Source organism: Melopsittacus undulatus, chromosome 6 (genome assembly GCF_012275295.1).
Source record: "Melopsittacus undulatus isolate bMelUnd1 chromosome 6, bMelUnd1.mat.Z, whole genome shotgun sequence".
Taxonomy (NCBI): Eukaryota; Metazoa; Chordata; class Aves; order Psittaciformes; family Psittaculidae; genus Melopsittacus; species Melopsittacus undulatus.
In genome coordinates, this window is record NC_047532.1 from 75,812,747 (window position 1) to 75,868,202 (window position 55,456).

The 55,456-nt window shown below is 49.4% G+C and overlaps 1 protein-coding gene and 1 long non-coding RNA gene across 2 annotated transcripts; one reads left to right on the forward strand and one right to left on the reverse strand.

Annotated features, from left to right (window-relative positions):
* Positions 1–8,842: 8,842 nt before the first annotated feature.
* HPRT1 (hypoxanthine phosphoribosyltransferase 1) lies at positions 8,843–25,013 on the forward strand. The gene is made up of 9 exons (XM_005148217.3): positions 8,843–8,919; positions 10,596–10,702; positions 11,978–12,161; positions 16,108–16,173; positions 17,138–17,155; positions 19,426–19,508; positions 21,772–21,818; positions 23,457–23,533; positions 24,113–25,013. The coding sequence occupies exons 1-9, from the start codon at positions 8,893–8,895 to the stop codon at positions 24,158–24,160; spliced, it is 657 nt and encodes a 218-aa protein (XP_005148274.1). The 5' UTR covers positions 8,843–8,892; the 3' UTR covers positions 24,161–25,013.
* Positions 25,014–30,375: 5,362 nt separating this feature from the next.
* Positions 30,376–35,175, reverse strand: LOC117436319 (uncharacterized). The gene is made up of 2 exons (XR_004549750.1): positions 34,945–35,175; positions 30,376–32,834 (listed from the first exon to the last, which is right to left on the reverse strand). It is a non-coding gene; the product is annotated as an uncharacterized lncRNA (long non-coding RNA).
* Between the last annotated feature and the right edge of the window lie 20,281 nt (positions 35,176–55,456).

Consider the following 55,456-nt stretch of genomic DNA (forward strand, 5'->3'; position numbering starts at 1 on the left):
ATGATGTTGTGGAATATATGAACAGGAATGTAGCGTGAGGTGCATGACGTGGTCCTTCTTCCTCATGTGGCAGTAAAAAGCCTTTCTTGGAACATGGTACCCAGTTGTAGGCATTACACTTCATGGAAAGTGGGGCTTTCCATGGGCATTACCAGATGAAAGCAATGAAAAGGGTGACAGGGTGGATGAAGGGGCTTGTTTCAAGGTGGGGGGAGAGACATGGTTTCAAATCAGTAAGAGCTGCAAAGAAGGAAAGAAACTTTCCCTCGCTGCTGCAGTAGGACAATTGGGTTACACTGCAGCAGAGACATTTAGCTTGGACATCAGAATGGGCAGCAGCAGGAGTTCAGCTCTGGAATGCCTTTCTGGGCTGGTTGTGGGATCTCTGGAATCTGAGGTTTTAAAGGAAACATCAGTGGGCATCTTGTGGGGCTGGTGCAGATGTCAGAGGTGCTGGGGACCCGAGTGTCTCCTGGCTTATGTTTTCCTACTGAGGCCTTCTGTAAGGGAGAGAACTACTGTTCTGGAGCAGAGCACCACTGGCAGAGCTCCTGAGCTTGACCTCAGGGCGCAGAGCCATGTGTTTGCTTTATTCATCTTTTAAAATAGCTCTTGTGGTTAATAAGAGCATTTGCAGGAGGCTGCCCAGTTGCTATGAATTTCCAGGCACCGCCCAGTGCCAGGCACTTTCCATGCTCCCATTCCAAAGTGTTGGGAGCACTGAAACCCTCCAGCTTTTGAGTGAATGTGTCCCACACCTTGCCTGTATGTCTCTATTGTGTGAGAACAAGTGGAGTGACAGCAGTGCTTCGTATGAACCTGTGTGTGGGATTCATGCACGCAACTCCTTGATGCTGCTTAACTGCATGCGCACGTGGGATGCTGCAGCCTGGAGTGACTGATCTTTTCCCCAGGTATTGCAGCAGGTATCTGGAACCTTTCCCTGAATTATTGCCAGAGGTTTCTTACTTCAAACCCGAGTTCTCTGCTTTAACTTTCCCTAAAACAACATTCCAGCTGAGAGGAGAGCAACCAGGGCTGGTGCTGCTGGGTTTATATTCCTTGGATAGACGTGCAGGTTGCTTGGCACACATGCAATGCCCTATTTCACGCTGCTGGCCAAAGAAAACAGTCTATATTCCAGTGCAGAGACTCCCATCGAACTCCTGCCTGCCCGTGGAGGGCATTGCAGAGGCTTGGGGCAGGAAGAAAGCTCCCTCACTGGCCATATACTAAAAATAGGCTGATGCTGTGCGAACACTCGGCCGTGAACTTCCTCATGGCATGCAGCCGTGCAGCTGCCTGACAGTTTGAAGCCTGGATACCTCTCCAAAACAAGTCGCTGAAGCTAAACACAATCAGCAGCACTTTTAATCTCATTACTCCCTGCTGCCTTGGATCAGTTTTGGCTTCTTCCAGAGCACAGACAGCAAACTTGGGATCTAAGCTGGTTTTTCACTTAAACCATTGGTGCTGGCAATGCCTGAAGCCTGCAAAGTTCAAAGCAGGGAGGATGCCTTTAATCTAACCCTGAAATAATCGCGTGACACATCCCAGAAGTGTTTTCCTCTAGAGTTAAGAGCTGCAGTTGTTGGGCTGCAACAGGTTTTGAAACTCCAAATTGCTGTGAATGAAACACCCTTAAATTCTGCTGTAACGATGTGAAATCACAAAGTCAGTTCTCGCTTTAGAAAGGATAAACATCAGGGCAGTTGGACTGAGAGACAGAAGTGATTCATTCGGGCTTTGAAGCCCCTGTGGGTTTGCCATCTTTTCCAGTGACTTTTACCCACTTCTTAGTGCCAGCGTTTTGCCCTAAAAGAAATCACATCACATTCTTTACATTTTGACTACAAAGACTGATGTTTCAATTGATAATTCAACTGAAGTATCAGGCTTCCTTGTTCTCTGTTTCAATAGCTGTTGATTGTTTAGACATAACAAGATTCATGTTTGCCTTTATAATGATTGCTCATTTGTAGCAAGAGTGTTTTCCAAGATAGTTGTTAAATCTGTGGATCATTTTCAGCCATTGCACAGGAATCACTGAAAACACAGTAATTTTGCATAGCTGTTTTTACTCTTTATGTATTGTCAAATACTCTGCTTTATTTGCATCCTCTGTATCCCGTTACCTGATTTGTGCTGCAGTTAAACAGAAGATCAGTGTCATTGTACTTAGGTTCTTATTCAGCTCTCATCGATAGCAGGACCACATCTGTAATTTAAGATGTGCTTGGCAGGGGTTCAGAGAGACAGGAGCTCTTGGAAAGCCTTTCTGCTGCTGCCCAACAGTATTTACATCAGAAGGGAGCTGTGGTTTGGGAAGCTTGGCCAGACTCAGAAGAAGCCAAGCAGCCTGAGCCTTGGTGAGTTTAAACACTGTGGAAAACATGGATTAGCCCATCAGCTATCAGAGGGTATTATTTGAGGAGTGGATTGCAGTCAATAGATAAAATTAAGACAGAAGCATTATTTGAAGCAAAATCTTCCTGATATCCTCTCCGTTGAGCACTTTATGGTTTCTGCAATAGGGTCAGTGTCTGGAGCCAGATGGGTTCAACAAGCATCAGGCTTATTTCTTGTTCCTTTCAGCTCCCTGGAGAGCAGGTTCGGAGGAGGTCCTGTTGTCTCCATCCCAAAGCAAGGCTGTTTGCTCTCCTCTGAGTCCTTCTGAGAAATGCGCTCCCCCTTCCCATCCGTGTCTCGTGTGAATTTTGGAGGATGGATTTCGGAGGGGGGCTCTCAAGCAGGATTATGGGTGGGTGACAGCATGCAGGAAGTCTAGCTCCCTACTGCCTTGCCGGTCTGATGCGAAGGAGAGGGGAGTCCTGAAGCACAGTTCCTGGTGTGTGCTGCTCCTCTCCGTTTCCCTTGTACTCTGCCTGGAGAAGATGTCTGGGATAGTTGAGCGGATGCCACAGTGCACAGGATGGCAGGCAGGGCCCTGCCCCCTGAAGTCTGGGCTGCACTGGGACGGTGCCAGCTGGATCTGCAGTACAGCCTTCTATCAGCAGTCATCTGATCAGGGTGCTGCCTCCTGCTCGCTTGTGGCCTTCCTCATTCTTCTCCCTGTTGCTAAAACAGTTTTGCCACCTCTTGGCTTGTCACGCCACAGCCTCTTGGCCCCTTTGTCTGTGCTGGTATCAGCAGGTTTAATTTGGTTCTTAAATGATCCGTGAACCTGGTTCACATGTGAGTAACAGCGCAGGCACTGCAGTGAGACTAGTGACACAGCTATTCTCCTACAGATTTAGGAATGCTTCCTGGGGCTTGCAGGCAAGTCGGTGAAAGCAGATTTGCCTGTTCATTACTCAGAAAGCAGCTGAGCAAGAAGGGGAATCCACATCCTAGAATCACAGAATCAGACTGGTTTGGGTTGAAGGGACCCTAAAGCTCATCCAGTTCCAACACCTTCCACTGGAGCAGCTTGTTCCAAGCCCCTGTGTCCAACCTGGCCTTGAACACTGCCAGGGATGGGGCAGCCACAGCTTCCTTGAGCAGCCTGTTCATAAATACTTGTATAACACTGGGCCCAGAGCTGGATCAGGGCTGCAGGGGGGGTCTCCCCAGAGCACAGCAGAAGGGCAGGATTCCCTCCCTGAGCTGCTGTTCACACTCTGGGGGTGCAGCCCAGCACACACTGAAGCTGGGTCAATGGGGAGCTTCTCATCAATCAGATGATGAGGTGGGTAAGAGAGTAAAAGGGGGTCAGGGGCTTTATGGTGTCCTCTTGGGTTTTCAGTGCTACGTGACAATATCTCTGATAAATACTGGTGGTCCCCTCATGTGGCATCAGGGATGATTGGTGAGCAGGAAGAGGCGCAAGTCCAAACCCCGGAGCTGGATCATGGCAGCAGGGCTTGGGCTCAAAGTCTCAGGTGCCTCCAAAGGTGCAAGACCCCACAACACAGGGTTGTGCTTTGGGTCTGGCAGCTCCGCTCCAGTGATGGGATCTGCTTTTGCTTGTTTTGTGCCATTTTCAGCTAATCCTTGTTTAAATCTCTGCAGGGCCTCAGGCTGGACCTTGGCACTCAGTAAATCCTGTCAGCAGGACATCAGTGTGTCTTTAGGCACGTGTCGTGCCAAGAGCCAGCCTCTCTCTGTGTTGTGATGGACACTTGTGTCTGGTCCTGCTGAACAGGGGCCACTGGGATAATTCCTAACGGATGTTTGCTAACAAAAGGTGATGAATAGCACAAGTAACAGCACAAAAGGTTGGTGTGCTCTGCAGCAATCCCGTTGCTGAGGATGGCTGATGTTTTGTTGTGTCATTCTTGTGCCAGTGCCCATTCCTTGTGCTACTGAATGAAGAGCAAAATGTCTCTGATTCCTTCAACCAGAGTGTGAAAACCTTTTCTGTACAAAGAGGCAGTGATGGACATAAAGGATGCTACCTGCATCTCCAGAGGAGTGCATTGGCTCAAGAGGGGTTTATAAGCACATTGGCATTTATTAGCTGAGCAAAGAGTGAAATCTTGGTACCTTCTCATCATCCAGGAAGTCCCAGTCTGGAAACAAGTAAGTAAATAGACCCCACTCTCCAAAATCCATGGGGACTGTCACTGGGAATCACTTTGATGACTAATTTCTGCAAAAGTCAACAAGACAAAGAACAGGAATAACATCATTTTAAAAGGTATTTTGTAACAAACAGCACCTATTCTGAATTCCTGCGGAAGGGTGAGTCTGACTTGTTTTGGTACATCTGGTTTCCTCTCCCTTCTGAAGCATTAGGCTAGGAACTGATTTTAGGCAATTTAAATTCCTAGTCAGACTGGTGGGGTTGCTCGTGGGGAAGATGGGATGCTTGCAGGCTAAACTCATGTGGTTTATGCTCTGTAGATCATCTATGTAGATACTGCTTTTTGATTTTCCTTATGATGGATGATGCTCATCTCAGGACAGGGAATATTCCATTTTCCCCCATTCTGTCTGCACTGGTCGTAAGGGAGACCTGGAAAATACATTGTGCCCTTTGCTTTTTTAGGAGCCCTGTTGGAACACCCCAAACATTGGATAAATTCCCTGTGAGTCACTTGGCAGCAATAGCAAAGCTGGGAGGAAGAAATGAGGGAAAGAGAGGAATCATTGAATGGGGGTGACCTTGAGTGCTGACTCAGAATGCACTGTTTCAAGTGCTTCCAAACAGCAAACGCTCAGTGGTTGTCACCCGTTACTCCACCACTGGGGCACGTGGGGTTTAAAAGTCTCTTCATAAAAGTCTGTTAATAAAGTTACTTACAACTGCTGCCCACGCAGGTCACAAGTCAGCAGGCCCATGCACTGAGATGCGCCTGACTGGCAACACGAGGACAAAGCAGGTCTGAGATGAGAAATCGACTTGGAGACAAGACATGTGTGTTTGAATGAATTTGCCTTCTTAAAGGCTGTGTGCACCAGAGACACCAGAACACTGACTCTGCCGCCTTATGCACAACCCAGCCAGATACCCCTGAACCCCCTCCTTTCCCCCTGCAAAGCCCCCACTGTACCAGCAAGAGCAAAACTGGCCATCACTAAATCTGTTGCTGATCTGGGCTAACCAGCTTCCTGTAGTATCAGCAAATACTTCTGCTTTTGTGCTTCCCTCTGTAATGGGGTGCCAGCGGAACCAGGAATGCTTTGGATATAGGAATGTGCTGGTTGGCAGGAGGAACAAAGAAAGTGCTCACCCAGAAGGGCAAAATGGGAGTAATGCTTTTGTCTGCTGGGCACAGAAGTCAAGCCAAGAGTTTTTTCTTGCCCTTAAGAGAGGTTCCTTTGGATGCTGCTTTAAACAGCAGACATGGGTATCATCATTGGTGAGGAATGTGCTCAGTAACAGCCGTGCACTGGGTTGCATCCTTGTATCTTAGAGCAGCTCCAGTGCCTAAAGGGGCTGCAGGAAACCTGGAGAGGGGCCTTGGACAAGGGCCTGTAGGGACAGACCAAGGGGAATGGCTTTAAGCTGCCAGAACAGGGGAGACTGAGATGAGCTCTTAGGCAGAAGCTCTTCCCTGGGAGGGTGCTGAGGCGCTGGCACAGGGTGCCCAGAGAAGCTGTGGCTGCCCCATCCCTGGCAGTGTTCAAGACCAGGTTGGACACAGGGGCTTGGAGCAGCTGCTGCAGTGGAAGGTGTCCCTGCCTGTGGCAGGGGTTGGAGCTGGAGGAGCTTTGAGGTCCCTTCCAACCCAAACCAGGGATTCTGTGATAGAAAACAAAATCTTCAAGCCTGAAGCCCTTCTGTGGTTGCAGTCTCTCGACAGACACTGCCCAGTGCCCTGTAATGTCAGTCTCTCCCTTAACTTGACAGGGCAGCTGCTGTTCTTCCAAGCCTCTGGAAATAGGCCAGCTATGACATGTTCCTGAGATCAGTTAGCTGCAGGGTGTATTTCATTCTGCTGCCATAAGCAATTTGATAAAGCCTCCTTCCTCCCACTCCACAGTTAACCCGCCCAACTGTAGCCGAACACCTTAGCTGCAATAATACAGCATTCCCTGGGGATTGTGCCTATTTGCTTAGTTAAAATGTGCTTAAATCAGTTGTTTCATAAAAAGAAACACTTCAACTGAATTCATCGTGTTTTCTGAGCCAACATTAATAATACTAGATCACAGAATCCCAGCCTGGTTTGGGTTGGAAGGGACCTTACAGCTCATCCAGCTCCATCCCCTGCCACAGGCAGGGGCACCTTCCACTGCAGCAGCTGCTCCAAGCCCCTGTGTCCAACCTGGCCTTGAATTGAGGACACCATGGATTTCTGTTTGCACTGTTGTGTTGTCCTTAGCTCCAGACCTAGAGGAAAAGCTGACACTGTTGGGTTGGGTTTTTTTTTCCCCCATTTGGGACCACTGGAGCCACCTCGGCATTTCCATGCTTGCCTATAACTTTACCTTAAGATCAAGTTTTTCCTTCAGACAATTACAGACACAGCATCTGGAGGCCCAGTGCAGCCTTATCTTACACCAAATGGAATGTGCATCTTCTATCCATGGTGTGCAGGGAGGTGGCAGGGGTGCAGGGGATCCCTTCCCATTTGTTGTGGGAAGGTGGGACCTGTCACCTCCTTTGCCTTTGAAAGGCAGAGTTAAGGCAGAGCTAAGCCTACTTTTAGATCATGGAATCAACCATGTTGGAAAAGCCCTTTAAGCTCATCCAGTCCAACCATTCCCAGCACTGCCAAGGCCACCACTGCCCCATGGCACTGAGGATCTCAGTGTGTGAACACTTGCAGGGATGGTGACTGCAGCCCTGCCCTGGGCAGCCTGTTCCAATGCCTGAGCACCCTCTGGGGCAGGAATTGTTCCTCAGCTCCATCTAAACCTGCCCTGGTGCAGCTTGAGGCTGTTTCCTCTTGTCCAGTCTCTATGTCAGATGTGGAGCTGCATCTGTGAAGGGTTGCAGAGCCATGGGCAGGTGCTGGTTGTGACCACCCTCATCGGAAGCAGAGTACAAAACCCCACCATGTATTTAGCAGGGAGCCAACACTGCAAGCGATCTCCTGAAGCACCAGATGTGGTTATTGTGATTGTCCCGACACAGAGCTGGCAGTGCTGCTGGGGTCATGGCGGGTGACTCTGCCCTGCCCCAGTGCTTGAGGGCTGCTGGTGCCCCAGCTCCCCACTGCAGGTGCAGGTCTGGTGGGTATCCAGGTACCCACCTCCAGCTGCCTGTACCCAGGGGCTGGGTTTGCTGCACCTGAGGAGAATGAGGATCCACCACATCCTGGGATTTCCAGGAACACCCCAAAGTGATCAACAACAGAACTGCTGTAAGGGCTGGAGCAGTTGTGGTCTGGAGCCAGGCTGAGAGAGCTGGGTTGGGGCAGCCTGGAGAAGAGAAGGCTCCTGAAGGGGAGACCTGAGAGCAGCTCCAGTGCCTAAAGGGGCTGCAGGAAACCTGGAGAGGGGCTTGGGACAAGGGCCTGTAGGGACAGGAGCTTTAAGGTCCCTTCCAATGCAAACCAGGCTGGGAAAGCCAACTGTATCCTGGGCTGCATCATAAGGAGTGTGACCAGCAGGTCAAAGGAGGTGATCCTGCCCCTCTACTCTGCTCTCATGAGACCTCACCTGGAGTATTGTGTGCAGTTCTGGTGTCCTCAACATAAAAAGGACATGGAACTGTTAGAACAAGTCCAGAGGAGGCCACGAGGATGATCAGGGGACTGGAGCACCTCCTGTATGAAGACAGGCTGAGAAAGTTGGGGCTGTTCAGCCTGGAGAAGAGAAGGCTGCATGGAGACCTCATAGCAGCCTTGCAGTATCTGAAGGGGGCCTACAGGGATGCTGGGGCGGGACTATTCATTAGGGACTGTAGTGATAGGACAAGGGGTAAAAGGTTGAAACTGAAACAGCAGAGGTTTAGATTGGATATAAGGAAGAAATTCTTTACTGTTAGGGTGGTGTGGTACTGGAATGGGTTGCCCAGGGAAGCTGTGAATGCTCCATCCCTGGCAGTGTTCAAGGCCAGGGTGGACGAAGCCTTGGGTGATATGGTTTAGTGTGAGGTGTCCCTGCCCATGGCAGGGGGGTTGGAACTGGATGATCTTAAGGTCCTTTCCAACCCAAACTATTCTATGATTCTGTGATCCCCACATGGTGCTAGGGAAGATCAACCCTGCCGGAGCAGGGCTGGGGATGAGCCATGCACACTGCTTGGACGGGGACAACCCTCATGAGGGAAGGGCACCCGCCATGGCGCGGGGCCGGCCTCGGCCGGGCGGGCGGAGCCGTCCCCATCACTGTCGCCGGGCCGCGCCGCTGCAGGCCGCGGCCATGTTGAGGGCGGGGAGCGCGGTGGGCGCGGAGGCGGCGCCGGGGGCCGCTGCGGGGCGCGGTGCCTCCCGCTCCTCGTCGCCCGCCGCCGCCGTTGCTCCTCGCCCGCCCGCAGCCCGGCGGCCGCCCCGCTCCATGGCGACCGCCAGCCCCTGCATCGTGGTGAGTGCCGCCGCGGCCTCCCCCGTTCCTTCGCGGGCAACCCGCCCCCTGCGCCGGGGGTCTGCATGAGCAGTGCCCGCATCACTGCCGCTGCCGGCCGGGGGAAGCGGGGCTCACGCTGCTCCCTAAACCTGGCCATCACCGAGCGAGCGCGGCCCGGCCGGGGCGGCCCCGCAGAGTCACCTTCAGCGGATCCCGGCGCCGGGCCCGCCGCTCCCTCCGTCTGCCGAGCGGGGCCGGGGCCGCCGGTGCTCCTTCGGGAAGGGGTGCGCGGTGCCGGGTGGAGGGGAGCGCGGGCACGGCGGCGGCAGCCGGGTCGGTGCCTCGGGGATGAAGGTGAAGGAACTTCCCGGCAGGTCGGAGCGCGGCGAGGCTCAACTTCCTATTCCTGTTGCTCTCCGCAGCGTGCTGGGGAGGCTGCGGGCGGTGGGTGCCTCAGGGGCTGGTTTTGGGGTGTATTCCTGCGGGGAGAGCGTTCGGAGGGTGCTTCGTTGCGTTATTGCTCTGTCTGCTGAGGTTCTTGGGTCTGATTTTGGTGTTTTTACAAAGCCGGTGCCGAATGCTCATGAAATACATGTGGTGCCTGATGGCTGAGAGCTGTAAATCCCTGCGGGCAGTAACAGCCCTGCAGGAAGGGCCCATTCCTTACCGAATGCAGGAAGGAAAGTTTAGGAGACACGCTGTGTATAACGATGGGTCTGGACCGCTGGGAAATGCCGTGTGTTTTGGGAACGACTTGGCTCATAGTAACAGGCTGCAGGCACCCTAATGAGGGCTCGGTGCCCGGGGAGCTCATCGAGAGCCTGTTTTGGATAGGAGGGTGAAATAGACATGAAATTCCCCACGTGAAACACTCATCAGGTGATCCACAACCCCGTGTAAACAGATTTCAGGCCAGGTAAGTGCTTCCTTAGGCACTGGAATGATTGTGCCCTGCAAGAGCAGCAGTAACCAGAACGGATACTTGAAATGCCTGCCCTAGTGAACTGTCCGTGATGAGCTTCGGCTTCCCTATGGGATTCTCACCTACATCGAATAGCATTTGGCTGCAAAACCAGAGAGTGAAGTAACTGAAAACCACATTGCCATTTGCAGGTTGCAGTAGGGTTAAGGCCATTCTTGATGCTGTTGCGACTGAACCTCAGCAGCGCTTGGTATAACTACATACAAACACTAATTCCTTGTCCTAATTACTATATACTTGCTAATGTTGCAGGCTGTTTCCTACAGGGAATTTGCCCATGTGGAGCAGGTTGCTGGAGCAGGGCTTGTATTTCAGCTTTGGAAGGATCCCGAGCCTCCGCAGTTTGCATGTGGTGGTGTGAGGAAGCTTGTTTCACAGCAGCAGGACCTGGCATGCTCCTGAAGCTGTTTTGTGGTCTGCTGTGGAGATTTGGACAATGTCCATGTCAAAATCTCTGCTCCTTTACTTGCAAATGCAGGTTTTGTGTTACACTGGGAAGATCCAAGGTGTGGAAAGCTCCTTGGTTGTTTTTTAATGGATCATTTTTAATGTAATCTAGCAGAACTGTAGGTCCAGTGTGACTGGCAATTCCATCGGGAGGGAAGCAAGGTGATCCTGCTGAGAGCAATGGGTTTGGTAGTTTACTGGACCAGTTTCTCACCACAGACTTGCTATAACGCTTGGTAAAAATCTCACCTTGTTTCCATTTCAGATTGGCGATGATGAACAAGGTTACGACCTGGACTTGTTCTGCATACCTAAACATTATGCAGATGATCTGGAAAAAGTCTATATTCCTCATGGGCTCATCATGGACAGGTTGGTTTGGCTTCACACAGCGCACTGCTCCAGCTGATTCCCTAATGCTGGAATAAACAGTCTTCCAGGGATAGTTTTTGCTGCCTGGTGACTGTCTAAATAGATTTCATTTAGAGACCAAGAAGTACCAGTGCTAAATAGCTAGTGTTTGGCTGGTAAAGAGTTTGTACATTTGCAGTTATGCTGTTGTTTGGAAATCTGGCATAATTCTGACATGAAATGTTGTGGAATGTTGCAATCTGTGGCTTTCTTTCCAGTGTTTCTTTGATCTTTTACCTCCTTAAAACCCAATTAGACAACGTTGTGCCAGTTCAGTCTGAAAACAACCACAGTCTCTTTGAGTTTCCATTGGCTATTATTAAGAGTAAATTATTAATCACATCACCTTAGATGTTCTCATGTCCATGTGGTAGATAAGTAATATCCACCTTCCTCCTGCCTTCTGGGATAGACATTGGCTCCTACAAGTATCAGCCTGTCACTCCTGTGGTTGCCAAAATGTATGATGTGCTGTGGAAGATCCTCCTGGAGATCTTGTGAATGGGAATGCATCTAGATCCTGTGTGGTCCTGGTTGATTAGATATAAACCTTCTTATAATTAGTGCTTTTACATACTATAAAAGCTTTGTGCTGCAAGTCCATATAAAGGAAAAAATTGGACAAAGTACATGTCTTGAAGTAATTGACTTAAAGCAATCGTAGGCTTTCTCTGGGAAATCTCGTGTCAGCTGGCACACAACAAATACATACCGTGCTTCTAAAAGAAATTACAGGATAAATTTAGAAACAGTGATTGCGGAGGAGCAGTGCAGTGTTCTCTTGCTCTGCTTCCTTGGTATTGTGTCTTGCAGTTAGGACAGATTGCAGGCATTCTGACTTCACAAATACACTCTTTAGTTTACAATTTGAGGGTTCCCTTGCTCCTCAGTTAGTGAGGGCTGCTGCCTTTTGGGTTGTGTTAGCTTATGCTGCTCTTTGCATGAAGCTGAACCTATCTCTGGAAGGACAAAACACATCTTCGTGTCACATACCCAGCATGAAACAGCTTCAGAGTGTTAAGCTTTGCTTTGGCTGAGCGTGACGTATGAAAACAAGGGTATTTGGCAGCACTGCTGTTAGATTAACCTTGAAAAGCAGAACTTTGTTGACCAGTAATGTGTAAAAGTGACTGAAGTAGGCCATTATTGCTGAGCAAAACGTGTTTCCAAGTTGGCTGCTGTAAGTGAGCAAATGCAGGGTGTTGTGAGAGCTAACCCTCTCTTGGTTCTGTACAGGACGGAGCGACTGGCACGAGAAATTATGAAGGGCATGGGAGGACACCACATCGTAGCACTCTGCGTACTCAAGGGTGGCTATAAATTCTTTGCTGATTTATTAGACTACATCAAAGCACTGAACAGAAACAGTGACAAATCAATCCCCATGACCGTCGACTTCATTAGGTTGAAGAGTTATTGTGTAAGTATCTGTGCAGTACTGTGCTGTTTCTATATAAATATGACTACACATTACTAGCATGGTTTAATATTGTTACTGCCAGAATGTGCTAATGTTAAATAATTAAGGAAATTAAGAGTCACAAGTTAATGTACTCTTTTTCTACTTTATTATATAACCTGTTTTCTTTTAGACCTTTATATCCACAGCCCAGTAAAATCATGCAGAGCAGAGAGACCCTTTCCATGTCCTTTGCTTGTCGAACCATTTCCTCTCAGCGCACTACCCCATCTCTAAAGCTCTGGAGCTAGAATAACACAGAGGATTCTCCCACAATTAGTTATAAAAACTTAATTCTAGGGATTTTTATGTGGTTTAGATATCATTCATTGGACAAGAAGACTTGAAAGCTGCAAAAACAGTTCTGCTCCAGTTCCCTATCTCATCTTTTGTTTGGCTCAACCAGACAATGAACAAAATAAGCTGTGTTTCTCCTTGAGGAAATAGTATATTCATAAATGTAGATTTATGATAGTGGCTTGATCTTTTCAACACTACCCATAGGTTGCTTTGGGTTTGCATTTTTGGAGAAGGATTTGTTTTCATTCTGAACACAAGGATTTAACTTTATAGGGAAATGGAACATTCTGTAACCTGAAGTCATGTGTAAGTTTTATAGAAGGAAGTGCGAGGTTATGTTGTGCAGGTCAAAGGAAGAAGCAGGTCTGTGTCAGTACTATGTGCTTCCTGGCTTAGCAGCAGCCTGGACTCGTGTTGAGGGTGGTATTTATGATTTGTTCCATAAGGCCACCTGTGGCATGGAAATAATTCCATTTGTTTTGTTTCAGTTTAGTGTTGGAATGAATTGTTTTGTAAGGTTCTGCTGTTAGTTCTGTCTCAGCAGCTCTGCATTCAAGGCAGCACTGTAGTTTATTTGCTGCAGTTGTAGACTAGTGCCTATGCCAGTAGAAAAAAACAGAGAGATAACTAAATTGGAAGCTTGACCTCATCCTTCATTCCATTAAACTGTGTGACCAGAGAAAGAGTTATTGCTGACTTAGTTTGGACTGTCAAAGAACCTCACTGGTTCATGACTGCTGATGAGCTATCTGTTAACAAGTCACGGTGGAGCCCAGAACTGTGTGGAGCTTTGGGCAGGTCTGTTTGCAGGACCAGCAGCCCTGGTGCCCGAGGCATGTACACTGCTGGGCCATCCAGGGCTTCCTTGGAGACCATGCTCACGTTTGTTGAACACGAGACAGTAATTTAGCTGTGCACTTTAATAAGAAGACAAAGCTGGGCAGAAAGGTTCATGCCAGCTTTAGTTGTACCTCACCAGGCACTCACTAACACCCTGTGCTTCTGCACTGTATTTAAGTTGGAAGGGAACCCTTCCAATCACTTACTTAGCTTGTTTAAAAAGCAACATAAACACTGCACCTTTTCACTCTCCACTTTCTAACTTGGAAAAAACTAGCAGAGAAATGGTTTGAAACACCTGGAGAAAACCCCCTGTTAAAAAGCAAGGCTGCCTTATTACATGCGTGGTCTCTTTGCTCATACTGGTGTGAGCATGCTTTGGTTAATTTCTTTACTACTACTGCTAGCTGCTTTCCTTTCTTACTCTGCTACAGTGCCTTGTTATCAATAGGGGAGTGAGCAGTAAAAGAAGTTTTATGGAAATTAAAAGCCTGTTTTTGTAATAGAAGATAATAGAGGAAAAGTGGAGGAATTTAGGCAGAAAGCTGTCTAAGCAGAATGTTTTCCTTGAGGTGTTGGCTTCAGGGTTTTGGGTTCTGTCGGCCAATTCTATAAAAGAATGTTTTCTTGTCCTAGATGAATGAGGAGCTCCTGTTACCTATTGCCTCCACTACAGTATTTATGAGTATCTAATTTCTGTGGATTCTCTTAGGTGGTTATTACTATCCAGACATATGTCCTTTAGATTGCATAACTTGATAGACCAGATAAAATTGTCCTAACATGAACTGCATGTAACAGATTGATTGGGACTTCCATCATTAATAGAGTCCAAATGCTGTATCTGCTCTGTAGTTCTTAATCTTTGCTTTACTAGATGGAAGCATCTATGTTTAATGAGGAGAAAACCATCACAAACTGCCATGGACAGTTGAAAGTGAAGCTAGCTCATTGTTGCTGTCTTTGGATGTGATTACTAGATCACACTGCCTGCCTTTACACACTGGATAAAAGATGTTAAAAATACCCTGGGCACATAAACAAAGCAACTGAACTTCTGTCATAGTTCTGAAATTGATATAATTGAGGTTCTATTCTTGTTTCAAACTGATCATTTAATATTTACAAGCATATGGGGTTTTTTTGTGTTGCATTGCAAAGTTCATTCTGTTCTGCACCCAAAAATAATGCTCTAAGAATACTGACATGAGCAAGCTGTGATTAAACTTTGCTCAGAACTCCAGCTTTCCAAGCCCTTACAGATGAATTTTGATGATCTGGCAAGCTGTTAAGAGATGGAAAGATGGTGTTTTTGAACAGCCCCTGAGCTTGGTATTCCTGACAAACAGTTGATTTTGTTTATGCTGCAGGAAGAATGGCTTTTCCCCAGTCTCCTGCATTTCAGCTTGGAAATGAGCAAACATTGCTTATATAGTCATGAAGGGCAGCCAAAAGACGATGCATGTGTTGCTCTGTCACTTGGGGAAATAGGGATTGTCAGTGGGGTACATGATAAACTCTGGTCAGGCTGATCACAGTGGTTTCCTGAGACATCTCTGGTAATCAAGCCTTGGAGCAAATGCCATAAGCAACTTACAGTGCCTTGAGTCAGGAGTTACGATCTTGTGAAGCATTATTGTTTTCCAGTTGTGACAAGGGGGAGGCGGTGAAAACAGATCCAAACATAAAACTCTGATGTGTTAAACCACAGAGCATTAAAGCTTTACCAGGCCTGAAATCAGAAATAATGCACCTGAAGGTAATTGAAACACTGCTTAATCATTAAAGAAAGTTCTTTCCAGTGGAAATCTGGTTACAACCAGTGGCAAATTCTTTAAGTGGTTTGTTTTATCCTTTCATTGCTCAGGAACTCAGTCTCTGCATAGGAATGCAGGTTTATGTGCTAATGAAGATTTATGTTGCTGTTAAAAGTGTAGCAATTGGTATGGTTTGCGGTGGGAAGGACCAGGAAAGGTTTTGTTGGTTAGGTTGGTTTCCCTCTGCTCATCATCATACTTCAGCATGCCTAATCCAAAGGTTTACAGTACCCTGCAGATCTGTGATGTCTGGTTTGAGCATAGTGTGTTGCTTTGTAGCCAGAGAGATTATCAGGAACCTGATCCTGTGCATTTGTTGAGGAGTACAAGTCTGTCGTCTCTGCCCATAAATTAATGGAAAAATACCCGTAATATCTGCTGTATTGTTATTTTATAAGGAATGATGATTTTTTTTTTACATCCTTCCATGGAAGGAGGATGAAATCCCTGTTAGCATAGGAACAGATAAGAGAGAATCCGGTAACATAAACAAGGCAAAGCTTAAAGAAGATAATTTCAAGATAGGATGAACACAGGAAATGTCCTTTAGCTGTATGAGTACAGTGCGTAACTGAATCACATTTCTGTGGTCGATCTAGGCAGTATCTCAGGCATTCAGTAGCAGTACGTGTATCTGCTAGGTCAAGCAGCACCATTTGGGACATCTTTGTTTTGGGACTTTCTCAGTGCAGTGAGGTTGCTGCTGTTCAGTTGGGTTATTGCTTGCATTGTTACAGAAGCACTGAAAGTCCTTGTCAAACAGCCTTTAATCTGAAATACCACCTTTTAATTTCACTTGCAATTTCTTAGTTAATGGACACTTTTGCTGCCGTCTCTTGCAAGCATTAACAGTCACTGGTTATGTACTTTGCAGGTTTGATATTTACTGGAATAAAAACCCCAATTTCTTTAATTCTGGTAATGCTCATGCTCACCCTTTTCTTTCTTAGAATGATCAGTCAACTGGAGATATAAAAGTCATTGGTGGAGATGACCTCTCAACATTGACTGGAAAGGTATGGTTCATTGTATGTTTAAAACCAAACCACAAGAATGCACATATCTGCATGGTTTTAAGGCTGCTCTTTTACTGTGTGAAGATAATAGAGTTAAATGAAAACTGATGAGTCTCATTTAAATATTTGCCACTGTACATAGGGGAGTGGATAACCGTCACCACAGCTGTGAGTTTAGTCTGAACCTAACCAAACCCCATTCAATATCAGCAAAGTTTGATGAGATTTGTTTTTCTGCAGTGCCTTTAGAAGAATGCTCTTGTGGGGGTTGTTGTCTACAAACTGCCTTTAAAAGCAGCTTTATTTATTTGCTGTAGTAGTGTTGCACTGAAACAGGGAGGGGAATTAATGTTGTTAAGATGTGTAATGTGCAGCCCAGGGTAAGAACAGAGATTCCTGTTACAGTCAGTGAGAAGAGAAGGAAATGGGAGAATGTAAACTGGGAATCTGCTCTTCTCCAGTGACTCTATGGAGATAATTGAGCCGGATATCTGGGATTAAAGCATCACTGCCTCCTGCTCTGTCAGAATATGTTACCTTACCCTTCTCCTTACACATGTGATGTCTAAGACAGATATGTCACAGTTCAACATAAAGGACGTAGGTAACAACAGATACGTACATGTCTCTAGTATGACACTCTGCTTTAGAAGAATACAAATGGTGTAGACTCTGTTTTGATCTTTTTTGCATATGTTTAGAGTTCTCAAAGTGAATAATTTAAAGACCATTTTGTGCTCAGCATGAGACATTGAGAATCTCATTGCCAGCTAATGGCTATTGGAGCATCAGATTTGTTCACTACCTAGAATTCACTGTTACGTGTGTAAACCAACGTAAGTGATGGTGGTACAACTATTTAACTGCAATTAAAATTAATATGTTAGAGATTAATATATATAAAGAATTGTATATTCTCTAAATGTTAATGGATTTATCTTCTTTTTCTTTTTCCTCCCACCAGAATGTTTTGATCGTAGAAGTAAGTATCACGTTCTCATGTGTGACTGCTAAAAGAGCTCTAATAGAAGTTGTTCTTAAGGCAGAAAACCTCCAGTTTCTGGTTTCAAGGCATCTGGCTTCTGGTTCCAGGCCTGAATTTTGCAAGTGGGCTCTGAATTTGCAATTATCCGTGCTTTGAATTTTCCAGTTGCATTCAACTGCTAAATTTAGCAAGGACAATAATCCATGTAAAATTGTTCACACTTGCTTTCAGTTTTCTGGGATTCTGGCAATTCTAAAATGTCTTTTGTTGCTTAGTTTTAAAAAGTAGCCTGATCAGGTAGTATCAAAGCATGTTATTGTTCTGTCTTTATAAAGCAGCAAGCTAGAAATTAAACTGCAAGGGTAAAAAGATGTTCCTTGAAGGAATATCTTTAAAATACATGAGAAACACCTCTGAGCCAAATGTCTCTGTGTGTAGTTTGTGTAGACAATAGTGACACAGAGAACAGTAATTCTCAGTGAGCATCTTGCAGTGGCTAAATTCCCATTCCTCTGTTTTGTCATGGTGCTTTGGGTGATAGCAGGTACAGGACACCTCAGTTTAGTTGCCTAGTTGCTTAATTCTTGCTCTCATACCTCACTCTTGATGGACAGAGTTGCTTATGTTTGGAACTTATGGCTTTGACAGCACTGGAGTAATTCAGGATAGGGAAGGAGCAATTTCAGGATAGCAAATTTTAGGATAGGGAAGCAGCCCCAGTAGGCAGCAAAAATGGATGTACAGCCTAATAATGCCCCAAATAATGGAAATGGCTTGTTTGTAAGCAAAGAAACAGCTATGGCAACGGCTTCAGCAGCCAAAAGGAAGGATGTTTCCTCTCATGAAATGTGGTTTTGAGGATGTTTGGTTGTTGGGGTTTTCTTTGAGAGGGTTATATTATTCCACAGGAAGCACAGTCAGTTCCAAAACTCCTACCAAAATAGTATGTATACAGCAATCATCTCTGTGACCACTGGTGTCCTTTGAAGTCTATTTTGCTTCAGATAGACAGATGCATTTAATTACATACCCACTCCATTGCTGATGAATGTGTGTCTTTAAAGCCCCAGACAGTTAACTAGGTTAGTTTCTCATGTGTTCAGTGAATCATTACCCCATGACTTGTCTTAGACACTGTCAAATGCAAACCCTTTACAGATCACTGTTTTACCTGTCAAACAATACAAATACATGTTTATTGGTGGTTTAATATCTTATGCTCGAGAGCACCAGGCTTTCCTATATTGCATCCCTTTAGTGTGCAAAAGAGGCTGCTCAAAATGGAGATTCACCTCCAATATACAGATAATCACATAATAAATGCCCAGTAATAAGCTCTGGTTTACAGTGTGGAAGTAGCTATGTCTGTTTATTCCCCACCTTCTGTTTTTATCTGTGTATCTGTATGCCTTTAACTTCTCTTGAGTTTATAACCCTGATTAAAAGCATTGCATGTGAAAGGTGGTATGGCTGCTGGGTGCTCTGTGGAGTTCTTTGTTTGATATTTTAATTGGGAGTCATGGGAAAATAAGCTGAAACCAGGACATTGCTGCTTCTGTGCTATCTGCCTCCTTCATTTCAAACAGCCTTGATTGCAGGCCAGGGTATGGACTGTTCCTCTAAAGACAGTGTTATTATTTCAGTCCAGATGAGGAGTCCATTTCTGATCCTTGCTTGTAAGCCATACATTCTGTTTTTCTGCTTATCTGTGCAGTGCATGGGATTTAAAACAGCGTGTGTGTCAAAATCCCTGTTTTAGCGTGTTTGAGTGTAGACTTCAGAACTGTACCCAGATATTCACAGTGCAATTTCTCCAGCTATTTCTTGGATCTGTGATGTAAATTGCACTCCTTTTTCTTTAATTGAACTAATGGGTTGTGCTGCTTATTTTCCCTTTGCTGTAACTGAGCTCAGCACAAGACTAATGTTACTCTTATCGTGTTCAAATTAAACAGTGTTTGTCTAACAGCTGCAAGGAGCACAAGCCATAAAATCTCCAAAAGGAGCCAAGAATGTCATAGTTCAGTAACTGCTTTCAAAGTCACAGTTATCCCCAATTAAGAACTATTGTTAATGTGTGTGATCACTTGACTGAGCATAGTTGCATAAGCACAGCCTGGTGTGACGTGTCACATATATTTGATCGCAGATAGGATTTTGGCATATTTTGATGCTGTTGAGGATGACCAGTTTCTGTGATGGGAACTTGAAAATGCTTCTCTGACATGGTTACTATGCTTTCTTATGTGAGGTTTTTTTATTCTCAGGATATAATTGATACTGGTAAAACAATGAAGACATTGCTGTCTCTACTTAAGCAATACAATCCAAAGATGGTGAAGGTAGCCAGGTAAGTTTTCCGTGATGATTGTGCTGTATTTCACATTAAGGACATACAGTGTTTAAAGAAAAAAGTGCATAATACATTTCCCTGGGAGAGAAAAGGCTGGGAACATTTGTGCAGGAGTCCTATGTGATATGATCCGTTGAAGTTCAGTATATAAACTCCAAAAGCACTTCTGCTTATTATGAGAAGATATGTTTAAGGCTGGCCCTTTCCAGTCTTGCTGCTGGAGGAATTTCAGTGCTTCAGAAGGGAATACCTTGTGTATACCTGGTACATGGAATCATAGAATGGTTTGGGTTGGAAGGGACCTTAAAGCTCATCCAGTTCCAACCCACTGTCGCAGGCAGGGACACCTTCCATTAGAGCAGGTTGGTCCAAGCCCTGTCCAGCCTGGCCTACAAAATGCCATGTCTTTCCTTATATTATGGTGAGATTTGTGGGATTTTAGCACTGAAGTCCACATTAGGTTTAGAAAGATACGGAAAAATTTGAATCTTTTGTACTTAAAAATGCCCTCTGAAGTTGGTAAAGTTATTTTCAACACACATGTAGTTCATAAGTGTAGACCTTTACTAGAAAAGGAGGTAAATAAATCAGTGGTTGTCACTCACATATATGTAGTATCTATTCAGACATACTTGTTTCTGCTGGTCGTGTCCCTGTGCAATAGCAACCTTTTTTAGTTTGCCTTTAATGGTAGAATTAAATTAGTTTGCACACTAACATCATTGTTTGTGTAGTGTGCATGGTGCAACCGAGCTTTAGAGGTCATTCTGTGACAGTCACCCAGCCATATGCTCTTCCAGGCTCTCTGATGTACTTGGATCCATTAGTTTTGAAACAGCTTTTAATTAAGTAACTTGCAAACAACACGAAATGTTGGGGATAAAATTAGATTATTGACCAATATCAACATTCTTCCTACTTCCCTTTTAAAATTGCATCTTTTGCACTACTATGCTGTGGGTGTGCATTTTACAAGAAAAGCATGGTGATTGCTGGGGATTAGAGATAAAGCAGAGCTGTGAGTGGTATCTAATCAGTTGTGTTGCCATAACAATGACAAGCAGTCATTAGACACAGGAGAACAGCTCTTCCTGCTGATAATCTGGAGGTGACCTGCTAAAGGTGAGATACTTGAGGGTTTCTCTCTGGCTGGATTAGGTGTGCCAAATGTTAAGTGTTTGTCACTGACAAGTACAGCATGAATATAGGACAGTATGAGCAGGGTCCATTTTCCTGTTGTTTGAACCTGTTGCAGCAATTTGGGTCTGTTCAAGACCTGAGCAGGCAAACATGATTGTTCTAGATCTGAGTGTTAATGTTCTCAGTCACTTCACTTGCCTCTTCTCTTTTTCCCCTCCTCCTCTGTGACAGTTAAGTGGCTGTAGCAGGAGGGTGGGAATTAATGCTAATGTGATTTGGGGGTTTCTTTGATCAAATCTGAGACCAGTTCTCATGACTAGAAGTTTCAGAACTGTTTCAAATGGAAACTGACACCTTGAGGGGTGACCCAAAGAGACGGAGCTCTGTGCTTAATGCACAAAGCTAAGATGACCTCTGTTCCTGTTCATCTATCAGCCACCTTTTCTTTTCCTCCTGAAGCCTCTGTATGTCACAGACAGACAGATGTCAGGCCTGGGGGGTTGTCTTCTGAGGGTTGGAAGTGCTCAGCTGAATAAAGAGCAAATCAAACTAAACTAGCAGGGCCTTTCTCTGTGCTCCAGTACCCCCAGCTCTGTATCTCCATGCTTTTTACACCTCTGACTTAATTCTGGAAGGATCATCAGAACCAATTCCATTTTCTTCATGGAGTTATTAGTACTGACAGTAAAAAGCAGTTGAGGACTTACTGCACTGGTGCAGTGGAGGTTGCATTGAAGCAGCTGAACTTTTGTTTTGTAATACTAATACCTTTGAAAAGAGCTCAGTTGGTCTGCCAGATCCCAAGGCATCACCCCTTTAGGTCTAAGCTAAATTGCACCTGAAGGTCCTAACACACTTTTCACAATGACAGTCCATCCAGCTCGGTATCTCCTGCCCCTTTCTTTCAGACCTGTTAGTTACCCTTCAGGCTGTGAACCTTTCATGCTTTGAGAAAGTTTTGCTTTTGTCATTAGGATTTGTTGCACCTGCAAGTAGTAGCTTGAAATATGTGTAGTGATGGCTTCATGTCTGTACACAAAGCCCAGATTCAGCTTGCTTGTCATGAAAATGGATGTGGTTCTTTTCTGTGTTTCAGTTTCATATTGGTTTTCTTTGACAGTTTGTTGGTGAAAAGAACTCCTCGAAGCGTGGGATATCGGCCAGACTGTAAGTGACCTTTTGACAACCATTACTCATTTTTCAGCAGATGTCAATGTATTGTGTACCCTTTCGCTCTAATTTTGACAGAATTAATATGGATTTTATCTGATGCTTTTCGTTTTTCCTTCCCTTAACTTCTGTGACATTTTACAATATGAAAAGCAAAGTTTGGTATTTTGGTCTGAGTTCCACCCTTTTCATGGGTAAATCCTCCCAGTTCAGTTGTAGTCAATTGCTTTGGTCAGCAGGACCTGCTGGATATGCCTTTGACACTTGGGAGTGATTTGAGTGCCTACACCTAGTTACCTCATGCTGTTTGGATGTCCCCAGTAATGTAGGAGGAGCGCATGGGGTAGCAGGTCTGATAAAAGTTTACTGTGATAAGATACCTAAATTGGCAGAAACCAGATTATGTTTGGGCATCTGAATTACTCCCTTCTTGTCTTCTCCCGTCTATCCCAAGGCCATAAAGAAAGGAACAGGATCCAGAGCAGACAGTGATACCAGAGTGACAGCTCTTCCTGCCTTGGGAAGGGCTTTGTGTTGTAACCCTGTTCCAGAGGCCGTATTCCTGTTAATCTGAACCACACACTTTCACTTTGGAAGTGGAGTGAATTTAGCAGCAGAATTGCATCCTCCTCCTCCTTCTTTCCCAGGTTGTAAGATATTCTGGAGCTGAAGATTTTCAATGCCTTAAAGCTTGACTGAGCTCCCCTCAGTCAAGGATTCCCCTCATTCCTGAGATCTTATTATGGGCTTAGCTGGGTTAATGGCCTGCTTCTGAGCATTTTGCTGCAGATGCCTTATTTTGCCATCTGTGCACAAAGGCAGCCTGTTCAGTGCAGGACGTGGGAGCTCTGAAAGAAGAGACAACAATGCTGGGCCTCTGTTTTATCTGTGTTGTGAGGCCAAGCAGATAGTAAACATCACCTTAATGTCCACAAGTGCACACAGCCTTTTCTTTGACCTGTACAATTCATCTCTGTTTTCCTTATGATGAAAGCACACAGCTTCCCTGTGCTGAGGAGCCTTTCAGAACAACCCAGACTACCTGTTTCTGTAACCTGCAAGTGACTCCATAAAGAACAGAGTGCTCTTTGCTCTTCACTATTCTCTATACCAGGGAATCAGCATCTAAGATGTGCTTTAGCAGTCATAGTATATTCCTGCATGTCAGGCCATTGCCTGCAAGTTTCAAGAACAGTCTCCATGCAGGCAGTTCCTGAAAGGTGAAGTGTTGATTTCCCTGCAGTAACTGTGGGTCTCATACTCACATTATCCCATGCTCCCTCTCCCAGCCTTTCACAGGAAGTCCTATTGGACTTGAGCATCCTTAGTTTTGAAGGTGCTGACGGCTGAACCTTTCTTTTCATCCTGCCTGTGGGTACCTTTCCTGCACCATGCTGCTGTGTGGGAACCAATAAATGCATCCATTTAATTTTGCTTTAGCTGTTAGATTAAATCAGCAAAGTCAGTTGGGCTTTTAGGAGAGATGAAATGTTAACTGAGGGTACTTGAGTGGAAGAAGTGAAATGAGTGGGGATGCTTATATCTCTATAGCATTTCACACTGCCTCTGTAAAAAGGTCCAGTGAACTCTAGGAAGTTCTTTTCTAACATGATGGTGCCTTATGGTCTTTTTCAGTTGTTGGCTTTGAAGTGCCAGACAAATTTGTTGTGGGATACGCCCTAGATTACAATGAATACTTCAGAGATTTGAATGTAAGTAATTTCTTCTGTACGCTTTTGTGCATTTAAAACCAGGGAGGAGGAAGGAAGGAAGGGAAGGCTCCTCACATCACCCTCCCTTCTCCCTAAATCGTGCCTCTTGGGCAAACGTTCCATTGGTGATGCAATGATGAGAGCAAATCCTAGAGCAGCAGGAGAGCGTTTTGGAGCTCTTAGGAAACTAGAAGCTGTTTTGCTGCATGCAGAATTGAGGCAATACATCTCCTGTGAGCTCTGAAATAAGTTTGTGGAAGTTTCTGAGGTTACCAGATGTCTACAGCAAATGAGCGCATTGGGCTGGTTATGTTAGAGTGATCTTGGATGTTAAAAGGAGTTCAGCTTCAAGTCTAAGTCATCAATTCTTCATCTGGGTCTCACTCGGCAGACATTGGGTGGGACAATGAAGGGGAGGAGGAAAAAGGCAATGTTGAGATTTTTAGACAAAAAAAGGCTTGATGTGTTCTGCCTAAGCAGCATCACAAGTGTCTTGTACTGAAACGTATTAGCGTTATTGGAAACGCGTGTGAACCATTTGGTCTCTTACATGACTTTTCTAACTTCATTTTCTTTCAGCATATCTGTGTGATCAGCGAGACGGGGAAGCAGAAGTACAAGGCATGAAAGCACAGTTGGAGTGCTGTTGTGTGGCAACAGAACTTTCACAGGTTTTGTTTACCAAGTCCCATCTTTCACAGGCTTCAACTCTGGTACACCAGCTAAACTTGTAGAATGCCCCCATTGTCCTGTGCTTACTATAATTTATTGCATGTACAATATAAGAGCTCGTCTTGTTCATTTGTATCTTAGAGATGGAAACAACCGGTGCAATTCTGCACTCCTGATTTTGATTTGCACTATGACTCTACCGACTATTGCTGCCCCTGGTTGGGTTGTGCTGTTTGTGAGCTCCAGAGTCTAACTCTTGCAGTGGTAAATTGCTTAAACCTCATCAACCCAGAACTGAAATAGTTCCAAGTACTGTAAATGTCAAACATTATATGATAGGGAAGTCTATTAGTAATATTTTTAAAAGCTGTAATTTAAGTTTTATATTTTAATGCACAAAATGTGATTGTGATTAATGGATCGTTGCACCTTTGGGTGTTAGAAAGCATGAGGAGCAGCCAGTTACAGTATCTGTACTCTCCAAGGAGCTCGCTCCGATCTCCTGGGGTTGCCTTACTGCTGTAAAGGAAAGTCTGGGTGAAAAGATGTCCTTTTTGTTCCGTAGTTTTCTTTCTTTTTTAAGGAGCTGGAGTGACAGCAGAATGTTTAAAGTCTCATTCTAGTGGAGCTGCCTGTTTCTGTTAGAGGTTTCTTTCGTCTTTCCAAATATCCATCAGTCAGTGGAATTGCCTTTGAAATTGAAACGATTTTAATATATTTGTGGGGAAAAGAAAAAAAAAGGTATTGTTTTACTTTATAAGATCTGCAAAACAAAGTACTTTAAATAAAGGCTGTCTCTTTAAAATAAGCCCCATCCATCGATGCCCCTCATTCTGTATATTAAAGTGCTCTTGACATTTTCCTCTCGGTGAGGTTTTTCCTGAGTGTTTCTGTCAGTGGAGGCAAACTCTGCATTTATCTTTGTAGAACCTTTGGGTGAGGTTGTCCTGTCTATAAGAGAGATGATAAAGTGCTGGGGGAGAACGCTGAAACACTTGCATGTTCTATAACCAGACTGGATGTCAGAGATGCTTTAAGCACTGTCCTTCGTTCTGTTCTGGCAGAAACAAAGAGTGGAGATGATAATGGTGTTGAAACACACACATGTCAAAAATCCAAATACAACCATTTTCTAAGTCCCTGTGGCAGGGGGTTGGAACTGGATGAGCTTAAATGTCCCTTTCAACCCACACCAGGCTAGGATTCTGTTGTCCATCCATGGCGTGCTCAGTTACGTCTGTAGTAGTTAGCAGCAGCCCTAAAATACCGGTCTTGGTTAAGATGCTGACACAAATGCTGTGATTTGGGAAAGGGCAGAGAGGTTGAATTAGTCAGAACAAGGGGTTTGTCTCCCAAACCAGAGCTGGAGTAGGGAAATCACAACTCTTGAGGGGGTTGGAACTGCAGGGACATGTGGGGTAGTCACTAAAGAGGTTTGGGAAGATGCTGTTGAGCTGCACTGACCCCAGCTCTGCCTCCTGACACCCCTCGCCTGGAGCAAATGGAGCAAGTTCAGGTTTAGAAACCCCAGCCTTACTGAATGTTTCCACATTCTAAACACTGGGGAACAGGCACCTGGGATTGGTTGAGTTTCTTCATGTAGGTGTTTATCCAGTGAAGTTTATCACCCCAGAGGGATTCCTTCTTCAAAAGCTTTTGTTGCTCTATGAAAATGGGTCAGAGAAGAAGGTAACCGCTCTCCAACCTTGTGGGACCAGCTCGAACACTGCAGCCATTCACAGCACCCACAGGAAGGGAAATTCTCACTTGACCAAAGCTGAAAATGCAATTGGTACTTTTATTCAGACATCTTGGGTAAAAGACTGCGGTTTTAGTTACAACTTTGTAAGTTAAATGCCAACTTTCTGCAAGCCAGACGTGTATTGTTAAAGCATTATGAAAGCCCAGAGAAAATCTTGTATTTGAACATTGATGTGGCATTTGAAATTCAGTCTAGTTCCGTGTTTTATGAATCACAAATGTATGCTGGAAAAATGGGATTGGCTATTTGTAGGCATTGCTGCGCTGTCTCACCCTCCGACATCTGCCTGCCTTGTACTACAGATGGGTGGCTCTGCTTTGTGGTGGTTATTCTTCTCACTGCTCAGAACCAAAGTGCTCCAGGCAGAGCTGGGAGATGGGCTGAGAAGTCTTCATGTGAACAAAGCTGGCACTTCACTTGGGGGGGGGTGAATCCCAGTTGGAAAACCGAGGCAAATGGGGGTCTTTAAGCTGCCCTGTGGGTGTAGATCCTGAGTGATTCCAGGTTGGTGCTTCAGTGTGTGTGATGCTCTCCTGTCCAGGATAATCCAGCACAGAGGAGCTAACACTACTTTGAGGGAGCTGGATGCTCATGATCCATCCAAGGGTTGCCTGTGGTGTCTGCTGGCTTTAGCTCCCATTCAGGTTACACGTCACAAGATCAGATCTCGACTGTCTGCAAGTACTTGTGTAAGTAAATGAGGCATCGCAGCAGCTGCGGTTCTTCTTTTTTGTCATATTTAAGGACTTTGCTGTATTGACTTTCACACGCAGATGTTGTTTGATGACTGTTCTGGTGGGGAAATTGCCCTGCAAAGCTGCCAGTCACTGCAGGTCACAGTCACTGCAGCCACCACAGTGAAGAGGGTTGGAGAAGTGCAAAGCTTCAGCACCATGAAAAAACCAGCAGTGAGGATTCTCATCCCAAGGGCTGTCCGGATAAGGATCATGCCAGCCCCAGCCAGGTAGCGAAAGGCTGGTGGAGCACGGACCTGCCTCGATGCATGTATCATTCCCACACCCTCCCACGGCCAAGGGGATCCTGGAGCTGCTGTCTCCAAGCACTGCCGGGGCTGAGCAACGTCTTTCTCCATTCACTTCCACAGGAGGCTCTGGAGCTGCTGCACCAGGGGCATCCTCAGCCAGCTCAACACCATCCTCTGGCTGGGTACCATTACTCAGGCAGCCTCCAGCGTGGGGCTCTGGGCTTGGGCACTTGCTCTCTGAAGGAGCAGAGATGTCCATAGGGCAGTGAGGAACTGTGCTGATGTCTCTGCCTGCGCTGATCTCCTCATTTATACCTTGTGGGTCATTCCCAGGTACGGACACGTGGACCCTGCTGGAGCAGCAGCTCCTTCACAGAGTTTTGCCAGTACAAGAACACTTTCCACCGGCTACAGAAGGAGGTAAAGCCGCTGGATGGATCTGTTATGTGTGTGCCTTCAGGGTTTGCAGCCAGCATCGCCCTTACAGATTGCTCCTGGTTTGCTCACAAGAGATTCCAGCTAAGACTGTCTGAATACACGTTGAAGAAGATCCAGTTTGGGTGCAGATGTTTTCCACTGATGGGAGGGAAGCCCAAGAGGCTGCTGCAGGAGATGGAGGAAGCTGAAGAGGAAGTGCTCAGCTATTCCCCACTTGCAACTTTGGGGCAGGAAAGGGCGACTCCATTCCCAGCACTCACAATCATCCCAGTTTCTGCCATGTGCCCATCCTCACCATCCCATTAAAGCATTTTGGGGCTCATTGGTGTTCAGGGGAGCTCACTGGGGCAGGCTGAGGCTGAGAGCTGGGCTTTGTGCTGGATGTAACACATTCCCATGTGCCTGGGCCCTTCCCAGACATTTCAAGCTCTTTTTTCCCTTCTCTCTCCTCCACCTTTTGGGAAGAGGAGGAGAAAGAAGGAATAAAGCATTAAACTCTCTCTGGTTTGCATCCCCAAGGAGCAGCGCCGTGTTCTGCCACCCCAGAGCGTAACACCAGAGCAGCAGAACCGGTGCCAGGCTCCAGAGCAGCCCCGTGGCTGCGGTGATGGGAGTGGATTCCCCTGCCCTGAGTGCCAAAGGTGACTTGGATTTAGCTGCTTCTGGGAACAGCTGATTTGGGCTGAAATGGAAACTTCCCGAGCGGGGCTTGGCCTTCCTGCACCTTTACAACCGGCTTCCACCCCAGCCACGTGTTTTGTTTGAACACCGACCTGCCCAAATCCAAATCAGAAACTCGGGAGCTTGGCTTGAGGGTGGTGCTTGAATCGTCAAGAGGAATCACAGATCCCCGTGTGTCTTCTACCTTCCAGGGTGTTCAGCACCACTCAGGACAGGAACTCCCATACAAAGATCCACTGCCGCCAGCAGAAACAACCACCCTTGGGCTGAGCCCCTCCATCAGAACTGTGATACCACCAGAGTGCAGCAGCCCCGCTGCAGTTTTAGGTCCCTTCCTATTATTCCTCTTCTTGTTCTCATTGATGATACTTTTGCTGTTATTCCTAACATTACATGATCCTTTAGGTGTTGCTATTGTTAGTAGCAGTGTTCCGTTGTTATCAGTAGTGCTAGGATTCCACTATACATTAGCAGGCAGTAGTTCTATTGTTGTATGTTAGATAATATTATCGTTATTAGTATTAAGTTGCCCTCCAGTTATTATTATTATTCCATTGTACATTACTGATTACTATTGGCATTATCAGTACTGTGCGATTGTACTTCACCCATTAAACTGTTCCTCCCATTCTCATGGGGGACAGGGGCTGAGCGAGAGGCAGGGCCTGGCAGTGGCACTGACACTGAACCCCCCCTGCAGCCCCACCATGCACCATTCCCTGTTTCTCTCCTGTCCCTGAGCACTGAAATCAATCCAGTGGAATCCCAGTGCTCCCCAAGGCAAAAATGCCCCCCCCAGGACAAACTCTTTCCAGGGGGGAAATCCAGAGGATAGATGGTCCTTGGGATGCACTCACACTGCTCAAAGTTGGGGAAAACCCCTCTTGCGAAGCAATGAAGCACAGTCCCAGTTCCCCCAGAAGGGTTCTCATTTGTCTTTAGGGGTTCCCAATCACCTCCAGTATTCTCCAGGGACTCAAGGGGTTCCCAGTTCCTCCCGTTTGCCCCCAGGGTCTCCCACAGGGCTCCCAGTTGCCCCACATAGGTCCTGGGTTCCCCTCAGGTGTTCCCAGTATCCCCCAGGGCCTCCACAAGGCTCTGGGATGCTCCCCATCACCCCCAGGAGCTCCCCAGTGGTCCCAGCCCTCCCCAGGGGATCTCAGAGGGTTTAGATCCTGCCCTCCCAGTGCTCCCAGTGCCCACCAAGCCAGGCTGTACAAGGGCATTGTGCACAAGGTGACCATGGCACTGATGGAGAGCAGCTGCTGCCATGGGGCTGCTTGGGTTTGTAATGCTGGCCCCACATCCCCCCCTCACTGCACCAGTGCCCCCATGGTGCAAGGATCAGTGTAGGGCCATGCACTGCCCTGGGCAGCCTGTTCCAATGCCTGAGCACCCTCTGGGCAAGGAATTGTTCCTCAGCTCCATCTAAACCTGCCCTGGTGCAGCTTGAGGCCATTTCCTCTTGTCCCATCCCTTGTTCCTTGGGAGCAGAGCCCAGCCCCTCCTGGCTCCATCCTCCTCTCAGGCACTTGTAGGGAGCCATCAGGTCCCCCCTGAGCCTTCTCCAGACTGAACCCCCCAGGTCCCTCAGCCATTCTCCATCTCTCTTGTGCTCCAGACCCTGCACCAGCTCCAGTGCCCTTCTCTGACCCCGCTCCAGCACCTCAGGTGGGACAAGCTCAGGTGATGCTGCTGATGCAGCCCCAGGGCAGAGCTCAGCCCCACACTGCACCCAGCCCTGCCCTTGCAATGAGCCTCTGGACTCCACAGGGTAACCTTGGGACTTATCAAGGAGGCTTTGAAATCCTCAACACCATGAGTCTGGAATGTAGAACTGAAACCCTGGCTCCTAAAAGGTGGCAGGAAAGACAGGCTTGGAGCCTGAAAATGACGATTTTTTTGGCCCTGGAAATGGGGATTTACACCTAAAAATGGGTCTTTGGGTGGTCAAAATGAGGCTTTGGACTTGAAGAAAATCAGGCTTTCATTTCTCCATGAGTAGTCTGTATAATGAAGGTTTGGAGCATCAAAAGGAGTCTTTCAACCCCAGAATCAGAGCTTTGGAGCCCCCAAATGAGGCTTTGGGAGATTCAAGACCCCTCAGACACTCCAGGCCTTCCAAACTCTTCCCATCACAGCGCCCAGCATCACCCATTGTCCCCACTGCCACCACGCACCCCCCAGCTCCCTTCCCACAGATGCACAAGAGCCAAAGCTCCCCCCCCGCTGGGCTATGGGGCAGCCACCAGCACAGGGGTGCGGGATGCACTCCTCTCCCCAGGAACAACACGGAGCCCGCGGTGGTTGCTGCCTCCGCAGTGATTTATTGGGGTGGGAGCCGAGAGCCCCCGCGCAGCAGCAGAGCCCGGCTCCTGCGGCAGGGACCGATTTCCAGCCTCACTAAAGCAGCAATGCAATACTGGAGAGCAACAGGCAATCCCCAACTCCAGTATTTCCGTGCTGCTAGAGCACTGCTGACAACTGTCCATCGCCACGGCCCCAAACCCCACCTTCCCCCCCCAAAACACAGGGCAAGAGTACCTGGGTTGATCCTTTGCTGGGGAAAGCAAGAGGTGAGGCACCAGCTGAAGGCACCGTGCTCGTGCCAATGTTGGTTGTGCCCGTGTTGGAGGACAAAAGGAGCCTCATGTCCTGCCTGCCTGCGAGGCCAGCCCCGCTGAGACGCACGGACACACGAGCTCATAGGGAATGTATTTGGAGCTGCAGAGGATGTGCACAGACACAAGCGCCAAGAGCTGATCTACACGTACCTGTTCAACTCAACTACAGAGATACATGGGAATGTGTTAGCTCCCACATCTATGATAACCAGAAGCTCACTTTCTTGTCTTATCCTTGAGGTAATGAGGCAGCCCAGAATGGTCTGTATCTCCTTGTCCCTACAAACCATGATGTGCTGCTACATCTCCTCAAAGCCCACTGAATGTTGACATTCCAAATGGTATTTTGGATTTTTATATATATATATATATGTGTGTGTGTATGTATTTTGAAACCATGCTATAAGGCACTGAAGAACACTCTACAATGAAGACATTTAACGTGCATGCATTACCACCATAGGACTTTGGTTTTTCTTCACGGGTGCTATCACAGAGTCTGTAACTAGAAGAGAACAAGCAGTTACACAGGGCAAACAGTGTCAGAAACAAAGCCAGCAATTAACTGTCCTCCCCTCACCCCTTAAGCATCCTTAATATGTGGGTCCACCCAGCAGATCTGCTGCTTTTGCTGCTGGAAAGAGCCTGGTCCTTCCAAATGCTCTATGGGGAAACATTACCTTATGCTTTCCTCTTAGGGGGTGCTGAACATCAAGGATTTTCCCAGAAGTGCCAGCGTTAACATGTCAGGTAAATCAATCCAGGTTCCAACAGTTCAAACCTGTTCAGTTTGCCTGAAAATACTCTTTTTTCTGAGAAATGCAAGAAATAAAACCCTGTGGTTTTTAGAAAAGACCAGATTATGCTCATTTAGTGTCTGAATGAATAAACCCAACATGACTGGATATTAAAGACACCCCGGAAATCCATCACCTCCTCTGCCTGTACCAGTGACCTCCAGCATGGGGCAGAGTGGAGGCTACCGGAGATGCTTGCACGCCAGGCTGCGAGGCTGTGCAGGAGCCATGCAGGCAGCCTGACACCTCCTGTGCTTCCTTTCCCCTTTACAGGATAACTTCCTTCAATTCATTCTCTTCAGCAGCAGCATCACCAGAAGCCCTGGACAATGCCAGAGATGATGCCACTGGTTCAAAGGCTGGGGCTGTCCCCTTGCACTGAACATGCTGTGGGTTGGTCCTGCTCCCGATCCCTGCCTCTGCAGCAAACTCCAACACAGGAATCCCAAACGCTCCCCTGACCCAAAGCACTGCAGGTCTTAAATCCAATGTTTGCCTGCAAACCCCCGCAGCGGTTTTTCATCACTTCAGCATCCTCAATACCAACAGCCCCCAGTCCAACTCCTCAGCACCCAACCACAGAGCAAACAAGTACCCAGAGAAAGTTAAACCTAAACCTAAAACCTGAAACCAAACACCCCCCCTGTAATTACCATGGGTATTACTGTAGTATTGACTGTACCTGGGCAGTTATTGCTTTCATCTCCTCCAGTGACTCAAAAAGAAAGCAATCATGAACAATCAGTTTCAGCTCTGGAATCCATTCTGTGTTTGAGGTTCATGTTTTAATTGATGGTTTTATATGTATACATAAAATACCCTATCTTTATCCTAGTTTGAGACGGGAGCAAGCAGGACTTTGCTAAGTGAGGGCTCAATACACCTCCACTAGCCTATTCTCTAGCGCAAAGGGAAAACCAACGTTCACACCAAGTACTGGGCATGTGGGAATCTGGGACAGGCAGTAAGCATGTACCTGAGATACCTATATGTGTGCTTAGGACACGAGAGCGTAATTATTTTCAGTGCTAGAAAGTTCTGTCCTTGAATCATCCCATCTGACACTGCAGCTCCTTTCAAATCCCTTTGGATTCTCAATGTGAAATCAGAAAGACAGCGGCTGAACAGAGTGGTTGGAGTTCATCTCGGCCTCTCCGAGGTGTTCCCAGCAGTGCCCCAGGAATGTTTCACTGGAACCTGTATTTATTTATCCAGAGGGATGCTCCTGCATTTCAGAGCAGGTTGGACACGTGAACTTACCTTCCCAACTCACCTGGGGATGCTGGCACATCGGCTCCTCCTGCACTGACCCTCCCTGGACACAAGGCAATCTCAACAAGCACTAGAAAGCAACACAGAGAAGGGTTTATGAGGTGCAGCATCCCCTCCCAAGGCACATGCAGACCACAAAGACTTGGATGGGCACAAGTAGTTTTAAAATTAGGGGGGGAAAAAAGCCCCAAATAATCAAGTTTTCACCTCTGGAGAGGGCAGACTACAAAGCAGCACTTATAAAGCAGCACTTCAGAGCATCTGCATCCCTCCTCTCCCTGTTCTCCCCATTGCTGCAGCTGGGACCACCAGCAGCACTGCCACCAGGAGTGTGACTTGGGGCAGTGGAACCCAAGGCACAATGGTTACCAAATGATAGCCCAGTGAGGAGGAAAAACACAGGTCCCACCAGCCAAAACCAGTGGCAGCTCTGGCGGTGAATGGGAAGCTGCTAGGCACAAGCACAGACAGAATCGAGCCCACCTCCCCTCCCTGAAGGGGTTAAACCAGCAGCAGTAGAACAACCTATTGGTCTTAAAGAAACATCTTATGGATGTGATAACCCATGCCTGGGACAAGCAGATAAGATGCAGAGAGGCTTACTCAGGGCTTGGGGCTTCATGGTGGCACTGATGGGTGCTCAGCCAGGGGAAGGCAGCACCCAGGGACCACCAGGCCAGCCATGAACAGGGGTGTCCTGCCATGGTGGTAGCCCCAAACATTAAGAGAGCTGCCTCAAAAGCTCCACCTCGATGCAAAAGCATGGCAACAGCTCTCCTGCTGCCACCAGCTCCATGCCTGTGGTGTAACACCAGCTATTTCTAGGAATCGAGACTCCTACCTGTCATCCACACAAGCCAACCACCTACAGAGGTTTAATTAAATCCCCCAAAGAACTGGGGAATTGGAACACGCAGAAACCCATTAATGCAGCTCACAAAACAATGCGGCTTCTGCTTGCCAAAGTATATTGGGCAACTAAGTAACCCCCCTTTCCCACCCCCAAGCCCAAAGGCGTGCTAAGAACTAAACCAAAGTCACCCTGAAATAGAGGGCTCCCTTAAAACTGGGTCTCTCCTCACTGCCACTGGCATCAGAAATGGAAAGAAAAGGGGGAAAAAGAAGTGGGAGAGAGCGCCATGGGAAAGGGAAGGAAATAAAGACAGGAGCCAGCGAGAGGGCCGATTTGCATACAGAGCTTTCACTTAAGCCCAGAGACAAGTAAATACGAAGTATTTCCTCTATACATAAAGCACAAGAAACAACCCTGCTATCAGACGGTCTGCACGCAGCAGACACACTCGGGCAAACCCCGCAGTCATTGTTCTCATTTGAAAGGATAAAAAAATAATCAAACAAAACAGCATTTCCTATGTTGCAAAAAAAAAAAAAAGCCTAAAAATACATCAGCCCCTTACAGCTGAAGGTCCCAGCTGTAAATCAGGGACACAGAATTACGGTGCATGATATGATCAAGGGGTGAGCGGCACCAGCAGAACCCATCGTGTATGTCTGGGACTGCAAACCTCACCACGTCCACCCCTGCCCCGTCGAAACACTGAAACTGACCCAAAAGTCACGTATTCAGATGTGGCCAACGGCCGGGATCAGCCCCCAAGCTCCATCCACGACCCTCAAAGCTTCCAGCTCTGACACTTCCAACAGGAAAGGCAGCGGGAAGAGAAGTGACTGTCGCGGAGCACGAGCAGGCGGACGTGGGAACAGCGCGCAGCCACGTTACGTTCACTTGCATCCCCTCGGAGCATCCAAATCCCACCCTCACTGAGTTTTAGACTTCACCCTGGCCAGTATGAAGTGTGTAAAACGGGTTTTCTCCCTGTTTGCTGGTCAGAGCTATGGCAGAGTGGGTAATTGCTCACATTGCTATATGAAACCCGTGCTTTCCTCACCAGCGCGGGAGCAGCAGCACCCCACACGGCTCCAGTGCTATCCCAGCTCAACCCAGCGCACCTTCCACCCGTTAAACCACTGTGCACCGAGGTGGGGCCGAAGCCCCGAAACCAAATGGAAGCTCCAAAGGGTGGATTCAAACAACGCACGGCATCAATTCGTTAACTTGGATCCCTTTGAAACTCAACCCCGGAGCGGCTCCTGCCAGCGCTGTCGGAGCTATCGCGACGGGACAGCTCAACAGGCCTGGGGATAAGGCTTGAACTTACAGTACTCCAGGAAAACCAGTACAATCCACAGGGAAACTCCGGGATCCACAGTTTTTTCTCACCACGGCTGAGGAGAGGAAAAGTAGGATGCTCCTTGTTACTTCCAGTTGGGTTTTTGCACTGTCATCTCATCCAGTTTTAAACAACAAGGGGTAAATCTGCAAGCCCGATTCCTACAAAGTTGATTTGGGGAAAAAACCCCACAAAATAGGAATATATATTTTTTTTGGTCAGATGAGCAATAATTCAACCCATAACAAGCACACAGTAATTACACTTATTCCATGAAATCTATTCGGGTCACTCTGCCTGCAGCAAAGTCCCCTCTTGCATTTCATCAGTGGTTATTGCATTAGCAGCTCCCTTCTAGAGCTTCCCCCCAAAGGGGGATAACTCAGCTGCTGACGGCGGCTTCTTTGGGTTTCTCCACTGCAGAAGATGATGAAACTTGGCAGAAGGACCCTCACCTACCCCCGCCTGCAGCGCCCGGGCACAACTTATCCCTGGGTTTTATTGTTGGAGGGAGAAATTCCCGGTTTCACCTTGGAAAAACCCACTCTGGATGCAAGGGAAAAACTGTCTTTATAAACCTGATGCAGAGATGGGAAGAAAAGTTGTATTTAGGGTACATTAAGAAAGGGAAAAACCTCCCAGAGCCGCACTTGGACGTTGCCTTTGCCAGGATATTCAAATTTCCTGTACAAAGCAAGTCACCAGCACGGGAGGGGGGAGAGGAAAAAACAGCAGAAACTGGGTGCGAATTGGTACCTTTCTAAATGTATTTTAAACAATTTCACCCATTTTTTGCTTTATTTTTAGTTATACTATTATTTTTTAATGTATAAAACTATTTTTCGGGTATAACGCTACCTATAACAGCACAGTGAAGCCCCGGGGTGAAGCAGGAGCCGGGCTCCCGGTTTCCCTAATAAAAAAGAAGGAAACGTGTAAAAAACGAGTAGAAAAAGGCTTAAAACGGGTAAAAACGCCGAACCCCACCTGCGGGGGGGGGGGGGGGGGGGGGGGGGGGGGCGGCGGCGGCTCCCCCAAATCCTATTAAAACGATTATTACTAACGACAAACCCATAAGCAAAAGGCGTCCCGGGGGGGTCTCTCAGCATCCACGTGGGAACCGTCCCGCTCCCGCCCTAACGGTCCGGGGGGAGGGGGGGGGGCACCGCCCCGTCCGCTCCCGCTGTCACTGCCGCTGCGTCACCGGCCGCCGACCCCCCCCCCCTTAAAAGTTGTTTTATGGGGTTTTCCCCTTATTTCCACCCCATTCCCTTCAGCCCCCCCCGATCCGGTGCCGCTGCTCGTCCGCCCCGTCCGTCTTCCCCGCGGGGAGGCACCGCGCTCTGCATCCCCCCCCCCCCCCCCCGCCCTCCCGGCGGGCCGGGCCGAGCCGTCCCGGCCGCGGTGATGGAGCGGGAAGCGGCGGGCGGATGGCGGCCGTGCCCCCCCCCGTGCCCGCCGCCCTGCCCGCGCTCCCTTCCTCCCTCCTCCCTCCGAGTCCACTCGAAAATGGCGCCGAAACCGAAAAAACTTCGCAATTTCATTGTAGGCGGTTGCAAAGGCTGCTGGGAGCGGGGGGGGGGGGGGGGGAGCCCGCACCGCCCGACGGGGCGGGACGGGGATGGGCGCGGGGCGGGGCCGGGCACGTCGAGGCGGGGAGCGGCGCCGTGGGGAGCGCTAGGACCGGGGAGCGGTGTGCGGTGCCCGGCGGGGATGCACCTGAGGCGGCAGCGGCTCCTCCGGAGCTGCGTGCGGGGGAACACCCGCAGTAAAGGGGCCATCAGTCTCTGTGAGTCACTGGAGGTGTGCGGGAGCCTCAACTCCGCGCTTGGGCAAACGGGTTCCTTGCACCGCCTCTTCCCTCCGCGGGTCCCGAACCCCCCGAGGGGGATGATGCTCCTTCAGCCCTCCTTAGGGACAAGATGATGTCTTGCTGCTGGGTGCGTGGTTCTTACCGTGCACGGGAGGTCAGAGCCAGGTTTGTGCCTGGTTTGGGGTCATTTATTCCTCCGTGACTGTGAAACTTGAGTTCTCAATCACCAGTTCCAGCCTCCACTTCCTGACCGTGCTCCACTTCCACACCTTGCTCCGACAGGCAGCTGGCACAGCTTTATAACCTGGAAAGTCATGCGGGCATGTGGAAAGTGGGATTTGGGAGCCCACAACACACACCCTGGGTGCGGGATGGCACCAGGACACACTCATGGAAAAGAGTTATGTTTTGGAGACCCAGTGTGCTGAACATCTTTTAATCTGATGAGTCAGGGCTTGGGAGGACCGTGATTTGACCCATCAATGTGTGCTTGCAGCCCAGTGTACTGGGCTGCACCCCCAGGCCATGAGCAGCAGCTCAGGGAGGGGATCCTGCCCCTCTACTGTGCTCTGGGGAGACCTCCCCTGCAGCCCTGATCCAGCTCTGGGGCAGCAGCACAAGAGGGACGTGGAGCTGTTGGAGCGAGTGCAGAGGAGGCCATGGAGCTGCTGCGAGGGCTGGAGCAGCTCTGCTCTGGAGCCAGGCTGAGAGAGCTGGGCTGGGGCAGCCTGGACAAGAGAAGGCTCCTGAAGGGCAGACCTGAGAGCAGCTCCAGTGCCTAAAGGGGCTGCAGGAAACCTGGAGAGGGGCTTGGGACAAGGGCCTGTAGGGACAGGCCAAGGGGAATGGCTTTAAGCTGCCAGAACAGGGGAGACTGAGATGAGCTCTTAGGCAGAAAGCTGTTCCCTGTGAGGGTGCTGAGGCGCTGGCACAGGGTGCCCAGAGAAGCTGTGGCTGCCCCATCCCTGGCAGTGTTCAAGGCCAGGTTGGACACAGGGGCTTGGAGCAGCTGCTGCAGTGGAAGGTGTCCCTGCCTGTGGCAGGGGTTGGAGCTGGGTGAGCTTTAGGGTCCCTTCCAACCCAAACCATTCCGCGATTCTAGGAGTCTATGACTGTGCCATTGGGAAGCCAGGCAAGCCAAGGCCTGGGGAGAAGCAGTGCTTGGGCAAAGCAGTCCCTTCCAAAGGGAGAACCCAGATGTGGAGGTTTGCGGTGTCCATTGTTGGGAATAGGCAGAGCTGTGAAGTCTCTCTCTGTCTCAGTGGATTCGTCATCTTCCTGTGGCTGTTTTTATCTCTACCCCCACCCCAAAGAGCACGACAAAAACCCCAAACCCTGTTGCTAAATAATTGCTCTGTTCTCACAGGTGAGCGGTGAAGCACAATTAATTCTGCTTCGTGAAGCGCTTCTGTGCCTCTGATGGAAACATGTAAGGGCAAAACCCTATTATTTTGCAACTTGCCAAGGCTGATAAGAGCAGTGCAAGCGGAAAAAGCCTTTACCACTGACGGGTATTGTAGCCCTGTGCTTTTTCCACTCGAGATCTTAGAAATGAGCTGATGGCTGCTGCTTTTCATTTAAGCAAGGGTTTCCCCCCCGTTCTGAAAGCAACGCAATCACAGCCGAGTATTCTGGAGGGACTTCATCTTTAAACAAATAATGTTTCTCTTGTTGGGTGTGCGCTATTATTTTCTTAATTATTCCTGGATTTCTGCCTGTTCCACCAGGAGTTTTCTCAGATGGCAGAAACAATTGGTCCCTTTTTTTGTTGGCTTTTTTTTTTATTACACTAATAGCAAAAAGTATCCCTAATAAAAAGGCTCTGTACATCCCATAAACTCAAACAGGACCCGTTTTGCCAACTCTCACACCTCTTCATTGAGGCATCTCATATGCTGGTTTTCTTCTCCTTCTTCTTTTTTCCGCATTACTACCATTGTTTACTACTCGGCCTCAGTGGCTGCCTGCGTTTTGGTGCCAAACTGGAAGGAATTGAGTCATTTCTTCAGCACCAGAGCCCTCCCACTCACCCTTAGCGCCTACACCGAGACCTCAGCAGGGAATGAATGGGTGAAGAGATTCCCCTACACCTCTCACCTCTGCTTGTGGGTGGCCTCTAATTAATTTGGCTTGGAGGCACTGCGGCAAGGTAGCTGGGTTAGGAAGTCTGGCCAGGAATCTTACCTATCCTATGGAGAACTTCACTGTGTGTCTGCATCTGACCCGCACCCTTGCGAGAAGTAATTAAAAACCCAAAGAGCCCCACACTTCTTGGAATGTCAAACATAAATGTCAGTGTTTCACATGGAATGGTATCTTGGGAGGCTCCTGCACATTTAATCAGCCGGTTGCACCATCTACAGCGTGGGCTCCAAAGCTGCAGCGAGAACCACGAAAGGCACTGGCTTCGCATCAGCCAAAGTGTTTGCCAAGCTTGGATTATGTCACTGCTTTATGGTCTTGCTTTGTAAAGGGAGAATACTCTTGGGGAGAAAGGGCTCGGCATGCCGGCTCTACAGCGAGAGCAAGGAAGGAATGCTGCTGCAGAAACCAGGGGGAGGGCCAGGGGTTGTGTTGGCTGGGGTGTTTTTGCCGATGGATGCTTCGTGATGCTGCCTTCAAGCTGAGTTGTGCCCCACGGATCACTTGGGCAGAAAGCACAAAGCCCCACATTCCCCAGGGAAGCCATTTGCTGCTTGCCCTGTGCTGCCCTCCCATAGGTACCACTGCCTGGGTGCTGCTTCCCTGGCAGCCCCAGCTCTTGCTCCATCACCATTCTGCTCCAGATGAGGTGTCAGGCAGCACCAGTGCCTGCTGACATTCCCTTTCCTGCAGGATACAGACCCCCGGCCAGGTTGGGGTTTGTCAAACACCCAACATGTGATGCTTTTGCAGAGGTGTCAGCTACAGAACCCATTAAAAACATCAGCATCCCCACACCATACCTGCTAAATGTGGCCTGCTGAAATGCTGCTGCTTCTTATAGCATGAATGAGCTGTGGCTGCTCCTTAAGTGATGTGGCAAAGGTGGGAAACTCTTTGGAGAGACCAATTCCTGCCCAAATACCAGTCTTACCTTTGGTGTCAAACAGTGGAAGTAGGATAAGGGAAACACAGCTTGCATGCTACATGCCCTGTCAAGAGTGCTGTTGATGGGACAAGGGACATCTGAAGGGACAAACGGCTGATGAGAGATGTCTCTTCAAGAGTAGCCCCTGTGTTTCAAGAGCTGTGCTGCCCGTGCTGCCATTGCTTTCCTGCTGCAGCAAGAGCATCCTGCCTGGTCTGGAAACTTTCCACAGCTACTGAGCTCCTGGAGGAGCACCTGAACAGCCCCAAGATGCATATAAAGCAGAAGCTCTTCCCTGTGAGGGTGCTGAGGCGCTGGCACAGGGTGTCCAGAGAAGCTGTGGCTGCCCCATCCCTGGCAGTGTTCAAGGCCAGGTTGGACACAGGGGCTTGGAGCAGCTGCTGCAGTGGAAGGTGTCCCTGCCTGTGGCAGGGGTTGGAGCTAGGTGAGCTTTGAGGTCCCTTCCAGCCCAAACCATCTGGGATTCTGTGATTGATGGTTCCTATGGCATTTTGGTCCCTTGCAACCACACCGTAGGGTTGGGCTTGTGCTTTGTTCCTCTGTGGCTCTCTTCAGCTGATCTTGTGCACCAGCCCTGGCAGTCTGTGTTCCCCCCCACCCCCAGGTTTGCATGCGGTGTGTCAGCCCCAGCCTTGGCTTTGTGGGCATTGTGGGTGTTCACAGCAGCATCACTCGCTGCAGTGTGGACAAGTGATGTGGCGGCCATGCTGAGGGGGTTTGGCAGCATCCTTGCCTTCTTTTGGCTCAAAGGGTGCCCGAGTGTAGCACTGTCTGTGACAGGGATTTCATCACCCACCATCCAGCCCTGCCAGCGCACCCTTGTCACTGCAATTTGTCACACATAGCTGGGACATGTTCAGTATCTCACTGAGGGCTGGTTTGCCAGGCAATGCATCTCATCGCCACTTGTCTGCTGCGAAGAGCAGCGTGGCCTTTGCTGGGCCAATGTGCAGCTGTACCATGGGACTGTGCTGTGCTCAGAGGAAGCGCTGGCCCTCCACAGCAAAGAGGTGTCAAACCAGCAGCATGACATTCCCTGCCATCAGCCTTGTTTTCCTGCTAAAGAGGGGGTATTTTTGTGGAAAACAATTATTTTTGTCAAACGAGTAGTTTTAAAGGGTATTTTGTGGATCTTGGGGATCTTGTTGGCTTTAACCTGCCCGAGGGGAGACTGAGCTGAGCTCTTAGGCAGAAGCTGTTCCCTGTGAGGGTGCTGAGGCGCTGGCACAGGGTGCCCAGAGAAGCTGTGGCTGCCCCATCCCTGGCAGTGTTCAAGGCCAGGTTGGACACAGGGGCTTGGAGCAGCTGCTGCAGTGGAAGGTGTCCCTGCCCGTGGCAGGGGTTGGAGCTGGAGGAGCTTTAGGGTCCCTTCCAACCCAATCCAGGCTGGGGTTCTGTGATGTTGTTTGAGGATGGAGCCCTCCTGCAGAGGCACCCGCTCCTGGCTCTGCTCTTCCTTGTCTTTGCAGTTATCTGTGCTGCAGAATTTGCTGTGTTCCCTGACACGTTTTGGGTATCAAAAGATTTGTTTCTGTGCGGGGAGGGGTTGAGTTGGTTGTGCAGCTCAAACTGCCTGTGAAGTGTTCTAACTGCACGCAGGGCAGGGAAGAGTGAGATCCTCCAGCCTGTCCCAGGCAAACCCTCGCTGTGACCTGGACCTGTGCAGAGCCTGGTGCAGTCCAGACCCAAATCCCTGGATATTTCCAACCCTCTCAGGTCTGAGAGCTTGGCTGCAGTGTGAACCTTCCCCGTGGATGCAACAAACACTGAAAGCACGGAAAGGAGGGCAGAGGAGACACAACCTGGAGCCGCTGCAGAGGCTTTTTGATGCAGCATGCTGGGGGACAGAGGCAGGATATGAAAAGCAGAGCTTGGAGGGGTAGGAGGGGAGCTGCACTCTGAAAAGGCCTGGAATGCTTTGCACTCGGTTTTCCTTGCTGTGAGAAGCAGAAGCATGGCTCTTCATAGAATAACCACCAGCACGTCAGCTGGGGAGGTGTCTTCTGGCTTTGCCTTCAGATGGGCTGACCCATGAGCACAGACATCTTGATAGCAGCACTGTGCTCATGCATTTGACACAGCATTGAGAGATTATCTATTACAGCAGCGCTCTGGCCTCTGAGTGCAAAGCTGTTAACAACTGTGAAGATCAATGTTTCTTCACACGCCGTGTGATAACTGTGTCTGCTGTGGTGGTTTTCCTATGTCTGAACAAGCTCCTCTTACTGCCCCAAAGCTGGCAGGTTTCAAACTTCCCTTGACTTGTGTTACCAACCCTGCAGTTCGTCACTAATGCTGCTTTCTGGATGTGTGAGTATTGTGCTCTCCTGGCAAAGCAAGGTGTCATGATTGGGTAATGTGTTATTTAATAAAGAGCTGTAGATTAGACAGGGACACCTGCAACACAAACCAGTCCCAAATCAGGTATTTGTGATAGTTCTTGTTATGGTGGTGTAGTAGGATAACTGATATTTCCAGCTGAATATTTGTTGTATTGTGCTCCTCCACCCTGCCTGTGGCAGTGGGGTTGGAACTGGATGAGCTTTAAGGTCCCTTCCAAACCAAACCAGTCTGGCATTGTATGGTTCTGTCCATAGAGAAAGAAGTAGTATATATATGTCTATGCTTAACACCATGGCTGGGCATCTGTCGCTTGAGGGCTGCAGTCATTCCTGGGGTTTCAGTGCCTCTGTGTCTCTCTGTACCTGTGACCTGTCCTGGCTTGTGCCTATGGCTGCAGGCAACAGGAGCTCTGCATGCAGGGATGGATGCAGCACAGCTCTGGGAGATGCAGGTAAACTCCTTTCACCAAGTGAGGGGCAGCCAGTGGAGCTTTGAGACATCCCCCCTTGCCCCTGGCACCAGGACCAGCCTCTGAGGAAATCCCTAGCAAACGTGTTGGGAAAGGCACAAAGAGGAGATAACGTGGGAGAGGGAAGCAGCAGCAAAACCAGTCTAACTCAAAAGGCAGGATGCCAGGAGACCACCCAGAATGCATTAAATTGGTGCTTTTCCTAAGTCAGTGCTTCTCTTTGCTCTCCTTGCTCATCTCTCATTCATTTTCCCCTTCATCAGGTGTCAAGTCAAACGGGTGTGAAAACACATTGTGTGGAATGGGAGAAGGGTGTGCAGGCAGCAAGGAGAGGGTGCAGGCAGGCATTCCGAGTTGCCCTCGGGATGGGGTGCGGGATTGGGCCCTGTGCCAGCCCCAGAGCCAGTCCTGCTGGGTATGGGTCTGGTTTTCAATGGTGCTGGTGTGGGGGGACACAATGGGGTGTGATGGGGCAGAGCAGAGCTGCCTGCAGGAATGCACATCCAGGTTTAAATGCTGTGTAGGGCAGAGTCTTCTTCACCCACATTGTGAGCAGCATGGTTTGAAAAGCATGCACAGTGTCTGAGTTCACCCAGTGTTATTTGTCTAGATGGGTTGGATTGAAGGGACCAGATAAGCTCCTCCAGCTCCAACCCCTGTCACAGGCAGGGACACCTTCCACTGCAGCATCTGCTCCAAGCCCCTGTGTCCAACCTGGCCTTGAATACTGCCAGGGATGATGAAAACCATGAGAAATCATTAATATCTTCTAATGGAGGGATAAGGAAACACACACAGATCCTGGTTCTGAGCAGCTTGGTTTCATGGGAGCGCGCCAAGGAGGTGGGACACGTGGGAACCCACAGAAGAGCAGGGCTGTGGAACCCACAGGGCAAAGCCGAGGTGGAAAGCAAGGGGACACCGTTTTGTTTTCCAGTGTGATATGTGATGTGGGAGAGGTGCTGATGGGATGGTCTGTTGGAGCCCCTGCCTTTTCGTTTAGTCTTTTGCACTGACTCCAGCTAATAAAATATTCCAATAAAAGGAAATAACGATTTCTGAATCTTGCTTCTGGGAGCGGGATCCACGTTTCTGTACTCGGCACGGGAAAGAAATCCAATTCTGTTTGAAAGAGAGCGAAATTTCAGCCTCCTGGGGAAAATGCTTTGGTAAAGAGGCAGGAGAAGAAGCCCAAATTAGTTTCCTGATGTCAGTAAATGATACCACGAATTGGGAAATCCGTGAGTTTCACTGAAACCGGTCACGGTTCCCACCTCCTTCTGCCTCTCATCTGCCTCGAAACACTTTGTTCAGGGGCTGGAGGAGTGCGGAGGTAGCTCAGTATTTCCACATCTGGTTTGGGGCAGATTTGGAAAACTCATTTCGCTGCAGAATTAACCACGGTGATGGGTTTATTTGTGTCTCCCAGGGTATGGTGGTGTTTCTCTTTGAGCACACGTGTGCCAGGGCTGCCTGGCCTGGTGCTACAGGTTACATCCCTGAGAGGTAGCAGTGCTATTCCTAACAATGGAAAGACTTTGATCCATTTATGAGCTCTGGGATCATGGGTGGGTGCCCGCACTGATGGGTGGCTGTCCCCTGCCTGCACTGCAAAGGACACCACTTGTAGTGATGGTTAGATGGGAATAGGTCCATGATGCTCAGAAACCAACAGTGAGCCCTGCATGAGGGCATCACCCAGGGCCTGCAGCTGATGTTGAGGGGGCTTCAACAGGGTGCCCCATAGTGAGGTGGATGCCTTGGGGCTGGGAGAAGCCACAGTGCATGGTGCTGGTCACCTCTGGGGTGCATGAACAAAAGGCATTGGTGCCTACTGAAGGTTCTGGGCTGGTTTTGTTTGCTCCAGCAGTGTAGTTCACAAACCAAAATGGAGCCAGCGCTCACCTCCTCTCTGCTGTCCCACTGGGAATGTGGTGGGCAAGGAGCCATGGCGCTCAGGAAGAGCCTTTGTTGCAGGGCTGAGCTGTTGAATCCAGAGAACCCCACACTTGGTTTATGGAGTTATTGTTTGCTCTGGAAAGCAGCTCTGAAAGCTGAGTCTGCACAAGGATGGACTTGGACCCTGTGTGGAGCTACCCAGATTTGGGATAGTGGTGGTGGAAAAGCTGGGGTGCAATGTGCGCGTGGCACAGCCTCCTTCATTGGTGATGCTCAGTGGGTCACTGTGGCTCCGCAGGGTGCAGTGGCAGTGCTGGAGAGAAGGAAAGGATAACAGCATTATTGCTGTTGTTCAGTTTCCATTTTCTTCCTTCGCCCATGCCTTGAAGCTCCCCATTGTGCTGGGCTGTTCCTGGGGCAGAACGAGGCTTTCAGCTCCCTTGGAGCAGGTATTCCACCTTCTTCCCTAAGCAGCAGCTCCTCTCCAATCCCAGGAACTTCGGGAGTGTGACCAAACCATGGCAGTGAGTGAGGCAGCAGTTGTGTGCACAGGGATGGGGACAGGAACACAGGGCTTTGAGGTGGGAGAGCAGCAGCCTCCTGCTCAGGGTCACCCTCCGAGATGTCTGGCTGAGATGAGGCAGCCTGAGCCATAACCAGGCTTTAAAGGGGCCTTGGGGAAGGTGTCTTGGCAGCTGTCACTTACACTGTGCACTGTGCAGACCCCCACCACCATCCCTTGTTGGCAATAACTCCTACAAAGCAGCCTTGAAACAACAACCAGCTTTCCAATAGAGCTAGCAGACATTGCCAAGGCAGAAACACGGGAGAACCGCAGGCGATGGTGGAGCGCAGCCTGCAAACCAGATCTGGCTCTGTGATCTCTGAGCCTGGCTTGGTGCTTCCCTGTCCCCCTCTGCAGGTTGATGGATGGTGGCCACCGAGCTGAGCTGCAGCGTTTGCTCCGTGATGCTGTCCCATTCCCGCTGGTGGCATGATGTACCTGTGCAATGGGAGAGCAAGGGGGGGCACCTCTGAAGAGGTGTGGTATTGGTGCAGGTTACACAGACAGTGCTGGTGCTGGTGCAAAAAGTTGTTTGTAAAACATGGAATTCCAAATCATGGAACCCCAGCCTGGATTGGGTTGGAAGGGACCCTAAAGCTCACCCAGCTCCAACCCCTGCCATGGGCAGGGACACCTTCCACTGGAGCAGCTGCTCCAAGCCCCTGTGTCCAACCTGGCCTTGAACACTGCCAGGGATGGGGCAGCCACAGCTTCTCTGGGCACCCTGTGCCAGCGCCTCAGCACCCTCACAGGGAAGAGCTTCTGCCTAAGAGCTCATCTCAGTCTCCCCTGTTCTGGCAGCTTAAAGCCGTTCCCCTTGGCCTGTCCCAAGCCCCTCTCCAGGCTTCCTGTAGCCCCTCTAGGCACTGGAGCTGCTGTAAGGTCTCGCAGGAGTCTTCCCATGTGTGACAATTCAGAACAGTGATCCCTGCAGTACCAGTGCAGCTCGTGTACTCCTCACCATCGCCACGCGTTGTAGCCTTGCTCAGAGACGTGCTTTGGGGTGTTGCTGGCCCGAGCGCTTGGCAGTGCTGGGGCCGGTGCTGTGCGGAGCCGGTGCGGTGCAGATGCGGTGCCGACGGCATGGGGCTGAGGACCAGCAGAGGGAGCACAAGAGTGCGGAAATCCCACCTGGGAGCTGGGGGGACCGGGGCTGCGGCCGTGCTGGGGTGCACTGGGGTGCTCTGGGGTGCTCTGGGGTGCACTGGTCCAGTGTGGGCACTACGGCACCTCTGCCCTATGGGCGAGACCCCCGCTGATCCATCCCCAAGCTGCGGGCTCCCCAGCGCCAGCCCGCGGGACCTGCAGCAGCCTCCATCACTTGTGCTGGCCGCCAGCAGCCCCCGAGCCCTGTTATCTGGTGAGAGACAGTGCAGATAACGGGTGCTGTGCTCAGCGCACAGCCCGTGCAGACACGCAACGTGAGGCATCGGCACAGAGAGATGTTTGAGGCTCACCAGCTCTCAGTTCAGTTCGGATTTTCCTGTCCCCTAAACCAAGCTGTTCTCCTCCATACACTGCTGGGGTGAGCAAACCCCAATCCGGCTGGGGGCAGGGGAAGAGGCAGCAGGTACGTTCTGCACCCCCAAGTGCCGGCTGCCCTCTGGCTATGCAAAGAAGCTTTCAGCACCTCCAAACCCGACTCAGATTTGGAATTCATTGTGTAAAAGACACCGTGGCAAAGTCCAGGGGGTTGGTTTTGATGGAAAACTGTATTAGAATGAAACCAGAGCAGCCACCCAATTGCACCCAGAGGACCCAGTGATATCCCCGCTGCAGCTTGGCTCTGCCTTTCTTCCTGCAACGTTTTTGCTCCCAGAGCCAAAGATACCACAAGGCTCCAGTTTGCACCAGGTTATTCACAGGGAGGGGGGATCTGCTCTCGTGTTTCATGTCCGGAGCTGCCCGTCTTCATTGAGTGAGTCTCTGTCTGCATCTGCAAAGTGATGCCCGTGATGGGACCTCCCTGTGCTTGGCAGCAGCAGCCAAGATCCTTGCACCAAACAGGCTCTTCCTGGGCCAGGCGATTGAAACAGGGGCTCACAAAGGGAAAAGACAATTTCCAGCACGTCACCAGTAGTGTGGTGCTGAGGGCTGGCTTTGCTTGCTCTTTCAAGCAGAGGTGAATTCCAGCCGGGCGGAATTCTCTCCTCGCCTGTGCTACTATTAAAACCATGCTGGATGGTTTAATTTTAGGCCGGGTTATCGTTCTCGCCGCAGAGTTGAGCACAGTTGCATGGCAGGATGTCTGCAGAGGTCAGATGGGAGTACTAGAGGTGTTAGTCACTCCAGAGAAGGAATTAAATCACACTGGGGAGTTTGCACAGTTACTTCTGGTGCTGCTGGGGGGAGAACTGCTTGGTCTTGTCTAGCAAAGCTCCAGCGTGTACTTAGAGAAGCATAGCCAGCGTTTTGCACAGTTTTGGCTGCTTTACATAGTGGGGCAGTGGGTCCGTGTCCCAGCTGTGCCGAGGGAGGGTGATTGTCCCATTGTGCAGATGGGAAGTGCAGAGCTGTGTTCAGAGGTTCACAGTGGCTGAGCTTCAGCCTCTGGGGGCCTTGACCTGAGCCTTAACTACAAAACCATCTCTTGCAGCTCTCCACGTGCCGAGCAATGGGTTTCACAGCATCCCCCTGTCCTGCTCCTGACCCTTTGCCAGCCATTTCCCAGTGCTTGCAGACAGCTCTCCCAGAGACCAGCCGAGCTCCAGCTCCAGCTTGCCCTGGCACCAATGCCCACCTCCAAACCCCAGCGCTGAGGTTCATGAAGAGTGTCCGGAAAGATCCAAGCACCTTCTCAGCTTAAAACACAAACCACCGAGCACAGGGAGCATCCCCCTGGAGCTGCCACGGAGGAAAGGGACTGAATTAATGCCAAGGTTGGAACTGTGTGAGTCACGCTTGGGTCTGACATTCCAGGTACCAAGGCTGAGATGTGCAGCCTGTGCTGTTCCCTCAGCAGGCACGAGGGCTCTGGTGGGTGCATCCTCGCACCCACCACCCCCGGGCATGCAGACACACCAGAGCAATTGTGGCTTCCTCACTGTTGGGCAATGAGCGGGGCCTGAATATTGTTGTGGATTTCAATAGAGAATGCTTTCGGAAATGACCTTGATTGCAGCTGGTTGTATAATTTGCTGTGAATAAGGTTCTGTGCAAAGTTTGGCGTTTTTTGTTTTCATTGCATAATAATTAGTGATTACATTTTTTCCGGTATTTACCCTGTGATAGTCTCGATATGAGCCTGGAAACACCAGCAGTGTGATGACAAGAGCCAGCATCCGTGCCAACAGGGGCACTATTTGCTTTCTATAGTCTGGGAACATCAAGCAACTCAGAATTACTTCCCCCTCAGAAACAAACTTTGTTATTAAGGGCTCAGCGAGTCCCCCTTGGGGGCAATGCAAATGGGGAGATGTGTTTGTCAGGCCTGCACGTGGGGGGAACAAAAACTTGCTGCAAATACATATTCCTGTGTAAACCAGTTTATTCATTATTATTATAACTTTCCATCATTATGGGGTTATGGTCCTAGTCATGAAAACAAGGAGGAATAGTCCCTACTCTTTACACTGGTCATTCATAGCACCAGAACACCCTGAGCTCTCGCCTCCTCCGGACCAATGTGTCAATGGAAGAGAAAAACGTCAAACATCAGTGACTGTTCAATGGCTGGCACAGGGTGCCCAGAGAAGCTGTGGCTGCCCCATCCCTGGCAGTGTTCAAGGCCAGGTTGGACACAGGGGCTTGGAGCAGCTGCTGCAGTGGAAGGTGTCCCTGCCTGTGGCAGGGGTTGGAGCTGGAGGAGCTTGAAGGCCCCTTCCAGCCCAAACCAGGCTGGGGTTCTGTGATTCTTAGAAACGTAGTTTAGATTCAATACATCTTTTTGCACACCATATGGATCTATAGACACACATGGAAATGAATTGCACTGATTAAACTACAGCTGTATCATTTAAGATGGAAAAAAGCCCCATATAAGCACCAGTATGTCTTACTCTGAGCTAGAATATACCCCATTGAAATTGTTTAGGAGTGGGTTTGCAGTAAGCTACAAAAAAGCCTGCTCTAAACCTCCCTGATCGTGCCTGTGCAGGAAGTTGCTTCAGTGCCTTTGAGCCGATGCAAACTGGCGTGCAGACAAGCCCTGCGTGGCGTGTCCTTGTGGAGGGTCACAGCTCACTCACAGCACGCTGTGCCTCTTGTGCTGCCTGCAGACCAGGGCAGCAGCACGGGTTAGGCAGGAGCTGGAAAACATGGGTGATCACTAAGGCTTGTCTGTGGTGACAGATGAGCTGGGGACAGAAAGCTGCACTAAGTCATCAGCTGCAATGAACTGATCACCCAGTGTTGTGGGCTGTTCTGCTTCCTCCACTGGATCTCACTGAATGGTAACATTCATATAAACCTTATAGCATTTATAGGAGCTTATATATATATGTATACATAAGGCATTGAAGAAATTATTTTTAGGTGAACTGTGATTTCTTTGGAGGATGACTGTGAATTGCAGTCATTAACACCACTCCTTGCTCTGACTGTCATCATGGTAGGTTGGCTGACATGAAGATGAACCTGTTGGTTTCTGTATATGCTCAGGCTGTTGTACAGCACCAACAGGGCTTTGGGACCTACTGCTGCTTTGAACCCAGCAATGCAAAGAGACAACTTCAAATATCCACAAGGATTGGGTGGGAAAGACATTGCTGAAGCATCTCCAATGGGGCATCTGCAAGGGGCTGCAATGGGAGATGCGCTCATGCCTTCCTGGCACAGGCAGATGCCAACACAGAGCTGGAAGGTGGATTTGCAGCAGCAGAGCCCTAGAAGCAGGGCTCGTCCCATGCAGGGGTGCGAGATGAGACCCCTCTGGCTTCTCCAGCCTGGACCCAGGGGAATCCATCTGGCTCAGCTGTAAACGTTAGTGTATATTTAGGAACAAGAGCAGGCTGGAGGGATGTCATGGCTCTGTTTACCCCGGTGGCATGTGAAAGTAAACACCCCGGATGAGCTGATCATTAACTCGCCTCCCCTGCTTTGCTTTCGTGCCTTCTTATATGAATAGGAACATTCCCCCTCTCTGCTCAGTCTGGTTTTGTTTGCTCTATCTCCACAGGGCTGATTTAATAACCCTCCTTGAACTCGGAGAAGGCTATCATTTGCTTGCAGATCAAAACAGCGCTGCCTGCCTTATATCTGCAAACCCCCCAGCTTCAGCTTTATGACCGAGATAAAACCCCTCCTCTCAGTTTCAGCAGACAGAAGCAGTGAAACTTTGCGTGGTTCGGGACAGTCCCACGAAAACCCAGACTTTGCAGCGAGTTTGGGAGCCGGCCAATGCGATGCATTCATCTCAAGACATAAATCACACAAAGAAGAGATAAGCACACGTTTCCCCCCGAGCAACTCGAGGCCTCTTGGCTGTGAAAGCCGTGTCCTGTTCAAGTAATGAGTGGGAGACTCTTGATTCCGTGCTTGCAGCCGGTGTTTCTGCAGGGGCTGCGAGCGGAGGAGTGGCTGAGCATTATCAGGCATCTCCCGAGGGGCCGTGCTCGGCTCACACGGAGCAGGAACGTCGGCGTCGGCTGCTTTCCCACCCACCCGCTCTCACAAGGAGTCACCGGCGCCACTGCTGCACAGGTCCTGTAAAGGGTCAAGGATTTATTTGCCTTGAGCAAGCCACAAACCTCTTTTTCCACCAGCAATAACATGCAGTGACAGCGGCACCATCCCTAGGGAACAGCAGTGTCCCAGCCAGCCCATGCTCAAACTGCTGGGTGAGTGCTCAGCCTTCAGTAGGGCACTGAACCCCCTCCTTCAAACTGGGTAAGATTCCCAAGGCTTCCAAAGTGCTGGAAAGGTGGGAAGTCTTCATGTACCTCCTTCATGTTCCATGGCATGAGCCTTGGTAAGCTCCAGGGATGCTGCTTGGGGTGTTGGGAGAGAGCAATAGGGCCGATTCCACAGTAGGCACTGATGGGGCACTCTGCTCCCAAGGAACAAGGGATGGGACAAGAGGAAACGGCCTCAAGCTGCACCAGGGCAGGTTTAGATGGAGCTGAGGAACAATTCCTTGCCCAGAGGGTGCTCAGGCATTGGAACAGGCTGCCCAGGGCAGGGCTGCAATCACCGTCCCTGCAAGTGTTCACACAGTGTGGAGACGAGGCCTCAGTGCCATGGGTTAGGGGTGGCCTTGGCAGGGATGGGAACGGTTGGAGTGGATGAGCTTAAAGGGCTTTTCCAGCCTGGTTGATTCTATGCTTTTCCATTAGGAGAGTGATAAGCCAGAGGAGAGGGGTTCTCTCTATGGAGGAGCCACATGGGCAAGGTCTGGTGCAGATTTCAGCCATAAGCCTGAATGCCATAATTCAACATAAGCAACTGCAGCAGCAAACTCTGGTTAATCCAGAATTCAGCCTTTGTGGCTCAGGAAGGAGCTCCATGAAAACCAAAATCATTCCAGGCAAACCAGGGTAAGTTACAGAGGCTCCCAACAAGAACCCACAGGCGCCTGACTCTTTGCTCAAACAAAGTGCCCTGGGATGAGCTCCTTTAGTCAGTACTTCCCTAAACTTGTCTTTTCCTGATTGTCTTCCCTCTGCACCATCCACAGAGCCAACACTGCAGCTCCCTGGGGCCACCCATCCCTGGCTCCCTGCTCCTGTGGTGGCCCCGAGGTGGCCAAATCCCCATTTATTCCCTCCTTTATTCAGGGCTCGATTCGTGCAGAGCTACCAAACCACATTTCATGAAGATTGATTGCAGAAGCCATTGTTATCCTGGGGAAAGCCGTTCGTTTGCTGGTGAATCCCCAGGATGTCTCCCAGAGGGAGAGGGGGCAAGTGGACAATAACGGGAGCAAAGGGACCCTGCTCAGGGCAGGCTTTCTCATGGTGCAATCCCCCCAGCTAACCACAGCGTGCTTCCACCCGGACACTGCTCTATTTTTAGCCTAACGTTCTGGCTGGGTTGATGCTCCCTCCACTCCAAGCCCAGATGTGCTCTTTGGACATGACTAAGCTCTGCCACTGTGAGCGGCGCGAGGCAGGCGGGTGGCACAGCTCTTCCCTGCACACTGAGCATCCACTGGGATGTGAAATGAGGGCAGGCAGCAGATCCAGACGCTTCAAGGCATCCTCTGGTGGGGTCTGGGCAGGTGACTCGAGGCACCATGATAGGCATCTGCTGCCCTTCATTCTCTGTTCAGGCTCTGTGGGCTGCTGACTGCAGGACACAATCCTGCAGGGTAAACAGAAGAAGATAGGGAATAAATATTCCATTACAGTGATTGCTGGTGGAGACAGAGGTAATAGTCATAGCAAATGAATCTCCTCAGGGGGAAGAGAAGGGTTTCTGGGCAGAGCTGGGTTTCCTTTGTGTGCCAAGGCGCTCACCAAAGGTATGGACAGTGCTTTGTGCCCACACTGACAATGAGCCCTGACATGGGCGGCTCTTCCCATGCCTGGTCTGGGGGCATTTAAACAGAAGACTGAAGAGTAGCAAGTCAGGAATAACACATCCATCCTGAGGGGTTTGGGTGAGTAATCACTGGTGTTGAAACATATGAGACTGTGGGTCTGGGCTCTGAGTGCCTTCACCAGCAGCTGTCCAGATACTTGCTGGCCTCAAGCCCTGCACAGCCTCCCCTCCGCGCCCACCTGGAGCAGAGCTGCCAGCACAGGCACTGCTCAGCCTAACCGAGGGACACAGGAGCCATCCCCGCTGTGAGCATCACAACAGCACAGCCTCAGCCAGAGCCTCCCCGAGTGCTGGGGCTGGGTGGGAGCCTTGGGTCATGGTTCTGGGGGTCCCTGAGCATGGGGTTCCTGCTGCATTGGGTGATGGGTTGGTGCTGGTGGCTGTGCTTCGTCAGCAAACCCTGTGCCCAGATCAGCTGCACTAAATCCATACAAAGCAATTCTCATGCTGTCCAGATGCCACCGCTTCTAAAAATAGCCCCATCCAGTCTCTTTTCCCAGCTTCTTGCCTTTTATCAGTAAGACTTTAAATAGTTTTTGCAGTATTTTAAGGCATCATTTGTCCCCTACAATCACTGGGAACAAGAGTCCTTCCCAGCTTGCCCAAACTCCCATTCATTCCCTACACAGAAAAAGACCATGGAGAGGCTCTTTTCTGTACTGGAAACCAGAAGGGTTTGATGCACATCAACAGGAGCTGCAGCACTTTGGGTCAAGCCCAGGCTTTCCCTGCAGACTAAAGCTGCTGTGGGTCCTTCCTGTGGCACTGGTGCAGCATCTGGAATGGGAGCAGGATGTCTCCAGCATGGTGGATTGTTCTCCACCATGGCCAGGAAGGGTTGACATTGGGCAGGATGATGAAATACAAGATACGAGATGAAAAACGGGATCGAGGGGGATGGGTTGGAGTGGGTTGGGATGGGGATAGGACAGGATGGGGTCCCAGACCAGCATCTAGGGGCAGTTCCTGCCTGAGTCCAGCTTTTTGGGAACAGCTGTGGCATGCACTCATGCCTTGGCTCCCTGTCTCCTCATCGGGTCTGGCCCTGCCATTTGAGAGCCTGAGAGCCTTGTGGCTGGAGGTCACCCCATCAGCAGTGCTGTTACCAGTGTCAGAGACAAATACTATCTGTGACGCTGTCTTGCTTGCTAATATTTCACTTCATGGAGAATTTATGCCATTTCTGAAGCATTTCTGCAGACACCAGCAGCTTTTCAGGACCTTGGCATCGTTTGAGCATCCAGCAACATTCTTCATGTTGTGGCTTTTCCTGTGTTTATTTTTCCTCCTTTTGGGCCCTTTGCTCAGCAGACAGGCTGAGTTTTCTCTGCCTGCCAGGCATCCCAGGAGGTGCAGCACTGGAAGGGTGATGCAGAGCCATGGGGATGCCAGGAGACCAGGAGGAGATGGAGTTTCCTTGTCCGATGGAGCACACAGCATCGTCTCTGCCCATTGGGGCAGATGAGCAAGCTGGGAGACCCCCTCCAGGTCCCCCTTTGCCAGGGTTTTGGGGTCTTGGTGTGCCCAGTAGCAATCTCAGCAGCTGGAGTGAAAAGATCCTGAGAAATCCCAGGCAGGCGGCTTGGAAAATCCCAGAGAGTTTGATTTACTCACAGACCGTGTTTGTGTAACAGCACAATGGTGGAAGCCCTATTTTTGGTACAATGCATCACTCCCTGTGCCAAGATGTGTTGATAGGCCCTGGCTCGGGCAGGCACCAGCACTGCTGTGCTAGGCTTGATCCTGGCTGCCTGCTCTAGCCTTGAAGCCCATGGGCAAAGAGGGGTGCTTGGAGGGTTGGGGGGCACAGAGGGGTGTCCAGCCCCTGGAGGGAGCAGCATTGGGCTGTAAAACCTTGTGAGCAGAAGGAATGAGCATTGAAGGTATGGGGCATGTTACGGAGCCAGCTTCTGGGGGTCTGGCTGAAGAGATCATTGAAGGACAGCAACAGCAAACCTGGGGACCTGGTGGGAAATACCACGGGTGGAGAAGCCTCTGTTGGGTTTTGCCTTGAAGGAATCCCCCTGGCATGTGAAGCACGGCACCTGGAAGCCTCACTGCTTGAGAAGGGAGGTTCAGAGATTTCAGTGTGGAAATTGCTCTGCAGTGCCATGGAGCTGCTGTGAGGGCTGGAGCAGCTCTGCTCTGGAGCCAGGCTGAGAGAGCTGGGCTGGGGCAGCCTGGACAAGAGAAGGCTCCTGAAGGGGAGACCTGAGAGCAGCTCCAGTGCCTGAAGGGGCTGCAGGAAACCTGGAGAGGGGCTTGGGACAAGGGCCTGTAGGGACAGGCCAAGGGGAATGGCTCTAACCTGCCAGAACAGGGGAGACTGAGATGAGCTCTTCGGCAGAAGCAGGGATTGAAGGCAGAATTAGGGGGTGCAAGGTTCCTGTGGTCCCCTCCTGCAGTGAAGGTGTTGCAGGGTGTGCACCTCTGCTGCCTCATAGCATCCTCCACGGGTCCTCCACATGGACATTGTGTGGCTGACACAGGGGTTCCTAATCCTCACTCCTGCTTCAAATGCCATTCAATTTCTTGTGGCATCTCACAAAAGATTTGAATGGGCAGCAAACATAAAGGCAAAATAATCCTTACCCTGGGAATGCCTTTGAACAGCCCTGACCTGCCTCTGCAGGCATCTGCTGGTGCAGGGGATGCTGCACAGCTCTCACATCTGAAGTTCTGGAGATGGAAGAAAAGATCCTGCCTGAAATATTTGCATCCAGATTAGACTCTCAAATGCCACCAAACGCATCTGTGTTCTGACCCGCGTGGTCATTGGGTGAAAACCACAACAAATTCCCCCTTTTTCCCCCTTTTTGTTTGGTTATTAATTACATCTCC

Bases quoted from the DNA above. Each gene is read 5' to 3' on its own strand.
- HPRT1 (XM_005148217.3), top strand. From the start codon at position 8,893: ATGGCGACCGCCAGCCCCTGCATCGTG. The intron at 8,920-10,595 runs GTGAGTGCCGCC...TTTCCATTTCAG, and splicing joins CCGCCAGCCCCTGCATCGTG to ATTGGCGATGATGAACAAGG. The intron at 19,509-21,771 runs GTAAGTTTTCCG...TTTCTTTGACAG, and splicing joins AAGATGGTGAAGGTAGCCAG to TTTGTTGGTGAAAAGAACTC.